Raw genomic sequence first — 72089 nt, 5'->3', positions numbered from 1 at the left:
TTAGCTGTTCTCTCTCTCTCTCTCTCTCTCTCTCTCTCTCTCTCTCTCTCCTTGTATGTGTGTGTGTTTGTGTGTGCGAGTGTGTGTGTGTGCATATGAACCGGAAAATTGTCCTTTCAAGGTATGTGAGGAATTGTGTTTGAATTTCAAGGGAGATTGCATTGAATCTGTAGATTGTTTATGGTAGGATGGCCATTTTTTATATATTAATCTTACTAATCCATTAGCATGGAAGATCTTTGTATCTTCTTTCTTCAATGACTTGCAGTTTTTATCATATAAGTCTTTTACTTGCTTGGTTAGAGGTACCCAAAGTTATTTTATATTATTTGAGGTTATTGTGAAAGATGTTATTTCCCTCATTTCCTTTTTAGATGGCTTGTCATTTATATATGAGAGCAATACTGATTTTTGTGAATTAATTTTGTATCTAGCTCTTTGCTAAAAGTGTTTATCAGCTCTTGGTATTTTCTGATGAATTTAAAAGGGGAATTATATGCACACATAATGCTCTCATATTTTACAAGGTCTCTGAAGCAGACATTGAAAACAGGGTGCTTCAGTGCCCACTTCTAGCTAGATTGAAACTCTAAGCCTTACTACAGTTACATTTTATTGTATGTTCTTATGGGTTTTGATGTTCTCTGCAACACTTTTGGATTTACTTTATAATAAAAGTCTCTTAATAAATGTGTGAATTTTCATTGCAATGTAGCTTTCTGTCTGTATTGATAGACACACAGGTGAGGACTGATTCTTTTACAAATAACTAGCTTAGAGCTGGCTCTGGTGTGAGCAGGCTAGGCCATTCATAGACATGGAATGGGAATGTGCGAAGACAGTGGTAATGGAGGAAAAAGCTGCTTATGTGTGCAGGAGAGCTGGGCCAAGGTTTATCAGACAGGTGACAGGCAGAGTTGAGGGATACAAGTTTCTGTATAATGTGCACTGTTAAATTTTATATGCTTGATATGCTGGACTCTGTGTTGCTCCATGAGTTCTGTCATCCACAGCCACCAAGAGCACAACTTTCTGTTATGATAGCAGCAACTATGACTAATGCTGACTCTAATATTCGTCCTAAGTCAGCATTGTGAACTGATACAACCTGCCCACAGTATAGACGTCGTCATTGGTCTCATGTGAGAGTAAGCTGATACATTTTGTGCAGTCCAAGTCTTATTGTGCAGCAGAAAGTAGGTTTTCAGCAAGCTGGTGCCATCGTCAACAGAGGCTTAATGCTGCATGAACAAGTTTGCACTAGCTATTTAATGTAGGCCTTCTGTGCTAGTTTTATGGCCTCCCTGTTACACCTAATATCCACAACATCTTTTTTGGCATGAGTTTCTTTTTTTGTTCTAACTATTTAAGCTGTGTCTCTTTATGTAGTGGATCTGGGCTGTGGTTCAGAGACTGTCCTGAATTGCTGAAGACTATCTTCATGAAATAGCATCCTTTCTCTGAGTGAAAGCTAAAGGGACTGCTAGGTTCCTGGGAAGGGGACGTTTGTGAGCCCAGCTCCTCTGGCAGACATTTTGATACTTTGTATGTTGATGTATTCAGAGCTTCTGCTCTAGCATTTTCTTCTGATTTTAGCAAGGATTACATCACATGGTTCTGTGAGTGCTATGTGTACCTCCAGGAGTAGTTATGGTTGACAATGATTTAGCCATCTTTATTTTCCCTGTAGGCATTGTCTGGGAATCATTTGAGATGGTTAGCATGCATTTAGGAATCATCATTCTAGGCTTGGCTGGCCTAGGAATAATTCCTTCCTAATGGGCTTCTAAGGGGTTCACATGATTGTCAACAAGATAGCATACAGTAAGCATGTGAATGTGTGGGTGGGGGGGAGGTACATGGACTTTGTCACCTAGGAAATTGGATTGGAGCTAGAGTGAGGTCAAGACTTTCCAAACCCTGAAAATCTCAATCTTGAGAGGGGAGGGGAAGAATCCCTCCCTCCCCCATCTGTGCCTGCATGCCCTGGAGCATGTAGCCTCCACAGTTCTTGAGGTAGTCACATAGCCTAGCACTTGAAATTCCTCTCCATGCAAATAAATCCCCACCATCTCAGTCCAAGTCAATAATATGCACCCACTGTGAATATCCCTTCTCACTGCGCAAGGTTCATGTAGCCCTTGTTCATCCCAAAGAAAGCGCACAAGCTGTTTCACTGAATATTGTCTAAGAGCTGCTGTTTCACTGGGAAAGGTCACAGCTGAGAGAGCAGTAACACTAGAATCCTTGGAGAAGAACCCTCCTCCCTTTCCCCCCAGCACTCCCAGAGGGGCAAGGATCCTTCAGACCCCACCCATTCCAGCTCCTCTTCAACCCTCCCAGCCCTGTGTGCAATAGGTGACTGGACGCTGAGAGGGAAGAAGCAGGGTATGGAACCACAATGATACATGCATGCATGTGTGAGTGTACAGGTGTGTGTGTGTGTGTGTGTGTGTGTGTGTGTGTGTGTGTGTAAGAGAAAGAGTGAGTTTTGGAGCCACTTAGTATTCCAAGTAGGGCAAGATGATAGTAAAGTGAGAGATCCTTTCTCAGGTCTGTTTAGGAGTACAGTCAGCAACAGAAACTTTGTACCTTGAGTACTAGTCCGATTTGCAGAGTTTAAATCCCAGCCCAGCATTTCCTAACTGGGGCCTTGGGCTAGTTATTCAATCTCATAGGTTCTGCTTTTTCTCTCCTGTGAAGTGTACAGCTGAATGCTTACTGTAAGGCCCAGCAGAGAAGTCTGTGTAACATCCGAGAATAACAGGTAGAGAAGATACTCACAGAATAGTCTTTTGCTGTGCCTGTCATGCATCCATCCCTGAAAACACACACACACACAAAACACAGAGTGAATAAGAACTATAGTTAGTTTCCCTTTCGAGATTATTTGTGAACAGAGTCACAAGAGACCTCTCTGCATGAGCAGGGCTGTCACAAGAGTCTGTGGAATTTGAAGCAAGCCTGAGACATGGGACCAATATCCAGGGTTCAATGCTTTGCTGCTCTTCCAGAACATGGCCTCTCTTCTTCTGTAAGAATGGGCAAATAGGTAGTGGAATCACAGGAAGCCAAGTGTGTCTGTGATTATGTCAGTTTTACCTGTAAGTCAGCCTTTATAAAATTCTGATGGTTGGTGTTCCAAAAGGTCATATAGAAAGGGCTATTTCTGATAGAAATTACTCATAGCAGATTAATGTATGCTCTTTTCATGGTTTCACCACCTGTCATAACATCTACAATCTACTTTTTCCATATCCCCTCTTCCTTTCAGAGGCCATCTTGTATCATTCCTTCATTTTGAAGCCCCTTATAGCTACCCCACATCCAATTTTGCCAATTCTTCTCTGGAACAGACTCATCTCAAGTCCTCTGAGTCTGGGATTAGAAGAAAGTCAGGAACCAAGATGGTACCTGAGTACTGTATCAGTGCACCAGGTTCTTACTTCCTCTTCATTGATGTCATCAAGGATTTTTCTGAACATCTCCTGAAACTGAGGGATTCCAACAGACATTACAGGGTATTGAAGTCAGGGTAAATCTTTAAGCAGTATTGAAGCTAATAGCTTGCCTTATTGGCACAGTCTAGGCTGTTATCTGAACTCTTCCTACCCAACTCCTTATAATAATAGCTTCACAGATTCACAGATGACTAAGTCACTGCAGATCTGTTACAAGTACTTGGAGGAGGAAAGTTCACTTGGTCAGTACTGCCGTTCCATAATGCCCAGAACATCTCCTGCATAGGAAATGCTGTTGAGAAGATTTATAATCAAACCCAAATCCTCTCATATTGACTAGTGTAGGTCCATCTATACCAGAGACTTCCCAATACCAAAAAGGATGGCTATATGGGGGAGAGTTATATTATCTGACTAGAGTGTTAGCTAATGCAAGACATTGCAAGAATCCAGCTGAGTACTGGGGTCAGAAAGACTTTTGCCATGCCTTTCATATCCTATAACCCGGCTCCCTGAGCACTATTGGTGCAGTCTGATGAAATTCAGGTGATTGAAAAAAAATCTAATTAATATGGTCTTAATTACGACAGCAATAATACCTACCTCTCAGCATGAGAACGTAAGATATTAAGTTAGTAATGCTAAATTTCCCAATGGTGATAAGACCCTTTAAGATGAGTTAATTTGAATTTACTGATACAAGAGAGCAGAAATAGGTATATTCGAGAGATTCCAAAGGGGCAAGCAAACATCTCTATGTCAGTTAATTGTGCAGTCAATCATCTGGCAATCTAAGAAATTATGGTGGGCACTAGTTATAGAAAAGTAGAAGATGATGCCTGTTTTTCATTTCATGTCTATGGACGAATAACAGGCAAAATCATAGATCCCATTGGCCTCTCCTAAGCTACATTGCCAATACTACTTTGGTATAGTGTTCTCCTCTTACCATTTATGCTCTATTACTTGTTTCAAACTTGATTGCTATGGCTGACTAAGAATGTGCTTGGCTTTTCAGATGTGCTGTCCTCTAAAAAGCAGGGGTTTCCTTATCTCTCGCTTTGTATCAACAAAGCACAGCATTGGCATTTAGTTCACACCCCGTAATATTTTCTTCTTACAACCGAAGAGTAACTACAAAATCTGTCACTGTGAGCTCTGATACTAGTGAAAGCTTTACTGAAGGAAGAAGAACCTGAGAAAGGAAAGTTGGAAAAATTAAAGACAAGTATAAGTAGGTAGAATGGCTTGTTTGGGGGCACCTGAGAAGATGGGAGAATTTACTGCTCATTACTCAGGAGATGGGAAAACAGTGGTATTATGTCTACCCTGGTGGAGGCAATTTCAACTGTTCTAAGAATATTGTACTGAACATGATATTAAGATGCATAATGGGTTCTCTCCAGGTGGATCTGTGTCAGCCACACAGCTAGACCCCCACAATTATCCTACTGGTACACCAGCTTTGCTCGGTTTTTCCAGGCAATCTCAGATGAAGGCAAGATTTCTATCTGCCATCTTCCTCAGGAATATAAAATTGGTTCAGTCAATGTACTTATGGACCAAATTATCATCTGTACAATACCAAACAGTCTTTAGTTTTTATCTGCATTCTGGAGCTTGCAACTAGGACACAAACTACAATTAATTGTTTGTCTTATATCCCATTCTTTGTCTAGTCTCATACCTGAACTTCAGTGTTGGAATTCAAGGCCTGAAATTAATTGTAAATATTATTAATTGTCCTTTCACAAAGGTGGATCTTGCAAAAACAAACAAACAAACACCCCAAAGGCATAATCATAATTATCCTGCTTTCATTAGATGTGGCCATTTCTTAGTAGGAATCTTATATCCAGTTGGTTCTTTTATCAGTAATACCTACTACTTTCTACCTGATCTCCACCTCATACTCACCCATGACATTACTCCAGTCAGCCAGTTGCATCCACCTGTAGAAACCAGAGAGTAGTCCTCCTTTTTATGATAAGAAAATGTGCTTCTTACGGCTGATTTTTGCTCACCCTGTTTCTGAATGCAAGCCCTCTTGTAGCCCCCACAAATACTCTTATCTTCCTACTCCAAGATGGGGTCCATTTGCCTAATAGTGCCAATATCATTTACTCAGGCTGTATCATGCATACCTTTGGCCATTTATTACTACTGAGTCTGAGGGATCACCCCTTGACTAGTAGTATGAATAAAAAGAATTCAGAGCCAAGGTCACCATTTTCTAGTGCTTTGATGTACCAAATAATCTCATGATTTTTCCTAAATTTTTGGCAGAGGGAAAGGTGGTATTTATCTTGCTGTCTCTCCCCAGTTAGCATGAATCTTGTGTTAGTGATTACTTTGGACTGACGGTTGCCTAAAATCCATGTAAGTAGGATGTATGTGATGTTTGCGTGGAGACATTCTGCCATACTCTGTATCCAGTTGTCACTCATTCAACCATAACCTTGATCCAGCAGTTATAAAAACACAATTTTGAGAATACAAAAATGTGTAGAGCATACTAATCTTGAGGTGCCTACATTCTGGTGGGGAGACATTAGTGATTTTGATGTAGACAATTAAGTGCTCTAAAAATGAAATGGCTGTAATGTTATGAAAGTTCAGAAGAGCTATGGAAAAAAAAAGCTCTAAATTCATTCAAGAATATAAGATTTAGACTTCCAATGGAATATTTTGAAGGTCAGATTAGAAAAAAAAACATGAGTAGATGGGAAGAATAGTCTGAACCTTCGAAAAAACGATGTGCTGATGTTTGGACCACTTCTTATCAACTTTGTTGCTATGATTATTTTTTCCTTCTTTTTCACTTTTTGAAATTATTTCTTTCATCAGGATAAAAGAGTTAGTTACAGAATATAATGGGTTTCCTCATGGCATTTTCATACACATACCTAACATGCTTTGTTCATATTCAGCTCTGTGGTCTCCATGATCTCTTGCCTGGATCATTGCAGTCGTCTTTTGTGCCCTTGTTTCTGATCCTTCTTGTACATGGCTTGCTCCTCTCCAGTGGACCGAGGCTGTCATGGTCCTTCTGAAATACATAAATTATAGCAGGATTTTCTTCATGAGTGCTTTCTGACTCATAGTAATGCCAAACTTTCAGTACCCCAAGATCCTATCTGACACTTGCTTTAATCCTTTGTAGTTGTCTCTGCTGTCCCTTTGTTACTACCTCCATGTTGCTCCAGTCATAGCTAGCTTTTCTTGAGTTCCACTCCTTGCTAATGCTCTTTGCAATATCATTTTTTTTAATCTCTTTTTTTTTGAGAGGTCTAAGTAACTCTCTCCTTCAACTCCTTCAGTTCTCTGATCAAATGTTCCACTCCCAATGTGAATGTTACTGAGTTGTAAACCATCAGATATCCCATAAATTCCCTCAGTCTACTCTTTTGGTTTTTAAATATATATTCTTACATATTGTATAAATCATTATAGTTTTAATTTTTTGTTTAGGTTTTCTTCATATGCATAGCCAAAATCACCCTGATCAGAACCTGGCACAGTCAGACACTCAGTAGGTAGTTATTTGTTGAGATGGAGAACAACCAAACAAGTACTAAGATGGCTCAAGCAACTGGAGCAAATTGAACTGTAAAAGTTCTTATCAGTAGACAAGGACCAGATCATGGAGAGCATTGTGTGGTCTGGAGAAAACTTTCTAATTTCATCCTGAGAACTTCTGGAGTCCCAGAGGACTTTTGAACAAGCAGATGGAAGAGCAACTTCAAACAAATATCAATCCTATTAATGAAGGTGGAGTATTCAGGGGGGTCAACACTTTAATGAAACCCTGATACTTCATTGTTGAGGCTTATGAGATACAATATGACAGAGTCAGTCAGAAATCCAAAAGGAAGTATTGATGGATGTCTTGAAGAAATGATAGTCCTCAGGCAGTGACTCGGGAGACAGGTAAACACAACCGGAGTAGGAGTAGATGTCTTATAGAGAAGGAGAAAACGGCAGAAAGAATGTATGATCTATCAAGAACAGCAGTGGCCAGTAGAGCTCCAAGAGACCACAGTATTAAATCTTGGTGATTATTTTCTATTTGTTTCATTCTTTGGCTTGGATTCCATTTGTTGTTGAATTTGTACAAAGAACACATATGTCATATATAGATTTTGATAGAAGGAACAGCCTCACCCATCATCCTAATACAGGCCTTCTTTCACCATGCAGGGCCAGGCCAGGTCTTTTCTTGTTGCCTCCAAAAACTTAGGTCCTTGTGTTCAGAGAGTCAAGATATTGAATAAAAAATAAAAACACAAGGGGAAAGGATAAATGCTTTTTATCCTTTCCCCTTGTGACATATTTTCCCTTCCTTCCTTCCTTCCTTCCTTCCTTCCTTCCTTCCTTCCTTCCTTCCTTCCTTCCTTCCTTCCTTTCTTTCTTTCCTTCTTTCTTTTGCTCTCTTTCTTTCTTTCTTTAATGGGCTCTGCAAATTCTGCATACTGCCATGTGAAAGTGAGGTTCTAGAAAAGACAGAGGGCTGCTCTAAAGAAGATACAAGATATCACTATGCTTTAATGAGACAGAGTAGGACTAGGTTGTTTATGTGGAACCATCAGCCCAGAGGCAGAAGTGGAGGAGTAAGAGTAGCTTTAGGGAGGGATAAGTATAAAAGTAAGATAATGAATATACAGAAATGAGCAAAGAATCTACAGGTGCTTATAGGAGGGACATTTATATGACTGTCCATTATACAGAAGAGAAAGAATTCAAATGAGAAAGAATTCAATGAGAAATGCTGAAATTCTACATGACAAACCCATTTAGAAGAAACAAGGTGCAGAAGAAAGAGGGCCTATTGGTGAACTGAACAGCAAAAATAAGAATCCAGACAACACATGCTGGAGAGGATGTGAAGAAAGGGGAACTCTCCTCTCCTCCCTTGCTGGTGGGAATGTAAACTTGTACAACCACTTTGGAAATCAATTTGGCACTTTCTCAGACAATTAGGAATAGTACTACCTCAAGATCCAGCTATCCCACACATAGGCATACATCCAAAATATGCTCAAGTATAAAAGTACATTTCCTCAACCATGTTCATGTATATTCATAATAGCCAGAATCTGAAAACAACCCAGATGTCCCTCAGTTGAGGAATGGATACAAAAACTGAGGTACATTTACTCAATAGAATACTACTCAGCAATTAAAAACAAGGAAATCATGAAATTTGCAGGTAAATGGTTGGAACTAGAAACAATCATCCTGAGTGAGGTTTCTCAGAAGCAGAAAGATACACATGCTATATACTCATTTATAAGAGGATACTATACATATAATATAGGATAATCATACTAAAATTTGTACACCTAAAAAAGCTAAGCAAGAAGGAGGATCCTGGGTAAGATGCTCAATACTCATTCAGAAAGGCAAATGGGAGAGACATTGGAAGAGGGAGACAAACAGGGAACTGGACAGGAGCCCACCACAGAGGGCCTCTGAAAGACTCTACCCAGCAGGATATTAAAGGATATGCTGACACTCATAGCCAAACTTTGGCAGGGAATCTTATGAAAGATGGGGAAGATAGAAAGAATTGGAGGGGACAGGAGTTCTACAAGGAGAACAACAAAACCAAAATATCTGGACCCAGGGGTCTTTTCTGAGACTGATACTCTAACCAAGGACCATTCATGGAGATAACCTAAAACCCCTGCACAGATGTAGCACATGGCAGCTCACTCACCAAGTAAGGGGAACAGGGACTATCTCTGGTATGAACTCATGGGCTGGCTTTTTGATCACCTCCCCCTTGAGGGCAGAGAGAAGCCTTACCAGACCATAGAGGAAAACTATGTAGACAGTCCTGATGAGACTTGATAAGCAAGGTAAAATGGAAGGGGAGGAAGACTTCCCCTATCACTGGACTAGGGGAGGGGCATGGGTGGAGAAACTGGAGGGAGAGTGGGATTGAGAGGGGATGAAAGAGGGGTCTACAGCTGGAATACAAAGTGAATAAATTGTAATAAATTTTAAAATAAATTAAAAAGAAAAAAGAATTCTGGATTACTAGAGTAGAATTCTAGGCAAGCCTCTTTAGTTCTCATTAGAAAAGTTTATAATTTGCCTTTTTCTTCCCCACATTTCCAAACAAAATATTGCTCTCAGACTCAAGATTTAGACTTCTGAATCATAGTACAACTCATTTTTTTTTGTATAAGTAACATATGTTTTGTGTCTTTAAACACAATTACTTTTGTATAATAAAAGTGTTGATTTGATGATGCGACATTTTCTGCAAGTGTGTTTAAGAGAGTTTATGTTTTCATAAGTTGCAATGAAACCCAATTATGTATGTGTAATAAGGCTTCTGATTGTTACACTTAGACTTTCTGTATAATGAAGCCAGCAATTAGAATTTGCTTGCTCTATGGCTTACGAAAACACACTTGTTTTGGAGACAAAAGACTCTTAATGAGTCCCCTTTTTGTTAATTTTTTTTGTTGTTGTTAAAAACCAGTCTATAACTCAAACATATAATTAGATTTCTTAAAGGTTTGGATTGTTGTTGTTGTTGTTGTTGTTGTTTTCTTTCCTCCAAACACAAAACAATGCGAAAAGAAGCAATAGCATCAAGGCATGCATGATTTCAAAGCTGTAATCTTGCTAAGATTTGCAGTATTACCTTGGAAACATCTCCAGTGCTGATGGAGGTGATTCTTTACTTAAGAGGTAGATGCCCTTTAAGTGGACACAGTGGCTATGTGATTTACCAGAGACATGGTCCTTACATCCTCTGCTTACTAGTTGGTCTGGACATTACATTCTGCTCCATCTCAGCCTTAGCTTCATTTTTGCACAAGACCAGAATCCCACCGAGTGGAGAGATGGCTTAGTCAGTCAAGTTTCTGGCACTTAAGTACAAGGGGCAGAGACAGGCAGGTCTCTGAAGCTGTCAGCCAAACTCATAAAATGGATGAACTTTAAATTAAGTGAGACTCTATCTCAAAAAGCAATGGTGGAGAGTGATCAAAGATACCAGACATTGACCTCTGACCTCTGCACTCATTTTTCCACACCTGTAGCTACACACTCAAGTGTACATACTCATATATAAGGAATGCACATAATACACAAGACCCATTCCATGTGTAAACACAAATACAGCCAAATTCTACCTCCACCCTTGGTTCCTGATTTCTCAGAGAGGTCTTCCAGTACCCAAATGGATAGCTGTTCTCTGATCTACCTGGCAAGTGGTTGCAGAAGGAGCTAGAAGAATTTTTCTTGTCTCCCCTTTGTCTATCTCGAGGCCTTCACAAATGTGGCAAATGATCATTACCTCCTCTTCACTGGTGCCTGTTTGTTTCCTTGCTTGTCACTTGTATTGTAACACAGAAGGCAATTTTCATTATAATTGTTGCAGGTGTGGGTGAAGGACCCATGTATGAAAAATCTTACTTTGAGGGAACTTCATCTATTTTAAGGAATGTTTTCTTTCAGGTTAGTAAAAAGACCTTAGTCTGAGAATGAATCATTGACTTTTACTTAATAGCCAATAAATAAAATTCATTTATATAACTTACAGTATATTAAATTAGAGATGGTTTCTGGAAAATACTATTCAGTGTTCACAAATGAAAAGAGAAATCTCCAGAGATCATGAGGATAGGCCATTGGCCACACATAGGTTGGAGTGTTGGAGGAGACATTGACAGTGGGTTTGCAGCTTGCAAATGTATGCACTTGTGCTGACAGGGCTTGAGCTGCACAGCAGGCAGACATTGCTGTCATTGAGTCATTATCCTCCTCTGTCAGCAGGAACCCACAGGCTCCCATGCTGGATAGTGAAACCCTCAGCAATATTGCCAGAGCCTGCAGTTACATCCAATTCCCCATGGTTGTTGGCAAAGCTGGGAGGAACGCAGATTCTCCATGCCTTATGTTTTCTACTCTCCAGCAAGCATTTTTCAGAAGCAGATGGTCAGGGACTCTGGGTAACAAGGTTTTCAGACTCCAGGTCCCAATGATGGAAAAGAAAGCACGGTGGAAATAGATCTGAACACAGGGCAATAGTAGCTTGTCCACCGGGAGTGCATGCCAAGTGGCACAGAGATGACATTCTTATCTGAGGAGAGTGAACCTCCCAGGAATGCTGGATGGAAGTTGGACAGCATCTATAATGCCGCAGATTGGGGGTGGGCCATCAAGGTGGTGGTCAGAATGCTTGGTGTTGGAGGTTGTCTTCTGTGTCTAACTGGATGCGTAACATCAGGCAAGTCCTCCACATTTTTGGGATTTATTCTTTTTAGTTTTTAAACTATTATTATTTACAATTTATTCACTCTGCAGCCCCCTACCTCATCTCATCCCTGTCCCACCCTCCTTCCCTCCTCTTACCTTATCCCTCTCCTCTAGTCCACAGCTAAGGAGAATTCTTCCACTAGTACGGTCTGACTCTGGCTTATCAGGTCTCATCAGGATTGCCTGGATCCTCTTCCTCTGTGAGTTGGCTAGGTTGTCCCACCAGGGAGAAGTGATCAAGGATCAGATAACTGAGTTCATGGGATTTATTTTTAATTTTAAATTATATATACAAAATAAACTCACTGGCATCTTAAAGATCCACCAGTAGATAGAATTTCTTTGAGTTGTAGTAGTCAACTAAAAAAATAAAGATTTTTTTGGGTTGATTTTGTGCATGCATAACTATCTCCCTCTTTCATAATCAGAAGTCCTATAAAATTAAAAGCTTACTGAGTACACATCTTTGTATGTTTGTGTGAAGAACCATTCTTTTGTGTTTGTATACTTGGAGATAAAAATGCCAATATTCAAATGCACAAATGTACTTGTCAAAGGACATGAAAATTTGTATGTGCCATGTGTGATGACATAAGGATATAATTACTAATACCACCTGGGAAAGAGGCATCTTGAGTTTCCCATTGAAAGTGGGATTTAGAATTTCACATAGGTGTGTGGGTTTCTCCTGAAATTCTAAGGCTGATTTTCTTCTCTGCAGGGTTTATTGTGTGGTCTGTGTCCCATCGAGGTAATCTCAGGCAAAGACTCCTTGAAAACCTCAACTACAGCTGTGGATTTCATGTCCAATCAACTGTCTGAGTAGCAGAAGAGGGGAAACACAGTAGAGGCATCCTACTGGGAATTATCAATATAAACGAATGACAGGTCAGGCCTGATCGCTGAAATTAACAATCTCCACACCCGAGAAGTAGTCCGTTCAGCTTCCTCTCAGAGGCAGACTTTTAAATTTTAAACAAAGGATCCAATTAAATTTTATCCAATTTAAATCCATTCAGCTCAGAAATCTTTATTAAATATCTAGGATGGATGGTGCCCTGGGCTAGACAGTGCAGGGGTTTTGCCTTTGTGGCTGGCGGCAGGAGTGCTCCTGGCAATGGATTTCAGTAGCCATGTACTTCTGCTCTACAGAACTTTTAGTTTGGGTTCCTTTGGTATTTAATTGCACAGACTACATATTGCTTTGGGAGAAGCACTAACACCCTCATGTTTCATATAAAGGTAATTTATGTAGAGAATTTTCTGCGTGAGAGGAACTGTGCTAAGCACCATCTCATTAAATTCTTTCAGGATTCTGGGATTCAGCAAACACCTGAAGCTTCATTGTTCTTCTACCTCTAGGAGATGAAGAAATTTAATCTGTGTCCTAGCCAAAGCAGCCACAGGACTGTCACTGGGAACTATTCAAACTCAAGCCTTGTGGTCAGAACACTGAGGCAAGCAGTGGCCGGCTTCGCCATTTTTGGCTGTGATGCTCTGTCATGAATAAGTTGTTGAATGAAGAATGTTCTCCATAGTAAACACTCTTGGAGCATACATTCAATACCCTTGACTTACCCTGTTGCATTCTGACTTGTGTAAGCTTATAATATATTTCATAATAACTCTTGGTTGGTAGACTCACCAAGTGATTGTGTTACTGTTCTTACCCAAACAATTTTCCTATCTTTTCTATTTGGCCTGAATAGATTCACCTTCCCCAAACCCAGCTTCCTCCAGGTATTCTACTCTGACCCACCAACATTCACTGAGATTTTGCACTCCTCTGTGTTCCTGTTTCACCTTCTTCTCTGGAGGCTGAGATGCCCACCTTAAAATGATAGTTCACTCACTAGGCATCCTTGTTAGCTTTCTATATGGCTAGCTCTAGTCTTTCCAGTGTTTGATGTTTGTTGTGGACTGTGCCTAACCTGGAGTGGAACACACAATAATCATTGCTAATCATTGGTCGGTGATGGAGCTGTAGAGTCCTCTTGGTATTTGCAACTAGTTCAATGTAGGAAGGGTCCAGCATGGTTTCATTAGGAAGGAATCCTGAGAGGGTGTATTCTAACTGTGGAGTTTAGAAGCTTAAAGAACTTCCAAAAGGCAGTGACAATAGTACTACACAGCAAAGAAGGTAGAAGAAAAACAACGTGGTGTCTGGCAAAGGCTGCTGAGAGAAATGGCCAAGTCGAGCAAGTCAGCACATAGAGTATGAGAAGGTGGAGTCAGAATGCAGAACATACACAATGAGAGACCGACATCAGCAGTGGCTCATTAAGGCTAGAGTTGACCAGCACTTTTACTGTGCTGGGGAGATAAAGCTGAAGAAGGAAGGCACAGCCTCTTTCTAATTACAGCAGAGTTTGTATCTCTCACATTCAGCATGATATAATTTACATCAACAGAAGAGGTGTTTCTCAGAGTTCAGTAATGTAATCAGTATACCCCTGTAGTATCGGTCTCAGAAATGGATCCTGGAGAAAGGAAACTGAGTACACATCTCAGCTCCAATGCTTTACAGCTATCTTATTGTGTGCAAATTCTTTCATTTCTGTCTTCTCTAAAATTGGATTAATAGTGGTGTCTAATCATAGGTTATTGTGAGAGTTAACTAAGATTGCGGGTTTGAATTTAAAGGCAATGTAGGACTCTCACTTATAATGTTATTTCATCTGTTATTAAAGCTTTATTTAAATGGATGAAATGATGACCTATAAGTGAAAGGTTCTTCAAAATGTCTTGTGAATGTGTTTCATAGAGTATACTTTGAGAAAATGGTAAGGCTTAGCAGGTGGAGACTTAAGGCTGGCTATTCCACGAATGGCAGAGAACCTTGAGAGCTGAGTGGAGGAATAGGAATGCCTGGGTACTGCTGAAGAGCAATACGTAGCCCAGTGAAAAATGAGAGAAGATGGTAATTTGGAAAGCTGTTAGAGAGTATGCAGGACTTTACAAGCTATGGTAGTATGGTATTTTTAGTGAAACAAATTATGGAGTGACTGAGGATATGAGACTGTGGACAGAAGAGTGACAGCAGGCATAGCCCAAGAAGTCCAGGGCAGTAAAAGGACAAAAGGGCTCCATCCCCCAGGCCGTCAGCGGTTAACCTATCAAAGAAATTTCACTTTTTTTCCAAAGTCAGTCTCAGAGAGAAAAAGCCATGTGAATCCAAATATCCGGGCAGCAATCCCCAGAGGCGCAAAGGTAATGAAACATCGGTATCTGCTGCTCCTATCTGTTATTGCTGATATTCAGATAATGATGCCAATACCCAGCTCGGGAGGAGGAGGAGATGCTGCCTGTCCAGCAGCCTGTTTAGCTCATCTCCTGGAGGGGGAAGAGGCAGTCAAGGATGAAGGTGACCCCAGAAAAACAAACCCTCTTCATTCTGGCCAAGTGAGTTACTCTGTTTCCAAGACCAGGAGGAGAATGTTGCTGGAAGTAGGAGCTGTTGTGTATCATCTCTGAAATAGCATTTATAAATCCAGAGGGCTTTGTGTGAAGTATCTCATTTAGTGTTTAGTGTGAAAAAACTCAGGAGATGCTCAGACTTACAAAGGGGTTCTATCCTTGTCTTATTTTTTTTTTTTTTAATGGATAAACCCTTCACGGAGGATTAGGGCAAGAAACAAAAGGTGGCAGAGTGACTGTTATCTTGATTGTATATGCAAAGAGAAGATGAGGAATGAGGGGCAAAGGGGCAAGCCTGCTTTTCCTTGCACTTTCACCTTTAGGGCAGATAGTGATAATCGTTCAAAATGAAGCATCTCTAAAGGAATCCACCTCTAGCTGATTAGAGTTAGTGCTGGGAGTGAACTCTATTTGATTTCTTGCATCCAAGTTTTGTCCAGATTGTATTCTTGCTACAAAATCAACACTCTTATTTTATAGGTGTGTGAAGCCATCATCAGCTTCTTGAACTTTCATATTGGTTCATTTGTCAGACAGTTGCACACATGTCCTTAGATACACTGGAATGGGCTAGCAGAGTTCCAGTATGAAAGGATGGGGGTGTAGAGTCAACAGCAATGGCTCATCCAGATGATCATCTGGTTGCCTCACAGTCTCTTGAGATGTGTTTTCTCTACTCAAAAGATCACAGGATGAGACCTTGAACTTAATCCTGTTAGGCCTTATGTCCTCACCTGCAAAAGAATGACACCTACTACATTCACTTACTACATGTCTTTGGGGAATAAAAGGTCTAGGTATGGTTTGGATTTTATAAAGTGTTATACAAATGCAAGATGTGATCATGATGACTAAATCACATTAGGAACAGATAAACCCTATCCCCAGGCAGAACATGAAAGTCAATGGAGGAGAGGCTGAAACAAGTTAATATTTATTGTCTTCTCAATTGCCGTTCATCTTATATTGTCCCATTTAATTTCGACAATCATTCTCTGTGAAGATGATATTTTTCAAGTTCATAGTCTTACTGGAAAATATAATCAATCATTATTTTCAGATATAGTTTTGAGTTTAGATGTATGTGACTATGCTTTGGGACATCAAAATCCAAGGCTTCATCCATGTATACTCTTGCTTCCTCCTGTCCTGAATTCTGTGCAGAATGAGACAAGTTAAGAACACGCAGTACCCTGTGACAAAGTCCTTTGCAGATAAGCCAGCCTGGCTAGGAATGTGAAGATATATGGAAAATTATGAGGAAGCCACAAGGGACAATCTGAATGTTTCTCAGTGACATGGGCAGAGGGTGGAGTGGGACTTTGGGCCAGAGTATTAAGAAGATGTTAGTGCTCAGGTCAGGTTCAACCTGTGTGGAACTAGTAAGTAGTTCCAAGCAGTGAAGGACCAACTGAAGGATGTGAAGGGCTGGATTTCCAGTGGGAAGCAACATTAGTTTCTTTTAGGAGTATGGATGTAAGTCTAGGAATTATTCCAAATTACCCAAGTTATTTGCAAATTTCCTGAGCAACTTAACCATCTCTTGTAGTTATTATTATATTATGAACACACATTACTGACTCAAATGGTATATGATCAGCAATAGACTGAGTGGTATGGTTTCAGAAACAACTGTCACTTATGTAAAGGAATTTTAGTTTAGTTTCTGTATGTTGGAGAGGTTGCATGGAGTTTGGGGTACTTTGTAAAGCAAACGAACATTTTCTATGTACTTTGCATGTGACTTTGTAAAGTTTGACAGTCTAGGGTAAATGATGCAAATCAAAAACACCCTTGTCCCATCCAAAATGGAAATTGTGGTACAAGTGAAAATTTCAAGGCAGTGGAGTACCCTGCTTTATGACTAATGATATAAATGAAATCTCTTTCATATATTAGGCCAAATAAAATGGACCATGTTCCTTCATATGCTAGCACTGCTATTCCTACCTACCTAAGGCCAGAGCTCGTATGATGAAGGAACGGAACTCACTGAAGAGTGGCATAGAGGTAAGAATGTCTACTGAGAGAAAACTGAGGATCGTTATCCAAAGTGACACTGGGCACACGTGTTCTTTCTATGGCACAAAATTTCACGTCAGCAGCAAGACCATCTCTTTTGGCTCCCCTGTCCATGTGCAGATTTGAAGTCCTGCTATATGGAAGTTGAGAGAAAGGACCTCGAAGGCTACAGGAGATGAAGAGGAAAGCAGCAGTACAAACAAGATGAAGAATCAAAACAAAATAGTTGGATAGGCTGCTCTTGTCAATCATAGCTGTAGTCAGGGGGTCTAAAGACATAATGGCTATGTGAGGTCCATAGGAGTAGACCTGGGTCAGCAATGGTCACCACAGAGAGGGTTGTTGGGATTCATTATGTGTTACATCAAGCAGAGTGTCCCAAATAGAATAATTTTACTGAAGCTCTCACATCCCTATATTGGGAACAGCAATGTTACAGGCCAGGTTTACTGATGGCATTGAAATAACTTTTTCCAACACTTGTAAATTAGGGTTACCTGAAAAATTTCCATTCCCAATTGGAAAGGTCTAGATGCTTAGCCTCCCTGTTTTGGGGTTATCCTTTTGTAGGGGATGGGAAGAAAAGTGAGGTCTTACATTTTAATGAGTTGCAAGTGACTTTTATTAGTGTGACACTAAAAATGTTTTATGAATATTGTTTAATGATTAGATTCACTGTTTCCCAAACCTGTTCTCTGTCTGAACCCTAAACCAGTAAGAATTCACTCTAATTTTCTTTTGAATATGTACTCTTCCACTGTGATCAAATGAAGTGTTGGGGCCCTCAGGTACTTTCCCTGTTTGCTGCTGGATTTGACCCACACACACTATACTCAGGATTTTATACAAAGCACTAACAGTTTATCCAGGAAGAACTGATGTATAAAACAATGAACAAATTTTTGTTACTGTTAATAATAAATCGATTACATTATTTTTAAATGTTTTGTGAAAGTATTTGCTTTGGATTCTTTTGTAATTACATAAAAAAAAAAATCTCCCCTGATCTAAGGCTGGTTTCCATCTGTTACCTTTTTGAAACCCAAAAGTCACCTTATTTTGTATGTATTTGATGTGGCCTAGTAACTTAATCCTTTTGCTAGCTTATGTGCTTACATACAAAACAAATATCATGAACTTTATAGAGAGTGGCTTAGAAGTTAAGAGCACTTGCTGCTTTTGGAAAGGACCCAGGTTCAGTTCCCAACATTTACATGATATCTCACAACCATCCTTAACCCAGTTCCAGGGCATCTGGTGCCTTTTCTGGCCTCCACAGGTACTGCACACACTTGGTTCATATACATACATTCAAAACGCTCACACACATTAAATAAAAGTAAATAGCTCTAAAAAAATAAAAGAAGAAAAGAATGGGAGACAGTTGTTCATAATTTAATCATGAAAAATGTTAAATCCTCCCTGGGATCACAGGAGTGATTCTTAACAGGACTGTAACCCTCAGGTAGATAAACATCATTGATTAATACCTCCTGCTGGAGAGACATTTGTGTTCCCAGGAGACAAGACCATTCTAAATGCTGTGACTTTCTTGGTGTTTTCTCAGCTATGCTCCAGAGATATCCAAAATGGAAAGAAAAAAATCTTTGGCCATGACTGTTGCCTGGCAAAGCCAATGAGAGAGAAATGAGATAGAAAGAATGAAGTAGGTAGGAAGGCAGGATGGTAGACAGGAAGGAGGGAGAGAGAGGTGGAGAGAGATCCAGCATTAGCCTCCAAACCCTTAGATCCTAGCCCCTGGCATTAACAGTAGTGACAACAGCCAAATATTTGTACACTGAAGGAAAACGAGAAGCCAGCTGCACACCATGGGGAACCTCACTGCTGGAGAGCCAGGTGGCTACACCAAGGCAAAGAGCAGTTGACGAAGTGGATGACAGCCATGCACAGTGTGAGAAACATCCCTTTCCTATCCTATTAGTGGTACATGGAGAGAGAATAGAGCCAAGATCACCACTTTATAAGGGGACATGCTGATTCTATCATCTTAAGGACAATGGCCACTTGGAAACTAGTGAGCATCACTCCAGGAGCATTCAGGGTACATTTATGATTGGCTCACCTCGTTGCAGATGGCACTGGGGAAATCATGATGATAATGAGAGAGAGATGGTTTGACCTGAGAAATGAAATAGCTTTGGAAGGATAAACACAACATATCTGAGTTGAATCATAATGCATATTTTTCCTGTTTTCCTTATAGGGAACTCTTTAGTCAGTGGCACATGTAAACACAATCATTTGTATTTGAAATGGCAAATATATAAAACCCAGCATTCATTTATTTCAAGGTAGTAAAGTGAAGCCAAGAGCTTTCAAATTCCAGAGCTGAACTGTGTCCATTCATACACCCCACTTTGTCTGTTCTTCTTACTCTTTAAGCATTTCCTTTCATTGTAATGCTTACATTACAGTTATTCACTGATGTATTTCCAGGGATTTATCATTATTGTTTCTTAAAGGTACTTGGAGTATTTGATTCATTTTCTTTCATAACCCCCTCATCTTCATACTCTCTGCCTATCCCCATTCTCATATTCACAGTGAGTGCTTTGACTTATCCTGTCTCATAGCAAGCATGATGACAGGCACCCAGTCTACTTTATAGAGCAAGACTGAACTACAGTTTTGTTATCTGGGTGTCGTGGTTAACAGCAGACTTTCCATAACTGTTTGTGAGACCATTGTTAACAGTAGCAGCTACTTTGAGCTCTCTTCTGACATAAAGTGTAGAAAACAAGGACCTGAAAGCCAGACAAAGAAGTTTTCAGGCCAGATGTCTGAGAAGACATGTTACAGAATCTTCATGAGAGATGTGGAGAATGAGCAGGCATGGGAAGTACTGACTGGATTTAAAGTAGGAGTAGTCAGTATGAATGGATACTAACTTTCTAAGCTATGTATTTTGACTCTGTGCCATTCATATTCTGTTGAAGTTTTGATTTCATTTATTTTCTAGAGTCTATGGGCAAGCAAAGCATGTTGTATGAATCTGGGGTGAACAAATATACCTTCTAGTGCTCAATGCTCTCACAAATAGAGCAACAAAATTTAAGTGGTCTTTATTGCATGTGTTCTATTAAGTAATATGTCAAAATCATCAGCAGAGAAACAGACTGGTGGATCAATGGAATTGAATAGAAGACCCAGAAATAAACCCACACACCTATGGATATTTGATTTTTTACAAAGAAGCCTAAACCATACAATGGAAAAAAGATAGTGTCTTCAACAAATGGTGCTTGTCTAACTGGATGTCTACATGTAGAAAAATGCAAATCGATCTGTATTTGTCACCTTGCATAAAATGAAGTCCAAGTGGATCAAAGACCTCAACATAAAACCAGACACACTAAATCTGTTAAAAGAAAAAGTGTGGAAGAGACTTGAGCTCATTGAGAGGGAGGGTTGGATTGGAAGGAGCTGAGGGAGAAGGACACAGCTGGGATGCAAAGTGAATAAATTGTAATAAATAATAATAATTAATAAAAAAGGTCACCTCCATAACTGCATCCACACCCTCACTGGGTGGATTGCTCAGATACTGCCCAGATGACAGTTGGCCACAGTCTAGTACAGCGCCACTTTTCCTTTTTGAGTGTAGCCCCAAGATACAATGTGAGTGACCATTTCTACACAGTGAGTATCAACTTCCCTGAAATAATAAAAAGAAAAAATTGAATTTAGACCTGAATTTCAGGGCCTTGGGGAAGAAAAGATGTGTGGGACACTAGGTCTTGTAGGTGCTTTGGGTCATTTTGAGAACATGGATAGGACCAATGCTCTATAAGGAGCCTATGATCAAACAGAAAATTATTTAGATCTCCCAAAACCATGGCCATAGAGCAGGCTGAAGGATTATGTAGCTTCTAGAAGGTATCAGGAATTTCATATGCAGACTTCTGCCTACAGTGTCTTGTTGGAATATTAGATAAATTCACTCTGTCCATGTAGTTTTTCTACAAGGTTGAGCTACTTTGAAACTTAGAAGTTCTCAGGCTAAAAGAAGATATAATGAGGGAAGGCTAACACAAAGCTAAGACTCAGCTATTAGCGTCTTAAGATGAGGGAGTTTCTTGGACAATGACCCAAGAGGCTGAATACACAGAGTAGTATTACATGACAGCCATTAGTCATATGGGGCTACTGATTACTCAGTATGCAGCTAGCTTGAGTTGATGGGTATATAAATACTGGATTTAGAAAAGTTACCATGTGAAAACAAATACAGTCTTTTAATTATATTTTCTTTCTAGTGATTAGATTTTGAAAGACTAAAACTCTGCCTATAAAGTATTAAAGCATATTAAAATTACCCATTTGTTCCATTTGTTCTTTCTTTTTAAAAAATATAGTTTCTAGAATATTTGAGACAACATATTTTGCACTTCTATAATTTTGAAAATGATATTTCTATTAGAGAGTGTTGTCTCTGAACTACAGTTCAGTGAGCTTTTGGAATTGTGAGATGGTTATGCTCATGGTCATGGTCTGTAATATTAACATACCATTCCCACATGCTAGCCTCTCTTGGACAGAATCTGCTTACAATGGCTTGGGTATGCGTGTGGGGGTGGGGACGAAAAACTTGCACCATGCTTGTGTATGACTCAGTATGTTCTTTTCCAACTAGTCATTTGGCTTCTCATCTAAAGAGTCGCTCTACAGGGGTCAATATTTTATTCCTACCTCTTACTTCCTTCTGTTTTTTTTTTTAATTGAAAATAGATATAGAGGTGTTTTTTTTTCATAAATATATTTCCCTCTCCCTTCTCCTCCCAGATCTTCCCAACTTCCTTACTCCAACCCACATCTTTTCTTTCCCTGTCTTGTTAGAATACAGACACCTAAAAAAGAATAAGATTAAAAAAATAAACAAACTAGCATAGGACAAACCAACTAACCAGCTAGCCAACCAACAACCAACTAGCCAACAGAAGAAAAAGAATAAAAGTAAGAAATGCATAGAGACACAGGGACACACATGTTCTTTCTCTTACAGAAAAATACCATAAAAATTTTTAAAAAGTCAGAAACCAAACCATAATTTTTATAATATATACCATAATATATACATAAAAATCTTGCAAGGTTAAAAAAAAAAAAAAGAACTAACACAGCATTATGAGACAAAGAACAATGAGTTTGTTTTTCATTTGGCCACTGAAGGCTGGGTATGGGGCCTGCCCTTAACATTCATTTGCATACCTGGTGATATTTCATTAAAGAAAAATTTAGTTTTCACTTGCAAGTGGTTATCAATTGGCAATAATTTCTAGGTTAGGCATGTTGGCTTGTGTCCATTTTCTCTCTCAGTGCTGGGACCCCATTTGGCCCAGAACTCTGAAGGCCCTGTGAATGTTGCCACACTCTCTATGAGTTCATGTATGTCTAAGTCCTGTTATGCCTAGAAGGCTTGGTCTTTTGTGTCCTCCATTCCATTTATCTCTTACCACCTTTCTGCCTCCTCTTCCACTGAGTTCCTTGAGACATGAAGAAAAGGATTTGATTGAGACATCCCATTTAGAACTGAGTGTTCTAACTTCTCTTACTCTCTGCACTCACTGCACCTTTTCCAGCTATGGGTCTCTGTGTTTGCATGACGAAGTTTCTCTGATGATGGCTGAATGTGACAATGATCTATGAGTATAGCAGAATGTTGTTTGGGGTCATTTTTATTGCTACAGTTTTTAGCACAATGATAAATAGTATTTGGTTTTCCCTAAGTACCTGATCTATCTAACCCCTGGTTCTTGATCACTTGAGCACTGTCAGGCTCTATCTCAGTGGTGTGGGCCCTAAGTCTAATTAGATAGGACTTGTTATTCCTACAAGCTTTGTGCCATTCTTGCACTAGCACATCTTATAGGTAGGTCACTATTGTAGACTGAAGGTTTTGTAGATGCTAAACATTGTTTCTACACTACTTTTTTTCTACTTACAGTCTTCCAGTTTTGTACTATAGCCTTTGATTTTTATTCTTGCTTGTTTCTATACATTCGACACTAATCAAGACTCATAAAACCCTCTTCCATACAGGAAGAGGGTTAATCTCTTCATTAATCTCTTGCCTTTGACCTTCTCAGGTTCTGAGTTCCTAAATAATAGCTTTAGTCATTGTTACTTTGCCCATTGTTACTTTATATCACAGATGGAAGACCTGTCTCCTGGATCAGGATTTATCTCTGATGAGGCCAAGTACCATGAATACTTTGACAAATGCATGACTGTATCACTTCTTTGTTCTGCCTTGCTATGTGTATGTTTTTTTATTATGTTCCTCTCCTCTGTGGAGAAGAACAATATTAACAAGTGTCTTATGGCTAGGTATCATGTGCATTGAGGAACACATTTTTTTTTTAGGTTTATACCAGGTGTCTAAATGTATCTAAGTGCTACAAGAAGAGGGACCGATGGCTTTCACCATGACTTTCAGCTATCTGACTGAAAGTAGCTGACCTACATTCTCCCTCCCAGGTGCTCTTACAAATACTTCCTGTTTACGCCATTAGAAATATACTTCTTTTTTATGCCTTGATCATCTGTGAAAATGTAGGATTCCTGCAAAGAAGGAACATTTATTACTTTCACACCCCAGAAAGAAGTGAGACTGAAAAAAAAATGCTAGGTAGGAGAGAAAAGAGCTGTGAGAAACAGAAAACATTAAGGAAATGTGGGGTGGAGATGCCTAAAAATACATCTGGCCACGTCTTCAAATTTCCTGCTGTATAACCCTCTCCTGGGTCTAGAAAGTATTCATATCTATGCTTTTTCTTTCATCCCCCTGAGCCAGGGCTGCAGGAATAAACCCAGTGACAGTAAATCAACAGAGCTGAGAGATCAGTCAGTCAGTCAATCTTAAGAGCATTCTTGGATTTGTGGATGCCTTGAGAAGGATGCTTAGAGAATCTGAGGATAGGGTAGTTATTAAAAGAGATTAAAGGGTATTAGCTAGTGCCTTAGCGAGTTATAATTAAAAAAGGAGCAGAAAGGAAGCAGGAGACTAATTTTTCCAGTCACTGAAATTTCAAGGAGGAATGAGCTGGCCTGTGAACCATTACCAGTTTATATTAATTCTCCTGTATAGTTCAGTCTAACCCAAATACATGTCTTTTTCAGTTTGAAATGCCCTAGTCAATTTCACTGTATAATACAAAGAGGAGGAGGCCTGAGAGTCCAGGGAACCATGCTCACCTATGAGGGCATTATTTTCCAAAGTATCCTAAATCCTACTTTGAAAATAAATGTCCCATTTCTGGGACACACCTGTGACATGAGGAAGGGAATTATCCTGGTGTTCATGTGCAGATTTTCAACCCATGAGACATGGAAGAGGAGATCCCCCTAGAATACTCTGCATTGAAGCCTATTACTAAGCAGAGGCTCTGTAGCATGCATCACGCTGATCATGTTAGGAACCTGGAGGCACACACACGATGAGTTCAACAGACTCCTTCCTGAAAATCTCTTGTGCTACACTCAAAGTCCAAAAGCTTCTGTGTATGACTTCAGACCTCATGGTCTACATATGAACAACATCAATACAGGCAGGTCCCTTTTGTCGTGTCTTTTCTTTATCCTGTAGTAAGTAAGGCCCAAGGCTCCGAGAACATCTTGTGGAGGAATCAGTCCAAGTCATGAGGCTGTGACACATGAAAGGGATGTGATAACTTGGCCACTCTCAAGTTTGGGCAGGAGTTTAAACTTTGATTGTGATTACACGATGTTTCAATACTTTGAAAAGCTGGAAAATACTTTGTATAAAGCTCTTGGTGTCTCCCAGAAAGAAAGAAAAAAATGATTTGGTTTGTTAGTTTTTGTGTTTGGGTGTGCTGGTGTTTTTTGTGGTGCACATGTGTCCTAATGAATACATATGTATTCCTGTGTTGGTGGAGGCTGAAGGACACCCCCATCTGTTGTTTTCTTCAGAATAGGTTCTATTCACCCTATTTATTGAGACAGGACCTCTCCTTTGTATGGAGCTGTCAAATAAGATAACTGTCTGGCCAATGAGCTCCAGGGATCTGCTGTCTCAGCTTCCTCAGTTTTGGACTTTATGTAGGTTCTCAGGTTCTATCTTTTGTTCAAGATAGAATTCATGATTACAAGAACAGGCTCTTACTAACTGAACTCTCAAAACATTATTTTAAGTACATGCATACCAATATTTACATAAGGTAAACACATTGCTCTAATTTTTCACATTTAATTAATTCATTTAGGGACTCCATGAATATGGTACATTCTTACACTAGCTACCTTGTCTGACAACTGCACAAGCAGAAACGGCAGTATCAGAAAGTGCCAGCTTGGCAGACTGACAGGAATAAAGAAAGGAAAAATTACACAAACAAGTCAAAAGATTTCCAAAGAGTGCAACTACTAGATCCAGTAGACCAGGACTGGGCAGAGCTTACATAGTAACTATCAGGCAACACAATACATTAGAACCCATTTTCATCAGATTGGCCTCCTTGCCTGAGCTGAGGGTGAGTGCTAAGAAAGGGGATGCAATGTATTCGGACTCTCTGCTGAGATGCGTGATTTACTTATTTATATTTGAGTAAACTTTGAGATGGGTGATTTATATACAGCATTCCTTTAATTCCTCAACATTGCTAAGCAATAGATGCTAGTGTCTTCGTTTTGGAGAATAAGAAAAGAGAAGTTAGAGAACGAATGGCCAGTTTCACAGCTTTTCTTTCCCATCACACTCACAGCAGGCTGCTTTGGGTACATTATTGTTGGGTCCCTTCCACTGCGACTACTTCTTTTTTATTTTTCTTTTAAATTTGTCTTCTTTTTTTATTTTTTTTAATTTTATTTTTCTTTTTAGTTACATTTTGTTAACTCTGTGTCCCAGCTGTATCCTGCTCCCTTATTCCCTCCCCAACCCCACACTCCCTCCCTGGTCTCCTCCCTGCTGCTTTCCAAGTCCACTGATAGGGGGGACCTCCTCCCCTTTCATTTGACCCTGTTTTATCAGGTATCTTCAGGGCTGGCTGCAAAGTCCTCCTCTGTGGCCTAACAGGACTGCTCCTCCCCTGGGGGGCGGGGGAGAGTCAAAGAGCCTGCCCCTAAGATCCTGTTAGAAATAGTCCTTGTTCCCCTTACTTTGGAAAACTACTTGGTTACTGAGCTACCACGGGCCACATCCGAGCAGAGGTTCTTGCACCCACCTCTTTTGGTTTATTTATTTCCTTACCTCCTAGTGCCCCTTTGTTTTCCCTTTATTGACAGATTCTTTCTCTGAGGCAAAGCAGGTCTAACTCAAGCTCCATCCTGTGACAAGATCTTTCTCACCACAATCATAATGCCTTTATAACATGTGTAGCATCTGCAAGTTCTTTTTAAATTAATCTTTCTTTCTTTCCTTCCTTCTTTCCTTCCTTCCTTTTTTCCTTCCTTCCTTCCTTCCTTCCTTCCTTCCTTCCTTCCTTCCTTCCTTCCTTCTTTCTTTCTTTCTTTCTTCCTTTCTTTCTTTCTTGTACATTGGTGTTTTGCCTGCATGTGTGTCTGTGTGAGGGTATTGGATCTCCTGGAACAAGAGTTACAGACAGGTGTGAGCTGCTGTGTGAGTGCTCGGAATTGAACCTTGGCCCTCTGGGAAAGCAGCTAATTCTCTTAACCACTGAGCCATCTCTCCAGCCCCTATCTACAAATGTTTAATGGTTATGATCTACACATCCTTGATATTTATCAAGCTTTATTCTGTACACCATTGTGCCTTCTCTATTGCTTCAATTAAAGCTTGGGTTTTACACTTTGAGTTTCTTCTTTTTGTTTCACTTCTTCTTTCTAGATGAATTACTTCTAGAAGGTGTTTAATTGTTCAAAACTTTCAAAACAAATATTTTTCTGTACTTGAGTCATTATGACCGACAGAGTCCTCATTTGTGAAGCAGAAGCTTTCAAAAACCTGATTTAGGACATGTTTGACAACTTCTGTAACCTTTATCTAGGCATAAGGACCTCTTATTTCCATCTCTGAGTCCCCAGTGTTAGTAAATATGTTGAACATTGAAGATATTCATTACTGTTGTTCCTGAACTCCAGCAGAACTAATGCAAAGAATTTCCCCCACATTGTGCATTGTTTTGCTATGTCCCACATACCCTCTGTAAGAGGAGTTCACCAGCTTAATGCTTGCCTGTGTTCCACACTGTTTCCCCAAGTCCAGAGTCTGTGTGTCACCTGCATCTTGTGCTATTCCCCAATGCCACTGTCCTTTGCTTGCACTGACCCTTTACTCTCTCCTGGTCCTCTGCTGGTAAGGTCACTTCATCAAACTAAAGCTCATTAAAGGAAAAGGCAGAGAGGTGATTCAACACCCTGACCCCAGATATTGTATCTGCAAAAGCCCTTTGCCGTTTATATTTCAACCTGAATAGGTGTGTGACTCAGTAGTGGAAGGATTTGTAGCTGACACTCAATAGAAGCTGCTTTCGAATTTTGACAAATCCCATTTTGAGCCAAGAAGAGAAACAGATATTGATCCTAAGTGTACCTAATTCATCTCTTCACTTGTAATCCCAAAAGAAAATGCTTCTATGACCAGAGGGCAGTCAATATTTTTTCCATCTTGTAAAATAAATAGCAGTTATTTTGGTGTGTCTTCATGCGTCCAAGGCACCAGAAGTAAACAAAGAGTTGATTCTTCCTCTCTCTATAGTGGAGTTATAATAACTGCAGGATCCCTTGTTTGGGCTAATTAAAACTGCATCAAATAATTGGGATTGATGAGTAACTAGGGGCAATTGTATCATACTTTGGCTACATTTATAGGGAACTTCAATCCCCAGGCTAGGAGTGGTATATCTGCAGAGACTCAGCAGGAGACATACAATAAATTGCAAGAGAATACATTTCTGGGATTCTCACTTTGGCAGTATTACTGTTTTAGCCACACCAGGGAGGTGTTCAGACCAGCCAGGGGTCTACTTACAAACATGGGTTTATTTATTGTCCTTCCTCTTCTTTACCTGTGAGACTGGAGTTAGAGATGGGAGAACCTACAGGCGGTCAACAGGTCAGGCCAGATAGAGAACTGCTCTGTTTCCACAATCATTCTGTCTATTCTCAACCCAGATGGAAGGTCACAAGTTGTTGGAAATACTGAGAAACTGATTTGTGTCTATATTGATCCAAGCCTCACATCATTTCCCAAGCACCCCAGGTCACTTCCAAACAACGAGCACAAAATTTCTCTGAAATGAGGCACGTCAAATGCTGAACCTATGTGTGGACATACCATCTGCTCAATTCCAGGTTTTTCTATCTGTTAATAATTGCTTTGGTTATTATATCTGACTGGTTCACTCAGACAAATCAGCCTCCTTTCTTCTTGAAGATTAAGACAATATCAGAGACAAAATTTGCATCAGCTAAGATTTTGATCAGGTATTTGTTTCAAGTTACAAGTCATTTTGCTTTGAGATTCTAGATTTCCATACGTTTTCTGTCAGTGTGCTATCAGAATTCTATTTGAATGGCATCTGAGCCCTATGTAAATAATACGTTTCAGTTTTCTCCCAGTCAGTGTGCCAAGTCTCTTGCATGTTGGGTAAACACATTATCATGACATGATGCTGAGTATTTTAGAGCTGTATACATCTCTCACTCTGCAGCTTAGATGTCCCTCTTCTTTATCCCTCCGAGGAAACCAACTAACCCAACTTGCTATTAGTGGTATCCTAAATGGTTTTCTCAAACTTGTATTTTGTAGACCTGCAGATTCTGTATACAGTTGTGAGGAAGATTTAGAAGCCATTATAATTATCCTAGTTTTGGCCTAAAGTTTCTCTGTGTCCTTTTTCCAAGCCGTTTAGGATTTCAGGGTTTGAGGGTCCTTATTGTTAAACAGAACAGGGTGTGATTAAATGGCCTCCAGACTCCACTGAGGCTGTGATTTTCTCTAAGTCTATATCTCAAAGGCATGTAAATAAGCCATTTGGAGGATTTGCATTGTTTTCTTTATAGCTGTAATGCAGAAATTGTGATATTGGGTTTATCTCAGCATGGTTAAAACTCTAGAAATATCAAGCTTATGTTGAGAATCTCCTTAGTGAATCAAAGCATTTACCAAGGCTCTTCTTGAATACTTTTCATCTTCTAGGGTATCAGGGATAAAATTTCAGTGCATATTAGCAAAGCTTATACTCTTACAATGTCATTGTCTGTGGCATTCCAACTTATATCACAGGCGACGTGCTGATATGTGTGTGCTTTATGGATGGATATTGATGATCTTGAGTTTTCCCATATATTAAAAAGTACCAACAATAAAGGCAACAGAAAAGAACTTAGTGACAGTATCCTCTGGTCTCTTTGAAAGGAGATGAGATTGCAAAGCTCCAGTAAAGAGAAGTTGCCTAAAGCCATCTAAGTAATTAAAATAAAGAAAAAGCACGAGAACTGAGGAGTATAGCAGCTATTATTTAGATCTTTACTTTGTTTGTTTTCTCTGATAATTCCATAGATTTAGCCATTGTGGGCAAGAACAAACTGAAATTGAGGTAATGTATAAACATGTCTTTATTACTTTTGTTTGCATGCCGTAATGTATAGCATCCAGTAAAAATAATATACTCTAGAGACTGTAAAGAATTACTAAATGCCACCCAGATCTTCTTCTCAATTTGTGCAGGGACTGACAGAGCTATTTTCTCAGGTTGGATCTCATCCAAAGCCACAAAGTGAAGCCAGACCATGTCTTGGCTTGTCACTAAACTGAGATCTTTTAGAGCTAGTCCCAGAGCAAGGATGTGTAGTGCTCAGACTACTTTGCCTCTCAAACCAAAGTGGGTTTTTTCTTCCACTTTTGCTCTTTTTCCAACATGTCCCTGGTTCCCCCTTGAATACCCATAGATGAGGTTCTCTAGTTATCAGAAAGAGCTAGTTCTGCTATAAGAATGTTATCTCTGTCTTTGTAACCCTGTAATTCTCTGTCCTCTGTTCCTAGGCTGTCCTCTGATGCTTTGTGGAATGTTTCCTACACCATGATACCCATTACACAGTCAAAGACAACCCCAGTGTTCCTTCTATGCCTTTCTTCTATCACCAGAGCTCAGCTTTCCAATTCTATTCCCCTTTCCATTCATCACAGTATGTCCCTTCTTCTGCATTTCTCATTGTCCTTGGGAAACATGGTACCCCAAATAGAACATGATTCCCCAGATGTTCTCTCATCAGTGCACCAATGTAAGGGAGATGCTGTCTACCAAGAGCGGAATACCACCTTTCCATCAGGCAGGGAAACTCATCAGCTTCCACTTATTGCGTTGTTAAGGAGTGATGGATTTGTTCAATCCTTCCCTTGGTTTCTCAGCAGAAGGCAGGCAGACGAGCAGTGAGCTTGATTTCACGAATCTCTTTCCTGCTAGAACACTGAAGGGCCTGTCAATATCTTTTCTAGGTGCATTTTGTCAAACCAATATTCCAATAGACAGCCATTAGCACCTCACCCTGTGCTTCAGTGTCACATTTGGGGGCATTTACTTTGACTGATCACAGCGTGCAGGGATCATTTGGTTCTATGGATCCAATCTTATGTTTCAAAACCGTTTCCTATCAGTGATGTGTGTACCCCTTGCTCAAGCCGATTTGCAAAAAGCTGAATAGAAAGAAGTCCTTTGATTTTCATTGAGTCTTATCTACAAGAAAGAACAATCTCTCACTCCAACCCTTCCCCTATATCCCAATAAGAGCCAGCCACTGAAGATAAATGATATCACACCTCCTAAGGAATCTGATGAAAGAAAATTGTCACCCCATTGACATACTCAGATGGCAAATTGCACGATGCACTTTCCTGGCCAGAGTGATATGGATGATTTTCCTTCTGGGAAGGTATCTGATTTGGGCAGTATATTGTTCTATAGACTTAAATGCAGTGATCAGTCAGATAAAACCATCAAATATAGAGTAACTCTGATGCGGATAATAAGCTGAGGATGTAGTTTTATCATGGCCCTGAAGAAATAAAATTTCTAAGCAGGGGAGATTCAAAGACATAATTCTATTCCAGCAGAAGAACAGTGGTAACATACGGGAGAATACAGCTTAATAGGCCAAAAGAAACAAAATCCAATTGGTGACAATAACAATAGATTTTACAGAAAAATGTGTGATAAGAAAGAATCCTTCATTGTTTGGGACACCTGTAGTTAATTATTGCAGCTAAAGACATTAAAATCAGTTTCTTGGCTCATATATCTTCATAGACTGTTTGGCAATATTAAATGACAAAGGCTTAATAATCAAAAGTACTGAGTTAGCAAATGTTTTCTAATTTTAATAACTTCTTGTTGTAATTACCAAGTCTTAGAGTGAAATGATTTAATTAGAAAGTAATCAAGAAGTGTCTACTGTTAATTGAAGGAATTATAAAAGATCTACATTTTTAATATATTTCTGGGGTAATAAAATTAGAGTTTACCATAATTATTTTTAAACCTACCTGATGAAAATTGTTTGATGTGAGACCAAAGAAGTTAATATTTCCAATAGTGACATTACCCATCACTGACAGGGTAGTATCATGAGCTCCTCCTTCTCATCTGGGAAACAATGATGATTATGATTATAATAACAATAATAATGATGATAACAATGGTGATAAAAGCTAATTATTACAGGGAATTCACTGTCTGTCAGATATAAGTGATTAAAAGCAGAATTTATAATTTTTAACAATAATTTTTATGCATATCATAGCTTCCAACCCCAGTAAGTAGTTTGAAATCACATTGTACAAAGTCCAAGGAATCATAAAGAAGAGGATGCGCTGTGGTTTCCAGTCTCTGTTCAATGGCCTGGTTCTCCTTACACTTGTTCTCAGAGCTCTCCTACTGAAATACGGCCTTCTGAAGTGAGCAGATTTATCAGTACTCCCCATGAATGCCAGAGTATGATTCATTTTTTTCCACATCTTTAGTTCAGTGTTAAAGATCTTTCAGCAGACCTTAGAGCACATGCTCTCATTGTTCCTTGTTTTTCAACAGGAGGCTCAAGCATTCAAGAGTCTGGGATTAGTAGGACTTTGCAAGGGAGAAGCAGATGGATAAAGAATTCCAAGGCTACCCAGAGGCTATTTAAGCTGTGGGCTGGCTTTCCCCAGGGTCTGAGGATTGTTCAAGGTTCCTGAATAAACTGCATTGAAAAAAAAAAAAAAAACAAGAAAAAAAAAAAGAATTCCAAGGACAAAGGAGGGAATGGAGAAACACACAGAGAAGATTGTGTGATGGTGGTTCCTCAGAACACTGCAAGCTTAAATATTCTGGTTCCTACTGCTCTTGCAGGGTTGAGGAGGTAAGAGTCTCTTTTAAATATTTAACTATAGAAAATAGCGATTATTGTGGAAACTGGAAGATTTACGTCTTAACTAAACCACCCATTTCTTGCTGTCCCTTCTAGGCTCACATCTATGATATTCTTGCATCACCCACCATCCACAGTCTTCAGCTACAGAGTATTATCAGGGACTTAATAGTCATCTGAGGTTTAATGACTCTACTGTGCGTCTTGGACCATCAACTCCTCCCGGACTCTCATTAATCCCAGGGGCAATGGCTTAGACTGTGATCATTATTGCTTTAACAAACACTTCTAGTAGATGAGAGTAACTCTCCATTTATCTTCCATGGAAATTCATTCTGCTGGACTGACACTGTCAGCTGAAGATGCAAGCTTTTGTCTTGAAGTTTAAAAGAATGGTATTATTGCTCTCTGCATTTATTATATTGAAAGCAAAAGCTAATTAAATGTTAAAGTTCCTGGCTGCCTAGTGACAAGGAAAGGCTGGTCAACTTTCTTTTACAAAGTTTTGTTAATTCTGTGAGGAGACCTTTACTGCTGGGAAGATCAGAGGCATGTCATAGGTAGACAGTGATGCTTTTAAAGTGGCAATATTTCAAAATATGCAGATTTTAATAGGATCAACAATTGAAAAATATTGATTAAGTAACCTACTTATATTCTCTTAAAATTTATGTTTGTCATTGATTTTTAGCTTGATGTTTATAGACTTAACCTAAAAGAAGTTTATAATTTTAAAAACAAGTAGTAAAGCTGAGCTCATGGTTCACACACAATGTAGGAGAAACTGCCTGTCCTGTTCATTTTAGGTGATTACCAGAAATCCATATTACAATGATAAACTTCATATTATTTAGTACAAAAGAACTTATAAATAGAATGATATACATGGCACAAATAAAGAGTATATTCAGGTATAGACTCTGAGAGTAGTATTTGAGCAAGGGAGACTCTGATAAATAATCACATATGCATATCAGTTTCTCGTATTTACTTTTGGAAAATTTCAGCCCTCTCATTTAATTCAGAATCTGAGCATGTGGCTGTAAGCTGTTGTTATTTCATTGGGTGCTAGGATATTTGCACCCTGGGTTACATTTTTTTTATTTTTAGACCTGCCTCCAGTGATGTTCTGCTTTCCTACCTAACAGTGGTCCAGTCACTGGTTACAGGAGGAAGTCTTGTTTGTGATTTCTTTAACAGGCATTTATTTCATTGTATTGAGGAAACAAGAAAGCCACCAACCACTTCTGGCTTGCCACTGCCCTCATACTTGCTGATGTTTAATACATAAATTTAGTGGTTCTCCTTGCCTTGAAGGATTCTTGAAGAATATAGAAAAGGGTATTTAAGATGAGCTTTAAAACATAAAGATTTTTCAAGGGGAGGGAGTAACTATTTTATTAGGCCATTAAATTATATATATATAAATTAAATTATATATATATAAATATATATATATATATATATATATTTATATATATATAAATGGATTAGATAGATAGATAGACAGATGGATATATATATATATCCATCTGTCTATCTATCTAATCCATTTATCTATCATCTTTATCTATCTCTCTCTATATATCTATCATACTTATCTATCTATCTATGCTTCTTCTGGTCAGAGCTTCAGAGGGCAACATGTGGGACTTGTTTTTCTCACTCTAAGATGTAGGTCCTGGGAGTTGAACTCGGGTCCTCAGGCTAACAACAAGTCCTTTGGCCTTTCAATTATCACATTATCTCTGCTTGGCCATTTTTGAAAAGAACCAATCTGTTATTTGCTTGCTAACATATCAAGGACAATTCCACATTTTTTTTTTCCTTTATAACATCATGCCTTCCTTAGCGTCAATCATTCAATATTGGTAGTGGATTTAAAAATATTTTTCATAGCTATCCCATAAACTGAGAGAGCTATTTTCAATATTTTGAGAAGAATAGCACTTTTTTCCCACCAAGCTTGTAGAGCCTAGATTGATTTTTCACTTTGGTTAACTCACTAATTTTATCTGACAAATGGTATTGTCAAAGTCATCTATGAGAAATTTCTCTTTAATTTTTTCTCTATCACCTCCATTTTTGGAGGGTTTTAATTAGCTGGTGGATGGTACTATAGAGTAGTTGTTTGTTTTTCCATGCTATTTCATCAGAAACCTACCCTACTTCCACCATATTATTGACTAAAAATGAGATGATTAAATTTACTATGTATTCTATATTTCTATAAAAATAGTAGACCAAATAGTCCCATGGCTAGGAATGTGTTTGTCTGTCATCTAGTGTTTTGAGATGCTGAAAATAGACTCTCAACCTCATTTCTATTTTAAAAGCCCTGAAGGTCTAGTACCCGAGGTAAGAGCCTGCCATTTGTCACATCAGGCTGGTGATATGCCCAAGGTGACAGAAGTCATCATGGTTGAGGCATATGTTTTCCATTGCATTCCTTGACTTGTGTCTTAAAACCAAATATTGAGCACTGTACTATTCACTCCTTTTTTATCAACTGTTTTCATTGCTATATTTACCCCACATATGCCACTTCTTTCCACAGACGTGGTAGCACTTTCTCCTTTTATTTATTTATTTATTTGTTTCTATGAACTATTATGCTTTCATTATTCTTCCTTAAAACTGATCTTCATCAAACTCCTTTAATCCATTCTATGCTGACATTCCTTTAAGAGTAGGCAACACAGTACTGTGCTCATATGCCATGATTTTACTTATTCTTCAGTGAAACAAGTCTATCTATAAGTTTTCCCCTAGAGTCCTTAAATCAATCCAGATGAGGGCCACAGAGTTTTGATTTTTGATTCTATTTCAGTGTTGTGATCAGTAATGAATATATCTTGAAGAGTATGTTTGTCATTTTTACATTTCTGCGACAAAGTATCTGCATAAAAAGATCATGAGAAGAATGATTGACTTTGGTTTATAGCTTCAGAGGTTTGGTCCTTGAACACTTGGCTCAGTTTCTTACTGTGTCTGTACATGGGGAGACAGAGCATCATAGCTAGGGGGCATGAGTAATGTTACTCAGTCCAGGAAGCAGAAAGTCAATAGAAAAGTGTGAGGTAGAGATTTGGGGGGCACACTTCAGTCACCCACTTTCTCCACATCTGAAGACTTCCAGCACCTTCCCCATCTCATGATGTTATCAGATCATGAATCCACCTATTGTTTATTGGTAAAGATAGAGCCCTGTGATGACTGGATCTATCACTGAGAAATCAGGGATTCAACAAACAAAACTTTGGGGTTATACTTCATATCCAAACCACAGAAAAGCATCTTTGCTTTTTTAGAAAATCTAGAATGGTGGCTGGGGAATTGGCTCAGCATGCAAAGGTATTTTGTGCCAAGCCTGAAGACCTGAGTTTAATCTCCTAAACCCAAGTAGTGCAAGGAAGAACCTAAAAACTGAAAAAAAAAAAAAAAAAGAACCATCCTACCCCAACCTCCAGAGTATTATTACAACTTAAGAACCACATCAGGCTTAGGTATCTATTTTAGCTTGTATATCAATAAAGACTAAGTTTAACATGGATGGTCCAATTCTAAAAACAAAAACAAAAATAAAAAAAAAACAAAACTGACTCCTGCATGTTGTCCTCTGACTTCCACATGTGCCTTGTGGTATACTCATTGCTTACCTCCATCCCTGTCTCAATAAATAAATCCAAAATATATAAGAATAATTAAGGCTGGAAATAATTTGAGAACTTCCTATCAACCTTTTCCAAATATGATAACAAAGAAATTTTCCTTGCATCTTGACAGAGGTGAGATGATCAACAACTTTTTGTTATGTTCCAATATTTAGATAAAAACTGATGCAATCCCTTTCTCAACAAGGAAACATCTACGAAATGATATAGACATCTTCCGTTTTTGAAGAAAAAATTAGGAACTGGGGAGAATCCAATCCTCAAAGAATTAATTCCAATATTTATCACTCTCACACACATAAGACCACACTTGAAGGGTCAAATTTATGGCTGGGATTCAAGAGCAGAGGTCTCTAGAGAGCCTAGCAGCATCAGAGAATTTTCTTCATGGAAATATTTTTGGATAACACAAGTAAGAAAAGCCAGATAATAATTTTTCTGCTAATGTCGGATGATTTCCAGTTGTAACTTTTGTTGGTTAATGCCCCTTTTAATTTCCTTCACACCGAATGTGTTTTTGTCTTTTGTTCAAATCTAATAACATGTGCATTTTTTTTTCTCTTAGAGCTCTTTCTATTGCCTTGCCATCTTGTGGGATTAGGTAAACTCTTGTTCAAACATCTTCAAGTTTGTCAAGAAATGCCCTTGTGCAAAACACAACATAATTTTTAAACTTTTTGCAAAGAAATTGCTGAAATTATCTCCCTCTTGTCTAAGTCCAAAGTGGTATGACTGGTGTTTCAAAAGCAAAATGTGCTCAGCTGTCACCAAAATGTTGCCGTGTAATTGTGCTCTTTCAGAGACATGTACAAAGTGAAACACACTTTGACCATGATGAAAAACATTTTCTTCCATCTCAATTTTCCAGGGAAGAAACACTTTGAAGAAATTTGGAATAACCCACAGCTATTTGTATGTCCAATAGCTTTAGGGAGCTGTATTCCAATACTGTGTGTGAATTAAAAATGACCACACAGAGATATATGAACCCACACAATTTATCGTAAGCATTTATCAATCTTCAGACAGCAAAACAAGGGCTTTGAAAACAGAAACTTTGAAAACAGAAACAGACTGTATTGGCTCCTTTGTTAAGTTTGCGATCTTGCTCCAGTTAAATATTCATATAGGTTGAGCCATTCAGACATTTAATGGCCTCTTCCTTGCCTGCTGCTTACAGTGAGGCAGCCATCCTGAGGAGGTCATTTATTAGGTGGGCATGGTGGCTGCTGTGAGCATCGGACTGCCTGGATTCATCACGGCATGACATAATTTAGTAGTTGTACGCAGACTCTTAGTCTTGACTTCTGCTCTGGTTTTTCCAGAGAATATACACACATCCACAAAGATTTTATTAGAAATGAAAGGTTTGTGTAATGTTTTTGTTGCTCCAAACACTCCCCGCCTCCTTGTTTATACTTGTCATTCAACCCAATTCAATGTATGCAGTCGCCATTTTTGGTAGAAACATTCACATGTCCTGAGCAGCCCAATTTCTTTTTGTTCCCTAATGAACACAACTCACTTTCTCCAGAGAAACAAGGCATAACTATGTTTTCTGTCAGAGTGCTTTTCAAAGTTTTATCAAGCCAATAATCTTAAAATAATCTCCAAGTGAGCCAGGCCTAAAGTAGACGAAGGCAAAGTGCTCATTTAGCAATACAAGCGTTAGGAGGTCCCACAAGATAGTCAACTGACAGGAGAGAACTGTAGAACATCTGAGAGCTACAGTTGGGATGTCATTAGCTTGATTAAACTGCAAGAAACCCTCTGAAGGAAAATAGAATTATGCTTTGTTTTGTTTGATGAAGTAAATTATGGTTACCAGAAATAGAAGACATCAGGGATAGTGAGTTTTCTTCACCAGGGAACTGGCCTTTTTCACAGAGGAAGAAATCAACCCCCCTGTGGTGGATGGTACAGACTGAATATGAAAGTGAAAATGTATCCCATGGGCTTGTATGATGGAACACTCAGTCCTCAGCTGGTGATACATTTTGAAGATGCTGTAGATGGACTGGAGAAGTTTCACAGTGGTGAAATGCACACATTGCTCTCTCTTGCACAGAACATGGGCTCACTTCCCAGCATCCTTATATCCAGTTTTAAGGAAGCCAAGTTCCTCATCTGACCTCTCAGATCACATTGCATGCATGGTGCTCACATACATAAGTGCAGGCAGAACATTCGCCTACATACAATAAAAATTTTAAATTTAAAAAGAAGTTGTAGAACCTTTAGAAAGGGAACCTAGTTGGAAGAAGTGTGTTTCTGTGAATGGAGGTCTTATATATTACATCCTAGGCTAGCTTGCAGCCTCATCTCTCACTCTCTCTCTGCTTCTTGGACCATCCCCTGAGATGAGCACCAGCTGTCATTGAATCTCCCGCTGCCATGGCTTCCCTCTGCCATGACTTTCTTGCCATGATGAGCAATACCCCCTCAATCTGGATAAACCCATCTTCGCTTAAGTTCCTTGTTAATCAGGTATTAGGTCACAGTGATAGGAAAAGGCTGTAACCCAGTGAGGGTACCCTGGGAATTAGTATTTCCCTCAATTCTTTGACTGTTATCATGTATTTTGCCAAAGATGAGTAGCCTGAGCTTTATTCAAAGACAATGTGTTCAACTATACAATAATAAGGTCTTACATTTGCGTATGAGGCTTTTCTCACATTAGGTTCAGCCCTGCTATCATTGTGGCCCAGCCACTGCTCCACAGTACAAAGCTGACCTCTGCATTACAGGAGGCTTCAAGGCAGCCTTGAGATCTACTCAGTAGATGCTAGTGTTGCTGCTGCCTCACAGTATTGACAACAGGAAAATGCTGCTACATCTCCAGACCTTACCAAATGTGTCTGGTGCATGGGGAGACAAAGAAGGGGCAAATTGATTGCTTTTGAGAATCACTGATGTAGATCTTTTGTTTGTCCAAACACTTCTTTGTCACAATGGATTCTCACAACAAAAGGTATCAGGACATGTCTTGTTATCTCCCCTGGACAGAGAAAGAATTGTAGACACAAAGAGTTTTAGGCTGCGTGCACCATAAAACACTTTATTGCTGGTGCTTGGGGTGTAATACCTGTTCTGTATATGTGTGCTGCGTGGAATGCAGACTCACCACACTTCATAACTTTGTCTGGAGGAAAGCCTAGAAAGATAAAAGAGAGAGTGGCATGAATGAGGCGATATTGAAATAATTTTTCTTCTGTTCAAAACTAAGTTGGTATTCCTCTTGGTATACCAGATGTAGAAACATTAAAAACCTTATATACTACTTCTTGGTTTTGTCTCAGAGAAGGTGAATTATTTCTTTGTTGTGATTATTCCTGAGTTGTTTAAAAGCACAAAACATGGCAGCAATGTCTCTTAGCAATGTACAATTTATTTTTATATGGTTTAAATACAGAAATCCAAAGAAAGCAATGCACAGGGTAGAAGAATCATTTGTTTCCATTCTAGATTCACATTTTTACTCCTTGCCAGTGTCATTTTTCCTAAATTAAAGTGTGTTCCACAAGCTGTGCTTCTGCTTTCTATGTTTTATGTGCCTTTCCTCTATAAGTCCACAAACCATACATTTTATAGCTGTGTGTTCATTTTAAAATTTACACAAGAACAAGCCATTATGCATTATATTTATGATTATTATATTCATGATCGTGAGATCTCTCATCTATGAATCACCTATCATTATACAAATATCTGTCTATTATCTGGTTCATTTTGCTTTTTAATATTCAATTGAAAGAGTACGTCACAATTTGTGAATTTGTTCATTAATGATCACTTTGCATGACACTAACTTTACAGTATTTCAATCCACAATTCACTGTATATTTCTGGATCCATCTCATGAGATAAATATTATAGGTTGTCCAAGGGGCAGTTTTAGTGTTATACTTACTATGTGACCTGGGAACCTAATGTTAGGGATAACTAATGAGGAGTTTGAAGTGTTAGTGAGAAAAAACACATATATTTTAAGAAGAACGTATAATGGCATGTACAGAAACATATGGCATTGCCATAGAATGTCCAAGGAGAAAAGATCAACACTGTTAAGTCTTTGAAGTTTGAACAAACATGGGAAGCACAATGCATATGAATATGTGACTTAACCAGTTTGGCAGATATCAGCACAAATAAAGAAAAGCATGACTAATGTTTTCATATCAAGAAAGCAAAACTGGTTCCTTATTTCCAAACTAATCAGTGTAATCTACCACTTAATTATTCTAAGGAAGCAGCACATTGCCATTGCAATTGCTGCAGAAAAAGCATATATAACCATTCACCTGATAAAAATCCCACATGCACAGGACTAGAGGAGAACATCCTTACTTGTATGAAGTGACATTACAACAGTCCCACAGCTCACTTCATCTCAATGATGGAAACGGAATGATTTATCTCCAAGACTGGGAGTCAGAAGCTATTCCACTCACCTGTCTTATTTAGTATCATCTTGGGAATGTTATTCTGTAAAGGTACACACACAGACACTGGGAGAGAAGAGACAAGAGGATGGAGTCGAGAGATGAGAGAGCTATACACAGAGGCAGAGAATGAGAATGAACGCTAAGGGCAAAGTAGGAATGAAATTGTTCTGATTATCAGAGGACATGATTGTCAATATAGAAAATATCAAGAACAATCCATAAAACATTGAAAAAATTAAAGATTAACAAATACAAACAATACATATATTTTGGTTGACTTGCTAATATAAATTAAATTTCTATAGATCAGCAACATATGAATGAACCCTGAAATTGAAAAAATAAGTATTACATAAAGTAATCCACAAAATTTTTATTTTTATTTTTTGCTTTTTTTGGTTTGAATTGGGGTCTTACGCCATTGCCCATGTTGTCACAATGGTCCTCCTGCTTCAGCCTCCTGAATGCTGTGAGTACAGGAGCGAACAACTATGCTTAGCAATAAAGGAACTAGTTATAAGTAAATGTAACAAAATCTTGTACAAACTCTGAATGAAATGTATTGAAATTCTAATGCAATGTAATATTGTTGATGGACACAATTAAATAGTATAATGCTTTGATAATAGGCTAAAGGTATGCCATAGTAAAGACATCAATTATACCAATATTTATCAATATCTTCTTTGTGATTTTGAATAAAAATATTGACAGTATAATCATAAAATATATAAAAATAAAATGTTAAAATGGTTAAAACAATTCAAAGGACAATTATTGGACAAATTACACTAACACATTTAAATATTTAATACAAGTTCTGATAATTAAGATACTGTGCTACATTCATAACATAATCAACATGTTAGCAAAAAAGAAATTAAACAAATTGATGCATACGATACGACAATTTGATGTTTGACAAAGGTACAAAAGATTTTCAGTGGAGAAAGGACTCTTTTCAATAAACAATTTAACAATGGAAACTTACCATCTCTTGTAGAAAAGCTGGTGACATACTCACTTAAGTTTAATGTCTTTATTTTAGCTTGATTGTGAAGAAGTAATTTCACCATTTATTTTTCTAAATCTGACATAAATGATTTTTCAAGGATGAAGCTTAAGCCAGATGTAGTGCACACCTTAATCTCAGGACTTGAGAACTTGAAGCAGGAGGACTGCCACAAATTCAAAGCCAGGCTGGCCTGGAATACAGAATCATACTTTATTTTTAACAGACTGAAGACAAACAAGAAGGGTCAGGTCTTTCTAGCCTCAGGTCCCACTGCTATCTTCCTCAATCTACAGATTCTGATACAAGATCATTTGTTGCTAAAATTGCTACTTTCTCTTTATATGGAGTGACTTTCCCCTCCAGCGAAATAGAGAATTTCCTCTTTGCCGTACTGTTTCATAAGACAGGTCTCAGAATGCTTTTCTTCATAAATGTATTGGTAGTTACAAAAATTAAGTATAGAAATTGCAAATACATTCAGACCTTTTAAAAGTTTTAAAATTAATTTTTCTGTGAATGGAAAAGACTGGAGAAAAGCAACTGCAAATTCACAGAATTTTGATGTAGATTAAAAATGGTAGTTGTCAGTAATCTGCATTAGGCTCTCTCAGGTAAGGGTTAGTACACACAGTGACAGTTAAGTATCTATGAATTTATATCTTGTTGAGAATCTAAGACAGTTCAACTGTTCAGGGTGGGAAAGATGGGGGACAGGAGTCATGACAGGTAAGACTTCATGTCCTCATTCCAGGTTGAAGCAGAGCAGTGGCCATCATTTTTTTTTCTACTGAACAATGTGTGAGATTTCATAAGGCAAGGGCTGATATAAAGAAATGATCGAAGAATACAAATTAGGTTTCCTTGGTTTATCAGTAAACTAAGCATTACTTTGCAATACCTCTTCTCCTAGTCAAGGGTCTGATGTCTTTAAGATCATGTCATTGTTGATTACTGCCCCATGGTGGGTTGGCCTTGGCAGACCACAGGAAGAAGATACAACCAGTCCTGATGAGATTGATAGGCTCAGGTCAATTGGTAAGGGAGAAGGGCTCCTACTTTCTGAGGACTGGAGGAGAGGGACGAAGAGGAAGAGGATGGTGTGGGAATGAGCTGAGGGAGGGGACTACAACTGCATATAAAGTGAATAAATTTTAAACAATAAATTTTAATTTAAAAATGGTACTTGTCTTCATAGACTTGCAGTATTTGTTTTTCTTACCTTAGAATTCTTTTAAGTTACTAAACATATATCAAAGAGAAATTACAACATTGTGGGATTCAAATGGATTTAGATTATCACTGAATTTCAACATTTTAAGTGCAACAACGCAGTATCAGCTCTATAGACTGGAAAATTTTAAAGAGGCATATTTCTATCCTAAAACATCGGAAAATAATTTGCAGAAGCATAAATAAAAATTTGGCCACTAAATTGGAGTGAAATTAGGAATGAGACTTAAATAACTGAGGACAAAACTAGGAGAAATCAGGCTGACTATTGCTCAGTGTGGATCTGAGCATAAAGGGATTATTGGGTGAATGAAGACTGGGCAGCTACTTGAGGTATATCGAAGTAAAATATACTTAAACAGTCACTATGAATTTAGTCTCAATTTTGCTGCATTGAATCTGAAGATAAAATGTTGGAAAAAAAAATTTTTGTCTGAAGCTATGAGGAAATGTGCTTCAGCACACACACAAGAAATATCCACCTTTTATTGTATCCTATAAGTTTTAAAACTACTCATCTGTTCCTCTAAACATACATGGAAGGTTTATAAGTGTGTGACGTATGAAAGTTCCAAACCAGGGCTGGAGAAATGGCTCCAAGGTTAAGAGTACTTGCTGCTTTTCTGTATGAGCTCAGTTCACTTTCCAGCATTCACTTGGAGGCTCATCTGTACCTTCATTTTCATGTGATTTGGTGCTTTTATCTGGCCTCTGAGACCACACAGGTGGTATATAGTTATAAATGGTGTCAAAACATCCATGTACATAAACATGTGTCAAAACAGTTCTCAAGAAAGACTGTGAATTACTTTTATACAAATCACCTTTCTTGTTCAATGAGAGTGGGAACCAAAAGGAAAAAATTTCAACAAGTTACTTTATTCTGAAGCCAACAACCACATTTCAATAAGACTTGTATTAAAATTTATAATAAAATTTTAAAATATGCAAGGTTAAGACCAATGAAAATACTTTTGGGATGCAATTACAATTTCTTCTAAGAGGTACTGTGGTTTGAGCGTGAAATGTCCCCTAAACTCATGTATATGAACAGTTGACTGTCAGGGCCAGTGCTGGAGAAGACAGGGGACATTTGGGCAAGGAGTCTAGCTGAATGACCGTCTACTCTGGGGGTTACTTGAAGCAGCCTGCTCTGCTTCTGGTTTTATTCTCCGCTCCCTGATCTAATATTATAAGAACCAGTCATGCCACGAGCGTCCACTACCCGGAGCAAAGCAGTCTTAGCCAGTGTGCTTTCTTTGTTACAATGCACACGTATACAATGAAACCATGAACTAAATAAGGTAAATCCTTCTCATCGAAAGGGGTTTCTGTCAGGTAATTTGTCATAGTAATTAGCATCTGGAGAAGCCCGAAATCTATAATATGATATGCATACATCAAAATAGAAAATGTTGTTAATGCTCTTGGTATCCAAATTGAAAAAAAAAAAAAAGGTAAAACAAATAGGAAAACTAGAAAAAAGATCATAAACTGATGAAATAGAAAACATAAAAAAGATTTTTTCACCAAATTAAATTTCTTTTACTGAAAGAAATGTTTCTGATGCAGAGAACACTGGCAAATACACACACAAAATAGGATAAGAGCATATGTGCTATGTTTTATATATGCATGATGTGAGCACATTATTCTAATCAATCTGAAAACTGGCACAGGGAATGTAACAAAATGAGTAATTTTATATACTTAAATTATGCTTACTAAACTTTTGACAAGAAACAATGTACTATATATTAAATAACTAAAATTCCATTTACCTATGAACCAAGTACAGACATTGAAACTATATTGCCCAAGTAATTCACACCTATTATATGAAAAGTAACTTATTTAGAGAAAGAGTGGACACAGAAGAGAGATCCTAAACTCGTTTTAGGTGACTAATATAAATTTAAAACAAAATAAAGACAGCACGAGAAATAAAATATATGAAGCCTAAGATGTACATGTATAAGTACCTCAAATATAATATTAAGAAATTAGATTCAGCAGTATATAAAGCTCACAGCTGTTGCCACAACACTCGAGAAAACCACCACAAAATCTTTGTCTTAAAATGTAGAACTAGTTTAGTTACATAATATTTATCAACGTAATTCTTCACATGAATAATTACAGTAAAATATCTACAAGATCAACTCAATGAATTAAGGAAAGCACTGAATAAATTAGAAGCCTGTTTTCAATTTTAAGCATGAACAATGACAGTGGAAATAAACTCCTTATTTGATAAATAGGAACTGCTCATACCTATGGCAAAATTATCTTTGGGAGAAACTGTATGTCATTGAATTCAGGAACAAATGAGCTATCACCAGAAGTTCTCTCTAAAAGAACAACAAAAGGAAAAAGAAAAGGAAAAGAGACAAAAGGATCTGAAATACATTACCTTTATTTTATATTTTCTAATTTCCTACATAGAAAATACAGACAAATTTAAATAGGTAACTGGTGGTTTAAATGAGAATGACCCGCCCTAGGCCAGTCTCTCTGTGTTGCTGTCCCAGTCCCTGTCCAGGTCCCTGTCCCTCTCTCTCCCTCCCTGTTCTTTTCTCCTCCCCTCCCCTCTCATCTTTCCTCTCCTTGACTCCCAAGGCCATGCTTGTGTGATTCCCACCATGAAAATCATGGACTCATGCTCTGAAACTATAAGCAAGACACTAAATATTTTTGTTATAATATTTGCCTCAGACTTGGTGTCTCTTCATACTAATAGAAGAGTAACTAAGGCAGTAATTAATAATACATTGTAAAATATCAGGGAATTTAGATAGATAATAAAAATATTGCTTCCATGTATGTGGACCTATCTGCATGCTGGGGTTGGCTACCCAGAGGCTATTTAAGCTGTGGGCTGGCTTTCCCCAGGGTCAGATGATTGTTCAAGGTTCCTGAATAAACTGCATTGAAAAAAAAATATTAAAATATTGAAAACATTCGGTTTGCTAAAAAATGTATAAATGAGAAACTACAGTAAGTTTAATTGTACCGTATATATTATATATAATTATATGTATGCATATATGTGTATATATATATTTCAACAATTTTTGAAAAATTCATGAATGTATTCACTACAAGTTTATTATATCCTCCTTACTATTTTCATCCAATTCCCCTGCCTTCAGCACTCTCCAACTTCTTATCCTCTTTCCTTTTTATAGTCCATTGTGTCCAGTTCATGCTGCCCCTGTGCACATGAAGGGTATGTGTGTGGGCGACCTATCAGTAACTACCCAGCGAGGAAAATGACTCTCCCTCCCTCAGTAGCCATCAGCTGCTGTTATCTCCTGAGTTCTTGGAGAGCCATCTGGAGCTGGTCCCTCTTTTGTGCCGGGATCTTTAACTGGGTTGCTACTTTGTGAAGCTGCTCTGGGTGCCTGTGTAAAACAGCCATGCTGTTCAGAGGACAGCATTTCGCAGCACGTATCCACATACATCTGTTCTTAGTTTCTTTCCATCTCCTTTTCTGTTTTATTCCTTGGGCCTTGGGAGTGGAATTGATAATATAATTGAAAACATCATGTCAAAAAAAAAAAGAGAGAGTTTGAACAGTAGTATCCCATGTTGTGAGCAATGCTGCTCCCAGGAGACAGGGATCAGTTTCCTGTACAAATTATCTTCCTGTTAGGTGCCAGGGAGGCCACAGAAGCACACATAAGCAATACAAACCATTGCTGCTGCCCTTGGATACCTATCATTATCAGATGGCAAGAACCTAGTGCTGAAACACACATGATTTGGTTGCAGGACATAGAGAAACAAATTCTGAACTGGTAAGAAAGCTTTCTCCCCATTGGCTAGCATCATAGTGCTAGAAGGGGCAGGCAACCAGGGGATAAACCCAGTGGTCTTACTCAGCACTGGACTTTGCATGCTATCATACTGACTTTCCAGGCAATATGGGAGGCTCAATGGTGAAATAGTGATCAGAGATTTTATTGCAAGACCCAACCACTCTTTTGGTTGGATTTGAAGCCTGTTACACAGGAGAGAATTCATGTCTTGTTCTATTTTGATATGATCAAAAACATGACTAGAGAAATCACATAGCTCCTAGAACCTAAGTTGTTTTGCCAAACAGTCACGTAGAGAAACTGCCTTCTAAGAATTTGTATCTATTGATTTGTGCTGGTTTTGGCCTTCTCATCGCAGTGGGTAGTGGTTTTTGTGGAATCTTTTAACTGTTTACAGTACTGAGAAAAACCAACCGTGGGCGCTGAGTTTGTAGGTGCAACATCAACTTTACCCTCCTAACTTTAGTTCTTAAACTAATGCTTTCACTTATTTCCTTAAACTCAGCATACCAAGTAATGGATTTCATTACAGCACTTTGTCTTCGCCAATGCCCTCTCCTTTCTTCCATCTCCTATCCCCGATGACCCCTTTCTGTAGGGATCTTTCTTAAACTCCAGTTACTGGTCTTCTGTTTCCATGTCATATGCCATTATCCTTTTTAATTTTCTTCTTTCCTCCATTCAACTTAATCCCTTCCTCTCTGTCATGATCTTCTTTCCTGTTTCATGATTAAACATGTTCTACATTCTCTTAGAATACACACATAGATATCCATCCATATATATATATATAAATTAAACCTGAAGTTCTGCACATGAGAAAAGCATGTGGTATTTGTCTTTCTGAGTCTGGATTATTTTACATAATATAATGATTTCCAGTTTAATCCATTTGACTGGAAATATTATGATTTTGGTTTTCTTTATGGCTTCATAAAATCCATTGTGCATAGATAATCTCCTTTAAAATCTTCCTCAGTTTCTGGTGAGCATTTAGGTCAGTTCCTTTTCTTAGCTATTATGAATTGGTAGCAGAAAAAGATACATAAGTATCTGTGATAATATGTAAATCACTGTATGCAGGAATCATATAGATAATTCATATGCTTGTTCTATTTTAAGTGTTTTGAAAAAACTTTACATTGATTTTCATAATGCCTACTACAGTTTATATTCCTATTAGTAGGGAGTAAAGTGAATAACAGTTCCTCTTTCTCCACATTTTTGCTAGCATTTGTCATTTAATTTCTTTGTGTTAGCCATTCTGACTGTAGCAAATGGAATCTGTAAGCAGCTTCACTGTTCTGTGTCTCCCTCACTTTTATGGTGTGAACACAGTTTCAAACTTTTGTTGAACATTGCTGTATTTCTTCTTTTCACAATCATCTCTTTAGCTTATGTGCCCTTTTGTTGGTTGGAAGATTTGTTTTGTTTGGGTTTACTGGTGTAAATGTTCCTGTTTCTTTATGTAGTTTAGATATCAACCCCTTGCAAAGTTTTCAAGGTTTCCTCTATTGTGTAGGCTGTGTCTTGGTTTTGTTGATAGTTTCTTTTGCATTTTCAATTCATAGAGTCCAGTTAGTCAGTACTTGGGATTAATTTTCTGTGCCATCTTTTCCCTAAGATCCTTAACTATACCTATATTTAGAAGTTTTTTTTTTCCTATGTTGAGGTGTTGTGAGCTTGTAGTAATGTCATAATGACTTTTTCCCCCCACATTGTTTGCTTTTTTTGTCATCTTGTATAGGTTCCTCCCTCCGTTTTTTTTTCATTGTTTTACAGCAGTCTTCATGTCAATTTCAAGAGACAACATTCGCCTTTTTCACTTCTGTCCCTAGCAAGTTTAGAGAGAGCAACACTAGTGTAATAGTTGGGAAATTTTCTTTAGGACTATGAGTTTTGATAATGAAATAGCAAGATGAGGAGGGAACAGGGAAAAGGGAAAAGAGAAAGTAAAATATGAACAAGAAAAAAGTATATTGATTAGAAATACAATAAATAATGGAGAAAATTAATTAGAGAGTAGGTACAAAGAAAGGTCTATCTGAAAAGCCTATTCCTAGAGAAACTAACTAAAACAAAACCAAAACAAAAAATCTCACCAAGTGCAAAACCTCAACAAATGCAAAATTGTAAGTAGAGTTAAAAAAACTAAATTGATACTATAATCACAATCAATATTTTTTTCTTATTGGTATGAGTGCATTCTTTTTTGCTTCTCCACTCAGTGTCCAATAGGTAAGAGGAGGGCTGCTAGTGCAATTCAAACAACCTAATTATGCATGTCCTTTCTGCTGAGACTGGTTTAAGGGGAGTTAGCTTTCTGATGGAATTTCCAGTCTGATTCTCCCCTTCTTACCCCAGCTGTAAAAGTGTCAGTTTTGTTGCTGATGTTCCTGGAATCTTGGGAGGTGTGTTTTTTTTTGCTGAGGTTGTGAGGTGACGGTGAAACCCCTCCCATTTGCTGCTTGGTGATCTCTTCCTAGCCATTGAATCTGTTCATGCGCGAGACAGAATGTTCAGCACCTGTGTGGTCTTTTTAAGATGTTCCCTTTGGGTACAGTTCAGTTTTGTGTTCCCATGTTGCATGCCTGTTTCTGTCTGCAGAGCCTGGGCAGCTCCTGCTGCCTCTCACATCACAGTCTGTCTACCCTCTGATCACATCTCAGCCCAGGCTTTTCTCACCATGCTAATACAAGGAGGGAGGGTGGTCACTCTTTGGCTGCTAGCTGAGATCCTGTGCCAGTGAGAACAGTGCAGAGCTGCTGCTCTTAGCTGAAATCTCAGTGTGGCTAAGTTCTTTCCTTTAGTGTTTTCAACCAGAGCAATAGAATTTACTACTATTATCAATTATTTTGAGGCAGGGTCTCATGTAACACAGGTTGGCCTAGACCTCACTGTGTCACCAGTCTTCCTCTACCTCCCACGTGCTAGGACTGCAGGCAGGACTACCACACTAGTTCAATCTAGTCTTTTATCTTCTGTCATTCACTGTAAAGAGGTAGCTTTTAACTTGCCATCATACTTAGGAGTCCTTCCATTTGTTCTCAGCTTACTGAGTTGGCCTGGTCAACAATGTTGAATAGAAACAAAAACATGCTTTGCTAATTTTATCTAGCATTCACGAAAATGATTCTAAACTTTTACAGCTAAGTTATTTGCACGTGATCTGCCTTTGATAGCTTATTTTGGTTTATCTATGCTAATAAAGAAGTTAATATTTGACATAATTTTTCTAAATGGCCCTGGTGAATTCTGGTGGAAAACTTACATTAAAACAATTTTTTAAAAATGACCCCTTTGCTCTTTTTCCTTTCTTCAAAACAATTGGTGAATTAGGTCATTTTTCTTGGTTGCTGTGTACTTTCTGTCTTTTATACTTTGTGTTCATTGTTACAACATTTTCAAGTATTATTCTTTTGTGGATAAATAAAACTTGGATTTTAGCTTATATACCTCTTGTTCTTCCAGATATTTTAACTAGCCTAATATTATTTTAATTTCATATATCTGTTGATTTATTTTTTTGTTAATTAGCATTGTGATCTTTTAATTATTTTGTCTATTTAAATATTTATTTTTTATTTGTTCAAGTTATTTCATTTATCTTTGAATTTTCTTCTAAGGAAGCACTTTAAATATAAAGACTTGTTGATTCCCTCTATTGCTTCTTTGATTTTTCTGTTTAATTATAAACATTATGAAACAGCAGCTGATTTATTCATTAATTTCTGATCTTATCAATGTTATTCATTTGACTTTAAGTTTATTCCTTTTGTTAACAAGGATTTTCAATAGAAACTTAGTTCATTCCATTTCAATCACCATTTTTAATTAATACTTTCATAGTTCAATGCTATTTTTTAAACATCTTATAATTTCTATTGTGATTTTCTTTTTAATTGACAAGTAATTTGGTAATATTTAAAGGAATCTGTACTCTTCTCTGTAATGCTTTGTTCCTTTGCATTTTCCTGTTCTCTTCATCTTCATTATCAATCAATTTGGAATTAATAGTATTGAGTATTTGAAGTTTTCTGATATTTATTTTTTGTTTTCTTTTGTATATGGTAAAGGTAAACATGTTTTAAATGTTATTGAAAAGATATTGTATTGTTAGTTTTTTTACAAAGCAGAATCATACCAACGCCTATCAGATAAATATTTTTACTTCATTGTTCAAAACCTCCATGTTGTAAAGATTTACTGTCATTTCAATATGTCAATCCGCAACAGATCTGCCTTAAAATTTCCTTTATAATTACATATTAGTCATTTGTTCTGAAAATCCTGTCAGATTTAGCATGACATATTTCTTCACTGAACAACCCTCCCTTCTAATTATTAATTTAAATGTTATTTTTAGTTTTTAAAGGTTAACTTTATTTTTAATTCATAGATAATTAAATCTACTCATTTAAAAAATCCACTTCTGTGCTCCTCCTTGTCAGTTTTAACTCTAAGCTAATGCTCTTGCTGATAGGAAAAGCTCTGAGATTCTGGGATGGCAAACTCGCTTCCTATTTCTGTAAATGAAACTGTTTTACAGGAAGAACGGAGAGTTGTCTACATCCTCTTCACTTTTTCTTTCCTAGATATATTGACTTCTTTTCAACTAGAAGTTGTTTTCTTCACTGTTGAGTCTGCTTTTAATTAAGCCAGCAATGGCGCCCATGCTTAATCCCGTGGAAGGTGTTAGTTTTCATATTTGGCCAATGGGCCGCTTTTGACACCATGCGCCACTGCATACCACATGGATGTTTGCCACGACTCACCATAGTACAGATCTCAACAGTACTGTTTGTACTGTTTTTCCCTTGGTGGCTTTTATAAAACAACCTTCGTGTTTTCAGAAGGATAGGAAACACAAAGTTCCAGACAGCTTTGTGAAGTGGAGAGTGTCCTGTAGTCAACCACCAAAAGGCTTTGATCTTATAGCTGTAAGAAAAAATGAGTTTGGCCATGCCTCAGTAGTACACTACTTACTTGCATGTGCAAAACTTTGGTTTCAGTCTCTGCAATCACTGTGTCTTTTGTAGGAAGAGAAAATGAAAGGAACTCATCAAAAGCTTCAATAAAGATGGAAGTGGGTTCTTTGCCAATTGAGCCTCCTTGTAGACATTGATTATAGTTGTCAGTACCTTGATTATAGTTTTGCAGAAGATGCACCTAAACCACATTCTGCTATGAAATAGGCACTTCTTTTTGTTTTGTGTCATAAGATTGGGAAAATTGTTTTAAACAAAGACAATGAATAAAATATCACAGAGGTGATGGTCTCTTCTCAGTGTAACATGTTTTTTTTTTTTTTTTTTAATTGTCTGACATCTTTTGATCCATCTAGTGTCCCTATATCTCAACTGTACTATTATGTGGGCATTTCACTTATTTTTACTCATAAATATGTAGGGTTTTTTTTTCCAGTTTTTGGAGACAAGCTTTCTCTGTGTAGCCCTGGCTGTCCTGGACTCACTTTGCAGACCAGGCCAACCTCAAACTCACAGTGATTCACCTGCCTCTGCCTCCCAAGTGCTGGGATTACAGGCATATGCCACCATGCCTGGCTGCTATGTAGTATTTTATAGTGTAAATATATCATACTTTAAAAAATTATTTTAAAGATCCAGTTATGTATATGTCTGTGTATGGGTATGTGCATGTGAATGAAAGTGCCCGCTGAGGCCAGAAAAGGTTGTTCAATGCACTGGAGCTGTGTGAGGCTAAGGACTGAACTCAGGTCCTCTAAAACAAAACAAAACAAAACAAAACAGACCTGTGCTTAATCTCTGAGCCATCTTTCCAGTCCTAACATTAAAAACAAAACAAAACATTTTACTTAGACCTACTAAATAATTTTTTATTGTTTTCAGATAGGTTCCCATGAATAAATCTGTAATGAACAGTCTTCTATGTATCTTAGGCAGACATCATTATTCATTTTCATTGAGTATGTATCCATAAATGACATTGCTGATTCATAAGCTACAGCTTTAAGAGATATCACCATACTGATTTCTGATGTAGTTGCAAAGATTTGCAATCCAGTTGATTAATCCAAAAAGAGAATTTAGTTCCTTCACATCCTTGTCATACTTTGAAATTGACAGGAATTAAAATTTTAGGCATCTTTCCCTGTGTGCAGTCTTATACTACAGAGGTTTTGATCTCTATTTCCACAATAACTGCTGATGTCAGTGCTTACTAAAATGTGTGATTGTAACAATATGGCATTTTGATATCCATTGTGGTGAAGCACTTGTTCAGATCATTTGTACACTAGTTCATTGGTATGTTTCTTTAGGTTATTTTGAGAAACTTTAAATGAATTCTGGATAGGAGGGTTTTTTTGAGGGGGTTTGAGTATTTACCCTTCAAATATTGGTTTCATGCTGTTTCTACATGAGGATGAAAGCTAAGACTGGATTCTGTGTTTTAGAAGAAAACACAGAAAAATATGTTCATGACCTTGAACTGGGCACATAGTTTTCAAACATGATAAATAAGTTGCCAACACTAAGAAAATTATTGCTAAATTGGCTTATAGCTATTTTAATAACTTCTTACAAGTCTCAAAGAATGCCTACTTGCTCGCTGTTTCTGTTGCAGCTATTGTGCTCATTCTTTCTAATGGAGATTCAAATGGTTTTCAGTTTATAATTATTATCTGTAGTTGGAAGAATTTATTTACTGCTGGTATATCGTCTCTTCTGGATTGTGGTAATACTTAGTGATGCTTAGCAACTTTGGGGCTTCAATAGCTATGGATCAATTCTTTATTTAGTTGTAATTTTTGGGTCTGTATCACATATTTAAACTTAATGCAGATTTGGGTAACATGATTTGAATGATGATAGTCTCAGGGACAAAAAAAAACCCAAAACATTTGATTGTTTGTTGTTTTCCTGGGCTAAGTCATCCTTAGGTCTTCATCTCATGTATACGGAAGTGCTTGAAAAGTTCCAAGGCTTTACAGTTCATGCCAGTTCTCACACAGCAGAGTGGGTGGGAAGCAGGCAGTAATGATAAGTTCAGTCTGTGCGGCATGTTTAACTAGGGTGTCCAAAATAAAAAGTGTTTATGCCTGTCTGTGGTAACACCTCTGGAAAATAGAACTCTGGTCCCTAGTCCTTTCTGTACCCATGCTCCAGCATAGTGCCCCTCCCATAGTTCAATAGCTGTATGAAATAATTAAGTTTAAATTTATCTCTATTCCAGACAGAAGTGTGAGGAAGATATGGTTGGAATCTTTCTTTCTTTTTTTTTTTTTTTTTTTCTGAAGACTGCTTTAGGACGATGTTATTCTCATTTGTGTAAGTTTTGAGTATTTGACGAGAGTCTATGAAAAAGAGACTATGATAACCTTTTTGCCAATATCAAGGAGGTGTCAATACTGAAAAAAAAAAAAAAAAAACTCTGCTGTGCACCCATCCTGGGAATGACAAATCAGACAATACCTATTATCCACGTGTCATTTCCTGGTTGAGGACATAAAAACAGATCAAGGCAAAACCCAGTGCATGTTTAAATTAGCGGTGCAGATCGATGTCCATATTTCTTAGTGTCATGTTTCATTATGCTGAACTCTTTATGTCATCGTAACCTAAGGCATCTTAATGTAACCTGACATCCAGGCTATGTTGCATTAGGAAGATAAGAAGCTCTGCATTTAGTTAATGGTTGGAAGGTACTCTGGCGCCCTCCATTTGCCTAGCAAAAGGTTATCACCTGCTGTATGTTGGTGGGGTCATTGCTGTTTTAAAAGTTGAGAGGTCAGAGACCGACCACAAATTTAAATTTCTCAGAAATATTCCCTTAGGTAGACTTGTCATCTTTATGTTTTTCTCTGATCTTCTCCTTTTGAGTTTTGGTAGTAAAATTATGCTTTATGAGAGAGTTTAGATAAGATAATTTAAATTGACATTATTTGTTCCAATTTTTTTCATTTTTATTTTTTCTTCACAATTTATTCATTATATATCCCAACTGAAGCTCCCTCCCTCAACTCCTCCAGTCCCACCCTCCCTCCATCTTCCCTTTATCCCCTTGCCCAAGCCCCCTGAAATGGGGAGTTCTCCACTATTGCCCTCTGCCCATAGCTTGTTAAGTCTCATCAGGACTGCTTGGATCCTTTTTCTCCGTGCCCTGGCAAGGCTGCATCATCAGGGGTGAGTGATCAGAGAGCAGTCAACTGAATTCATGATAGAGGCAGCCCCTGCTCCCCTCACTCAGATACCCACATGGAGACTGAGCTGCCAATCAACCACATCTGAGCAGGTGGTCTAGGTCCTCTCCATCACCTGCCTTCTAAGATTTTGTTTGAATACTGTGACTTCCAATGCAGGTTTGTTTTTGATCATTTACTTTTGCATTTTCCCGATTTTTCATAGACAATTATCTGTATTTCTATGTAATATTTGTCATTGAGGACATAGCTAAAGTTTATTCAAAACTGTAATCTGTTTCCAGGACAGATATTATTTTGACAAATGTTGCTTAATAATTCTGTAACCTGAAGCATCTATAAACTTATTAGAGAAATGTTCAGAAATTTATTACCTTGTTCTACCAGCCTACAAAGGGTCTGGGGTAATGCTCAGTATTGTGCAATTGTAAGAAAAGGCTGCAGGAGAGTAAATGCAATTATATTATCTACACCACACTGCAGTACAGTACACTACACTCACTTTACTATTCCGCTGGACACACTAGACAAACTGCCTAGTACTAAATGCAAGAGATGGAAAGGACTTGTTAAAGGTTGATGAGAAGAAAACAGCACATTAAATACAGTGGAACAGCATAAAAGACGGGCGATTTTTCATCAGAAACAGTGATGACTAGAAGACAATGGAATGGCTATTTTTCATAATGGAGAGAAAAAGGAAAGAGAATCTGCTAATCACTGTGTAATCCTTACACAGTGTAAGGATTCTCAAACTGTCAGAAGCAGGGACTGGAGAAATGGCTCGGTGAATAAAAGCGTTTTCTCTTCTTTCAGAGGGTCTGGCTTCGGTTCCCAGCACCCACTTGGTGGCTCACTTCATTTTTCAGGTGTATCTAACACCCTTTTCTTGCCTCTGTGGATAAAAGATATACACATGACTCATACATCCACATGTAAGCAAAATACTCATATATGTAAATGAAAACATTTCTAGTATGTCAGAAGCTACACTCATGTAGCCTCATCAAAGATCAATAAACAATATAAAATTAATAAACATGAGCTAAACAAAGACAACAACAATAGACATGCCACCATGGAAGGAGAAAACAAAAGAAGCATTAATCCTATGAAAGGACCACAGGAAACTAAAGAATGATAAGAATGGGAGAATAGTCTTCCCCAAGAACAGCATTCAAACTGTCTGTCTGTGTATGTATGTATGTATGTCTCTCTCTCTCTCTATATATATATATATTTAGAAAACATATAAAGAAAAACAGTCATGGATTTGGAAGACATTAGGAAGGAATATATGGGAGGGCTTTGAGGGAGGAAAGGGAAAGAGAAATGATTATGGTATATATAATATTACAGTATAATAATATATAATATACCATAATATATAATATTAACATAACAAATAATATTATGGTATATATAATATGGTATATCTATTATATATATATAATATATTATAATCTCAAATTATATAATAATCTCAAAAATAAAAGAAGTAATAAAAACTAGGACAAAAGAAGATATTGTATACAAGCAAATTTTGGGAAGATAAATTTCCAAATTTACTTTTAAAAACATAAGTTTAGTGGGATGGAGAGACGGCTCAGGGGTTAAGAGCACTTAGACGCTCTTCCAGAGGTCCTGAGTTCGATTCCCAGCAACTACATGGTGGCTCACAACCACCTAGAATGAGATCTGTATATATAGTAGACAAATTAATTAATGAAATAAATAAATCTGCTTAAAAAAGACAAATTATAAATTTAGCTACAATAAATGAGAGCAGGTTCAATAGAGGAAACTGGGTTCCATCAGAAGATATGAAAGGCAATAACATGATTAATACAAGGACTAATGTACAAAAATTTATAACTTTTCTTGTATTTATGAAGGAAGAATGAGTCAAAGCAAAGATAATGTTGCAAGGTTGAGTATAATCCTGAACAGATAGAAGATAGCAATTGATAGTAATATGCTTGCTAATATAAGAATGCTAAGGAAAACCTGATAAATCAACGATGCAAATTTTAATTCCTAGAACAACAAAAGAATGACAAATTAAGTTCTTTAAAAGGCTTATAGAACAGAATAATAAAAATATTAAATTAGCAAAATAGAAGACCACCAAATCACAGAAAAACAAACACCAAGTTGAGAAATAATACTCAGAATGGAAAGGCAAACCACCAGATCGGATGTAAATATAAAATATCTATATTGTCCTTAAGAGGCAATTTAAATGTGAATAGATAGGATGAGTCTTAACGGAGTGTAGGGGTGTACCAAGAAATGCAATCCCAAGTGAGTATTAACAAATACACTCAGTAGTTAACACTGCAGACTTACAGAGCGTCTTAGGAATAATGTTATACTCACATTAACAGACAATCTTACTATAGTTGATAGCCAAAGGATACATATTATTTTCTGTTACACATGGATATTCAGATACAGAGTAGTAATTTAGTTTCTCGTAAAGTGCATCTCATTATTGTCAAGAAACTGTTATCTATGAAGTGTGTCTTTTGGATAATAACATTAAATTAGAAATCATTGAGAGTAAGTTGTATCGAAAATATCTAAATATTTTGAATTTAAGGAATATGTTTCTAAAACAATATGTGTATAAAATACAAGATGATAAAAATTAGAAGATGTTTTAAGTGAATTGTAATAATTTGTACTTGTGGACAAAGAAGCATTAATCATAGAAACTGTTCACCTTGAACAGATAAAATTCAAAAGCCTGGTAATATAAAACAAGGGTATTCTGAACTACTTGCGCTGAATTCAGTGGGCTGCTGCTGCTGCTCTTACACTGTGTTTGCTCTTACACTTGTGTATTTTGGCCAGTTTAGCTAGGGAGACAGGTTGTGCCTTGGTGAAGTGTCTGGGGCTCAACCATGGATCCCAGGCTTTGGTAGGTCTGAGGTTGTAGCATTGTGCCCCAGTACCCAAGTGGTAATCAGTGGGAGGTGAGCACAGCACTCCTGCATGGGCCTAGGGGTCTTTCTGATACTGATACTCCAACTGAGGACTATTCATGAAGATAACCTAGAACCCCTGCACAGAGGTAGCCCTTGGCAGCTCAGTCTCCAAATGGGCTTCCTAGTAAGGGGAACAGGGCTGGCTCTTGGATCACTTCTGCCTGAGAGGGGAGCAGGCTTATCAGGCCACAGAGGAAGACTATGAAAGAGAGTCATTAGGAGACCTGATAGGCTAGGGTCAGATGGAAGAGGAGGAGGTCCTCCACTATCAGTGGATTGGGGAAAGGGCGTGGGAGGAGATGAGGGAGGTAGGGTGGGATTGGAAGGGGACAAGGGTGGGGCTACAGGTGGGATACAAAGTGAATAAATTGTAATAAATAAAAAATTATATTAAAAAAACAAGAATATTGAGGATCTGAAACTTTCAGGTGTTTCTGATAGAGCTATAATCAGTAGAGCCACTTAAGACTGTGGGCTAGTCCCTTGTTATAAAGATAAATAGGCACTTACATATGCCCAGGCAGCCTTACTCCTTATATGAGAGGAACAAAACATCCTTCTATACATAAATTACAGAATTAGGCTCATAACAATTTCGGTTACATTAGCTTTAAGTTGCAAACCACCCAAGAACTGACAGAAATTAATCATGGTATTTAATATAATTGCAATCTACATCTAACAAAATAGGAGTGAACTCCTAAATTTCACAGCCATGATGGATCTTAAAGACATTAGGCTGAAAAGTGAGTTACACACAAACACATTGGTGATTCTGCCTATATAAAGCTTAAGGGAAAAAAAAAACAACAACAAAAAACACTAATCTGGAGACTAGAATTCAGGCATGGCTATTTGGAGCTCTTCAGAAATTACCATAAATGGCTATGTGTACTTTTGCATACTGATGTACATGTCTGGGCTGGGTTAAGCGTTTTTGCAAACTTTGCTCTCTGGAACACTTAAAAACTAATTCTTTTATACTATCTCTTCCACACAAATATCATCATAATAATTTAAAAGCATTTGGACATGGAAACTTTGAGATTCAGTTTGAAAAAAGTTTTATTTGGCAGGTGATGGTGTGTAACACTTAATGCCTTGGTTGACTGTCACAGATGTGGTCTACCAGCTATATGTCCCAAAGTACTAATTTAATATTCATAATCAGAAATACCACTTTTTTTCCCAAAATTAAATTGAACAGGTTGTAAAGATGGTTTTGTTGGAAGCATCTGCTTCTGACCTGAGTTTGGGCTTCCAGCACACACATAAAAACCTGAGTGTATTTGCATGCACTTGTGACTTCAGTGACATGTGTGCCTCTGTGTGTGTGTGTGTGTGTGTGTGTGTGTAGGCAGGTGGTCCCCTGGAGTCATTGCTCTATCAGTCTATCTATGAGCTTTAGGTTTAGGGAAATCCTGTCTCAAAAAGTAAATGGAAGGGCTACCCAGGAAGGTAAGTGATATCACTCCTAGGCATTCTCCATTCATGTGCTCCTGCCCGCAAACATGTGCACACTTCCGTGACATTCACATATACTACGCCGCACCCACATGCAACTACATATACAGTAAATGAATTAGTCATCAATTACACACATTTGTCATCTTTCAAATTCTCCCCTTTACAAGGAAATGGATTGATTTTTGCTTTTTTTTTTTTTTTTTTTGGACAGTGTCAGTTTTATAAACTTCCTTCAAGACAGAAAATGTCAATTCATCTTTGCATTTTCCATTGTACCTTTGCTTCTTTGCTTTTGAAGCACATGCTTTTGCTAATATTCTTTCTCCACTAAAAATTCTTCCCTCAGCCTCTCTCTGCCTCGTTCTTCTGAAAGCCTGAAACACAAAGCCCTATCCCACTAGTCTTGATGGTGAGCATCTAACTAGTAATGATTTCATCTTCGCCAAATCTTGCTGAACAGTGTATTCAGCTTGGTTCTTACACACACACCATGTTGTGTGACTATTTCTTTTCCATGTGGTTCTTTTCTTTCCATTAATATTGCAAACACCAAAAACATTCCTACTTCTTAGACCCTTGTAGCTAGCATCATTCTAGTAAAAAAAAAAAAAAAAAAAAAAAGCGTAACAGCAGAAGTAACCTCACTCAGAAAAAAAAAAGTAAAACACTCAATAATGTGTGTTTAGATTAAGAACACAGGTTTTGGGGCTAGGTATGAATTTGAATTCTAGTACTGAATCTCACACATTATACAAAATTGGCAAAGTCATTTTTATTTATGAAAGGGATTAGTAATTTTTTCTCCATTAAGTTATTTGTGGATTAAAAAAAATCACTTAGCAAAGTATCTTTTGTCTCTTAAGTATCTGTAATGATTTTGACAAACAGCTGGTGATGATTTTGTTATTGAGCAGCTACAATTTGTAATGTATATTGGTAGCTTTATTATTTTAGACTATTTGTGAATTTATGTTATATAATCTAGTCAACTTTACTCTGCAATTATAAATATGGTGTCAGAGAGAAAGTGGCCTATCATTATTCACTTTGTCTTAAAAACAAAAAAGTTCAAGGCTGGAGTTATAGCTCAGTGGTTAAGAGGACTTGATGTTCTTGTGGAGGACCAGAATCTGGTTCTCAGAACCCAGGCTTGGCAGCTCACAGCCACCTATAACTTCAGATTCAGAGTTTCCAACCACCTTTTCTGGCCTTTTCAGGCATCTGCACATACATTCACTTATGGATTCACAGAAAAGACAGACACATACATGCAGTTAAAACCAAACTGAAACTATTTTTTTTCAAAAAGAACAGTTTTCAGGCTTCAAACTTAGTATTTTTAATTAAGTATCCTGGGCCTCCAAAAATACCTCATGAAATAAACACTTGGTGAAGCTTGTGAACCTGAATTTCATTGCTGTGATGCATTTCAGTTGTCTCCTGACTTACATGCATACTCTGTAGTAAACACTTAACGTCCTTTTTACAAATAAATAGATTAATTAATGGAATTAAAGTGATAACTACATATCCTACATCACAATTTTACAACACAGAAACTATTTCCCCAGGTAAGAATGTACAGTTTATAATGTGAAACCCTGAGTTTCCTAATTTTTTTTCTATTTGCATGGGCAGTACAGGGCACATCTGTTCTCATATAACCACATGTGTTCATGCCATTATAGTTCAGAGAAAAAAAAAAAAAAGATCTGACTTAACTATTGTCAGTCCACCCTGTAGTATGATGTCAGCACTCAAAGTCAAGGATCCTGTGGCACTTTGATTATCCAATTTCTGTTTCTCTTAATTCTTGTCTAGTGAGCAAAGGATTTTTTTTTTCTTAACCAGGAAATGCAAGTCCTGACCTAGAAGCTACCCCAGAACCTCACTGAGTCCATTTCTTCTCTGCTGTCAAAGATGGAGTGAAATTCCATGCTGAGAAACGTGCATGGAATTCTGCAGATGGTGAAAGGAAGAGGTATGAGACCTGGAGTTTGGAAAATTAGCTCTAAAATGCTTCTACATTAAGGGATGATGGGTTCTGTGAAGGTGGTTTTCTGTGGCAGCTGCATTGTCTTTGCTAAAATGCTGTCTGGTTCTGAGGCATGCTGGGTGGTGCTGGGGTTGCTCCTAGATCGCCTCCTTTCCCCTGCCTTGGGCTCCTAGGGCATCTGTGGTTAAGTGCACTAAGAGCTGCTGATCATTGTGATTTCCTTTAACCAGCTTGAGACACATTATTTGCCTTTCAATTTTTGATGTCAGCCCCTAATGTGTTGGGCCAAACACGTTGGAACTTGTTAAGATTCTCCAAATAGCTTCTTTGTGCTGGTGGAATCACACCAGTGACAGGCCCTCACTCCATCACCCTGGAGCTTTTATGCATGTGTTATGCCCCCTACTGTCTTCATCACTCTGTCTCGCAGAGGACCTGACATTTCCATGCCAGAACTCAGACACCAGCAACACTTATTATTTTTTAAAACTTCACTTCTCAATGTATTTTTCTTTTCTCCAACTCATATGCCCATCATAATAAAGTTGCCAAAACTCTGCCTTCATTGGAGTGAAAACCATTAATTTGTTGTCTCAATTTAAGATTTCTGAATCGAAATAGAGGGGTATTCTCTATGGATGTAATGGGACATTTAGCAATTCATTCTTTTTCTTCACTTGCTACTTATTTAGATGCTCAGCGGTTAGTGACTTTGATGTGAAGTGGTGAAATTATAAAGACATTACGTATCATGAAAATATAAATGAAAGAAAACATAGACCCTCTTTTATATCAGGCTAAATTAACTGCTGTCATATTAAGGGTATTTTGTTTTATAAATTATTCCTGTTTCAAGGTATTTCCTTGTGTAAATCACTACTTTGTCTTTTATTTCTGTTGCCTTTCTTTGTGTCTCTCTTTTAAAACAAAACAAAACAAAACAGGTTTCCTTCTCCAGTACAGTGAAGGCAAAAAATTTTAGGATTCTAAATATTCTAATATAATTCTATAATATTCTAATATAATATTCAAATCAATCTGTCTGGTACCAAACTTGATCCAGAGTTTGTTATATGGAGATTGTAAGGGATTAATAGCCTGTGTGATTAGGAAGATTGTGTATTGGATGTATCTAAAGGTGCTTAGAATCAAATTAGATTCATAAACTATATTATTCAATATTTATTCTTTGAAAAGACTCCGAAAGTCAAGCTATATCTTTGATACTTTCCATGAAGCCAAGACTGTTGACTTTTGTTGCCCCACTGCTTACTTAATGGAGTCCCAGTATTTGCCTTCTGCTGAGGGAATGACTTGTATGCAGGTGTGGAGAAGCAGCATCAAGATGAAAAGTAGAACTTTCCTGTACCAGATTGTCTCTGGGCCAGGACTGGGCCTGGTGAGTCTGTTGAAACAGTTGAGAGTCCTCTTTGATTATGGTGGGAAGTGCATTAGCCCTAGCAATCCCATGACATGTGAGGCTGCTGGAGGAGCAGGAGAAATGGAAAATTATAGGCATTTAAGTAAAAAATTTGCTAATGTAAAAGACTTATTGAGGGCAGGGGTGCCTTCTGAAACTGTGAGTACTAGCATAAAACCAAGGTCAGGGGAAGGAGAGCACAGAGACAGTGAGAAATTTGGGGACTACTCTCACTATTACTCCATTTGATCTGTAATTTCTAAATTATTCCAACTACATTTTCCTGTGGCTAACTACAAATGGCTAGGGTTCGCCATGCTTATTTAGACCAAAAAGATATATATATATATATACTCAAATCAGGTGATTTGAGTTAATACAACTCAACTACCAAGAAAGGCTTCTTCTGCTAGACACAACTACCAAGAAAGGCTTCTTCTGCTACTACAATATTAGCAAAAGACATATAATTGTCTTCTCAATTCCCCATTGTCCTCTTTCTAATAGATCACTGCACTTGATGTACATGCCCCAAACATCTGACTTATTGGTGACTTATGGCTTCTTTGGCATTCTTCAACATACACTGAGAGACTTTCAACTAATTAATGACAGACTTCCAGACAGCATCATGGCTCTCAACCCACAGCTTGAGCTACATTCCTCTCTCACACAACCTTCAGCTCAGAGTAAATATACCAAAGCTATCCTTGCCCCTCTGAAGTCACTCCCTTTTGTCTTGTTAGAGCTTATCCAGGAACCATGGCAATGATTTGCAAATTATAGTGTAATAAATTCTTAATCCAGTTTTAGTTTAATATCTTCATTAATTATGTGGAAGAGGGAGACAACTGCCTACTAATTAAATTTTCAGATGTTTCTAAATTGGGAGGAGTTGGAAATCCAGCCAAGAGCCAAAATGTAATCTTGGGGAAGCTGTGAAAATACAAGTAGGAGTAGAAAGACAGCAAGGCTCTTGAGGAACAGTTTCATCATCCTGGGGACAGAAGCAGCCTGGAGGATCAGGCCAGTCATGGACTGTGACGGAATGATGACAGGAACTTCAAGATGGCCAGTGACAGATCTTTCTCCTTTGAGAAAAAGTCACTGCCTTCTCTCTGGTTTGTTACCAATGACTATCAAAAAACAAGAAAGAGCTCCAGCAAGTCAGTGGGTATGCAAAGCTGCACTCTGACAACTCCTAGCTCTTAGCACCTGCTGGGGCTCACAGAGATTACTAATGTGTGAAAATGACTTAGATGGAACACAAAACACTATGGGTATATAGAAACTTGCTACTTTTCCTGGGGTGATGATAATTATTATCAATCTCCATTAAGTTAAATTTAATTGAAGTTGATTAGGGGGGATCATGGCATGTAGGAGAAAAGAGCAGAGGAGAAATGGCAGCCAAAGTAGCTAGCACAGGCTTCTCCTCCTACATGGACACTTAGCCTAATTCTTGGAAATTGACCAACTTTTCTGGGATGGTGAAGATTCTTAGGGACCAAATAATGTGCCAGAGGGAACATTCCAGTGGCTTCATTAACTCCTTCAGGCCAGGTTACATGGAAACTTCAGTTAGAGGAAGTGGGCTTTAAACACATGACTGTGCCTTTGAGCACTATAAATTTTACTATTGTCAAGTGAGAATTTTTTTTTCTGGAGCTTTTTTCTAATCCTTCTTCAGTAACCTCTGTTGTATTCATTGTTCTTAGTCTTAGCCCCTAGACACCAATGAGGATGTGACTCCAACTTCCTTGAATAATTTTCTGACGAGTGGATGTTAGTTGTAATGGATACATCTGGTGTGGAGGGGAAGGGTGCAAGGAGATTTACTTCCAGGGCTCACCATCCCTAGATCCAGATAAAACCCCAATAGTCATAATGCTTGTCTTGCTGAAGAGGAGGCAAGTATCTCACGTTATCAAAATCTGACCAGTCAACCAGCTAAAGAATAGCTGCCAAACCCACCCTCCACATCCACAAAAAACAAACAAACAAACAAGCCAAAAAACAAACTAAAGAAACAAACCCAACAGTACCAGCAGCAAATACACCTTTGGACAGCAGAGTTTAATTTATTTTTTCTCAGGCTAGATTTTTAAGCCCAGAGGTCATAGAAAACCTTTTCTTGCATGTTCCACATCCGACAAGTGCTTAGCATAAAGACAGTACCCAAACCCTAACAGAAAACATTGACAAAACACTATTTCTTTCCATATACTGATGCTATACCATCACAAAACATGGGCATGGCTGTGTCCTTTTTGACGATGTAGTAAATAAAGGCAGAGTTTGGACATGACACAATTTCAGTCTAGGAAAAGTCAGGCAAGTCTTTCAAAATCGATCTAAGAGCTCCTCCAAGGAAACACTAGATTCTTACCTCCTGCTTACTACCTGGTGACTCTAAGTCCTGAAGAGCCAACCAATAAGTTAAGGATTATATGGAAGAGGCTAATAGGTTTTCCACCTTATTTTTCCTGTCACTCCTTCAAGGATTAAGCTAAGCCTCCATCTATGTTTCACCAGGGAGTCCTTGGGATTACAGCTTGCCTTTCTGTCTATCATGCTGACACTGCTACAGCGTTGACTCGATTTTGATGAGCCCTACCACTCATCATGTAGCTCCTTTTAGTCAAAGCAGGTATATAATTTATGGTGCCCAAAGCAGTTGTTAGTGTAAAGGAATTAACTAGGAGGGAGCCATGTGTACTAAAACAGTCACTGAATCCTTAAGTGGCTGTTCCTGCATAATTTGTGAACATTAAGATTTCTGAGCAATGTATAGACACACTTGTTACATATATATCAATATATGTATATGACATATATAAGCCAAACATATATATGTATATGTACACATACATTTATTTATCTATCTCTTTATATATACATATATATTTTTTCTTGAATTAGTAAGAAAATTATTGCTTCAATGTCAAGGTTTCAATGGATATAGAGAAAATGATCAGAGTTTTCAGGATACATTGGTACCAAGAAGATGTTGGTAGGATAAGTGGTAGGCTTTGGGGTAGGGTTTGAAGCAGCAAGTAGAGAGTAAAGGAGGAGTCCAGATGCCACCTAGAAACTGAAGGGAATATTTCTGTGGAAGTTGCAATTCATGATGGAAGGAGGCAATGAACAGGTTTGAGACGTAAGCTGAACCATCATTTGCCAAGATATTAAGACTCTTTGCTTCTCTGGGCTAGGTTGACATACCTTAACTATACCTGTATCTTAGTTTCTTTCTGTGGCTCTGATTAAACACTGGCCAAAATCACATTGTGGAGGAAAGGGTTTATTTCATCTTACATTTCAGATAATAGCTTATCATGGAAGGAAGTCAAAGCAAGAGATTGGAGACAGGAACTTACAGACACCACTGGAGAGCATTGCCTGCTCCTGTTTTCTTTGTCTTGTTCAGCTACCTTTCTTATGCTGCCAGGGTCCACTGCCTAGGGATGATAGCCCTCACAGTGGGCTGGGACTTTCTACATTAATTAGCAATAAAAAATAGTCTTACAGGTACGTTTATAAACCAATGCAATAGAGGTAATTTCTCAATTGAGGTTCACTCTTCCAAAGTGTGTCATGTTGACAACTGAAGCTATGATGCCTAGGTGTTATAGCTAGACTGACTTATGTCCCTCCAAAAACCATTAAAAGTGTTAAGGTCTTGATCCCAGTATCTCATAATATGATCCGGTTCAGAAACAGAGTCTTCAGAGAAGTAATAAATGAGAGCTCACATCCTTAAGGTGGGAGTTGACCCAGCATGATTAATAGCCTTATAAAGGGGGGAGGGTTGGCATAAAGACATGCACCTATAGTTTGCAATGTGAGAAAGAGGCAATATCACAAAGATTCTTTTGTAAACTATAGAGTGCCAAAGATGACCAGAGAACCACTAGCATCTAGAAGATATGTATGCATGAAGTAGGCTTGTTCCCATAGTGGTATTAATAAATTGATTTTTCTTTTAGTTAAACAGTGTTTATTATAAAATCAGTTGTATACCCAAATCCTCACACAAAGACTAGGATGTATTTAATTAACCTAGAGCACAATACTGGGCAATAATTAGTCCATCCTAAACATAGCTACCTCCCATTCAGTTTTCCCACATTATACTTGCTCTTCAGTCATATCGTAGGTTCAGTTCATTTCTTCTGACATTTCCTGGTCCTCTCCTCTCAGATATTTCCTCCCACTCATTTCTCCTCCTCTCCTCTGAACCAGGATGTCCTACCCTCTTCTCTCCATTGCTTAGCATTGGCTGGTTGTTTTTATTGGCATTACAGAGCACAAATGGTGGCATGTTTACACAAACTTGAGACAATGCAATGTCCAGATTGAAACCAGATAGTGGGGTAGAGAATGAACATTTGAATGAAAAGCGGTAAATTATATACATTCCACAAGAATATTATACCAACACCATAGTCTTTGGAAAGCATAAGTCCTGCCTCTTCTTTCATCTTGGATATTTGCCTTCCAGACAATGATCCAGTAGGTTTTATTTGTGTGACTTTGTTAGAGCTCTATGGATGTTTCATGTGAAGAGACCTGCTCAATGTATTTGAAGAGTCATGTGGTTCCCAAAGAGGACTATTTTTTTTTTAAATTTTTCATCAATTACACTTTATTCATTCTGCATCCCCCCACAAGCCCCTCCCTCCTCCCCTCCCAACCCCACCCTCCCTCCTCCCTCTGCTTGCATGCCACGCCCCAAGTCCACTGATAGGGGAGGTTCTCCTCTCCTTTCTGATCTTAGTCTATCAGTTCACATCAAAAGTGGCTGCATTGTCCTCTACTATGGCCTGGTAAGGCTGCTCCCCTCCAGGGGGAGGTGATCAAAAAGCAGGCCAATCAGATTATGTCAGAGGCAGTCCCTCTTCCCATTACTATGTAACCCAATTGGACTCTGAACTGCCCTGGGCTACATCTGTGCAGGGGTTCTGGGTTATCTCCATGAATAGTCCTTGGTTGGAGTATGAGTCTCTGGGAAGTTCCCTGTGTTCAAATTTTCTTGTTCTGTTGCTCTCCTTGTGGAGACCCTGTCCTCTCCAGCTCTTACTATTTCCCAGTTCTTATCTAAAATTCCATTCACTCTGCCCAACAGTTGCCCATCCGGCTCAGCATCTGCTTTGATAGTCTGAAGGGCAGAGGCTTTCAGAGGCCCTCTGTGGTAGGTTCCTAGGTTGTTTCCTGTTTTCTTCTTCTTCTGATGTCCATCCTCTTTGCCTTTCCGGATGGGGATTGGACATTTTTGTTAGGGTCCTCTCTCTTCCTTAGTTTCTTTAGATGCACAGATTTTAGTGGGTTTGTCCTATGTTGTATGTCTATATGAGTGAGTATATACCATGTGTGTCTTTTTGCTTCTGGGACAACTCACTCAGGATGATCCTTTCCAGATCCCACCATTTACCTGCAAATTTCATGATTTCCTTATTTTTCATTGCTGAGTAATATTCCATTGTGTAGATGTACCACAATTTCTGCATCCATTCTTCAGTTGAGGGGCATCTGGGTTGTTTCCAGCTTCTGGCTATTACAAATAAAGCTGCTACAAACATGGTTGAGCAAATGTCCTTTTTGTGTACTTGAGCCTCTTTTGGATATATGCCCAGTAGTGGTATGGCTGGCAAAGAGGATTATTAGAGAATATTTGAACGGAAGATTACTGAAACTCCAACTTGTTCTTTAGCATTCAGGAAGGATTCAGACTTGATCTTAACTAAGGTATAAGAAAGGTTAAGATTTTTCCTACATGCTACAGAAAATGAAAGGATGTGGTGTGGCTGGGATGTAAACCTTCCTCTTTAAGGTTTCCTGTTCTAAAGTCATATGGCTAAATGGCTCAACCACACTATTAGGATATGTTTAAGGCTGTCAGGGAAGTTTTCTTTTGCTTCTTTCAAACATTGTACTTCAGCGGTTTCTATTTTTCTATCCTACGTGTTGTTGTCTTCTGTTTGCAAACCATAATCTTTCAACTGATTTTTCCCCCAGCCTTTTGATCTCAAGGCAGGAGTAATTTTCCTGTGTAACAACAAACCATTTGTCTAGCTTCCTCAGGGATGAAGTTTCCCAAGTGAGTCGATAGGCCAGATTTCTGGCACTTATCCTTAAAGTTGATCTACAATTCATTCACAATTTTAACAAATTCCAACAGAATTATGTCTAAAATATATCACTCAAATTTCAGCAGGATATCCAATTTCCTTAAACAGCATTTAAGCCATCATGATTGCTCAATGTCATTATTAATAATATCACTTGGTACATTCTGATGTAACTCAAAATGTCTAAGAGTTTTCCTGTCCTAAACAAGATCTACAATGCTACTTTGTAAAAATTTGACTGAAAATGAGAGAAAAAAGTTTAGTTATCGATTTTTTTTTTTATTTTAGGTAAAGTGAACTAGTAGCTGTAGTTCAGTCATTCAGGTGTAACTGACTGGTGAGCATTCTCTCACCAGTTGACTTGAGCCACATTTATTCACACAGCTGCCTCCAGTGTAGGACTTGGCTCTGACTGGAGTGTTTAAGATCTGCCACCATGCCCTAAAGAAAACATATTTTCATTCCTCCCAGCCTGGCTCTAGGCATGAGAAGGGTAGTTCTGTAATTCCTCTTACACCCACTGGGGCCTAACATTGAGAATAAACTTCTATTCTTTTTTTTTTTTTTTTTTTTTTTTTTGCATCAGAACAGTTCTCAAGGTCATCACAAGCTTAAACGGAAAAATAGTCTCCACTCTTGGATGTAGGAAATATCTTGATCTACATGCAAAGGAATGTTTGGATAGCCAGTTTTGGAGATTGCTACTGTTGTTGTTTAATAACATTAGATAGTGTAATAACCAGAAATCTAGAATTAGAGAACATTTCTCTAACTCTTTTAAAAGCTTCATTGTGGTGTCTAAATTCACCTCTTTGTTTTTGTTCCCCTTTTATGTGTCACATTGATGAACTCTCTTTCCTCCACTGTCACCCTCACTACCAATAAGTATACTGGACAAGTGAGTGAGGCTACCTATTGAGGCTGTTGGAGGCAGAATTTTCGACAAAAACGCTCTTTACAACATTACTTATCCATAGGATGGATGGAAGAGCTTTAAAAATACAGATTTCTGAGGTCATATTATTCCATATTAGATTTCAAGGAACTGCAAGAGAGCTAGTTTTTGACAGAAGAAAGGGAAGGAGGAAGACAAAGAAGATCAAATGAAGGAAGAAAGAACAATCAACATTTTTGCTAGCACATCAGAAAATATATAGTAAAATAGTTGACAAAAGTTTTGGAAGACATTTCCAAGGATGGATAAGATATAAGTTTATAGAGGTGAAGAAAAAAATTAAAAAGTTCCCCATATTTAACATATTTTTTTCTACAGAGAACAGGAGGAAAACAGATATAGATAGAACAGTGTTATGACTGGCCTAGAGGCAGCTAGTGCACCTACCAGTAGGAAAAGAAGAAAACATCTGTCCAGAAGAGTTAAGTCACTGCGGAGGTCTGCTGTTTACCCAGTGTTCAAGACGTGATGGGAAGGCAGGTAACTGCTCTAAGGAGTGTTTTGTCTGTTTGTTTCCTTGCTTGGTTGTTTATTGGTTCCACGAGAACAATTGCATTTGGTGGTGATGATGTTAACTCCTTCCTGGCAGAAACTTGTTTCTCTTTTAACAGCTGGCCATTGCTTCTAAGGTCACTGGCATGGTCATTCACAGAAGCCTATGCCTTCTCAGCTTCTTTGTGCTTACTTTGATAATGCTTGAATATCAGAAATTAGTTACTTGGCTAACAATATTTAGTGCCCTAAAAGGCCGTGTTAGTAAGTATAAGGACCAAAAGAGAACAGAAGCAGTACCACGGTGTTCCCTGTTAGGATCGTGGGGTGGAGTTATGCCGCAGCTTTATAAATCATGCCATGTGGCAGGTTCCACGTGGGAGGTTTTATTGGGAGAGGGGGAGGGGTCTTTGGGCAAGGTGAGAGAGAAAGAGAGAGAGAGGGAGAAAGAGAGAGAGAAAGGAGGGGCCAGTCCTCTTATAAGGTGGCCCAGCGCATGTGCAAAACGAAAAGATGTATTGCAGATGGGCTGCTGATTTTGGAGTGGCCTCACAGATTCCTCATGTCCTGCTTTTCAGGTCCCCTGGGGGCTGGCCATAAAGATGCCTGTTTTCTGAGCCCAACATTCTATTCACCTGCTTGGTGGCTACAAGCCATGAACTCAGAGAATAAAGGAGAAGGTAATTTGGATAGTTCAGATGAGAAGACTGAGGAACAGAAGGCGTTAATTCCTTTTCAGGGGAGTTCGATTCACAATGACCTTCTAATTATATATTCTTTCTATTAGTAGTAGGGTTTTTTTTCTTCCCCTTTTACCATTCATTTGTTTGCATTTAAGCACAATAAAATTTATATTGTTATTGTCACTTGGGACAAGGAATATGAAAGGAATGCTTAGAATCCCACTCTACTATTTCAGATAGTGTAACTGAGAATCTTCTTTAGACTTACATATAGTGACGACACTCCTTTCGTCCTCCTTTCAGAGTTACATCATTGTAATGTAGTAGGATGTTTGAGGCAAAAATTTTAGCTATTAAGTATCTGAAGAGGTTAAGTGAATGTGGGCTGTAAACTTCACTCCAAGAAGCAGAAATTCTTTGTCTCAGTTGAAGAAGAGCCAAAGGATATGGATGGATATATTTGGAGTACAGCATATCACAGTCAGATTATTATATATGAGACTGCATATATTTCCAGGGATGTTTAAAGTATACTTGAAACTATACATTGAATTTCAAAGCCTTATTTTATTATTAATTATAATTATAATCTCTATATATCAGAGTTATTCTATGTCACTTCTTAAAGCAAAAAAAAAAAATTACAGAAAGGAGGACTACTAAGGAACATGAACAGAAAAAGAAGTGGAGAATGGTACAGGAGCCAGTGAGTTGTAGAAAGTGAGAGGGAACACATTAGACAGATTGACATGTGTGAGGTTGTACTTGGTGTATAACACAGCGCTTCCTCTTTAGTGATCCCTGAAAGAGATCACATATTTGAGCTGAGAGGTAATAAACATGTCTGGAGTCAGCACATTGTTTTGTTAAGGGGCCACATAATAAACATTAAGTTCCATAGTCCACATCTTTGTTTTCAGAATTCACAATGGCCTTTGTAGAGTGAAAGCAGATATACATATGTAAAAAAATGCATGTAGAAAATTTTTTGATATGACCAAAGTTGATCATTTTCTATGTGTCATGGAAGATTATTTTTCTGTAAAATTTCTTTTTCTTTTTTTTAAATTCA

The 72089-nt window shown here is 38.0% G+C and overlaps 1 long non-coding RNA gene across 1 annotated transcript; it reads left to right on the top strand.

Annotated features, from left to right (window-relative positions):
- Positions 1–32032: 32032 nt before the first annotated feature.
- On the top strand, positions 32033–61311 carry LOC132652140 (uncharacterized). Its single transcript, XR_009589623.1, has 4 exons — positions 32033–32104; positions 32201–32507; positions 32613–32911; positions 61192–61311. It is a non-coding gene; the product is annotated as an uncharacterized LOC132652140 (long non-coding RNA).
- Positions 61312–72089: the final 10778 nt, after the last annotated feature.

This window comes from Meriones unguiculatus, chromosome 2 (genome assembly GCF_030254825.1).
Source record: "Meriones unguiculatus strain TT.TT164.6M chromosome 2, Bangor_MerUng_6.1, whole genome shotgun sequence".
Taxonomy (NCBI): Eukaryota; Metazoa; Chordata; class Mammalia; order Rodentia; family Muridae; genus Meriones; species Meriones unguiculatus.
This window is presented reverse-complemented; position numbering and strand designations above follow the sequence as displayed.